We start from the raw sequence: 72,089 nt of genomic DNA on the forward strand, positions 1-72,089 counted from the left end.
GATCTTCACAAATAAAAAACACGGTTTCCAAAAGAGCCAATCAATTAATGAAATGCTCTCAAATACTCTTAGCAGACATGCCCCCTACAAAAAGAGAATCATTCGGGGAAAAAATAAACCCCATATTAGTAAAAAACTTCGGAAAGCCATAATGAAGCGTTCTCGACTTAAAAATATTTATAATAAAACAAGAAGCGTTAATGGCTTTAACAAATATAAAACTCAACGGAATTATGTAGTAAAGCTGAACAAACTTTCAAAGAGACAGTTCTTTGAAAAGGTTGATCGTAATAAAACGAGCAGCAGTTCTAAAGATTTCTGGTCAGCTTGTAAACCCTTTTTTAGTAACAAATGTATTTCAAATGAAGCTGTCTATTTGATTGAAAATAATATTGCTGTTCAGAATGAAAAAGAAGTTGCAGATATTTTTAACGATTATTTCACGAATGTTACGTCTTCTCTACGCATTGTCAAGTGGAAAAATGATTATGTTTGCACTGAGTTATATCAGATCCTAGATAAGATCACCCGAGCATTATCAACATTAAGGATTTATATAATGACTGATTTACTTTCAAATTCTCTCATATTCACCAGACTTTCAGTCATTATGAGTATGAACCCCCCAAAAAAAACTAGTGGTCAAATTTCAACTAAAGTTCTCCAATCTGTTGCTAAGATTCGTAGTGTTCCTCTAACTGATTGCATTAACACGTGTATCTTAGAAGGCACTTTTCATACGGAGCTAAAGTTAGCTAGTGTCATTCATATCCATAAACAGGATGACACTACTTTAAAGAAGAATTATAGGCCCATTAGCCTCCTTCCAACCTTATCGAAAGTTTTTGAAAAGCTCATCTCTCTTCAATTAAATGTTTTTTTTCCAAAATAAATTTTCAAGTAATCTTTGTGGATTCCGAGGAAACTATAATACATAGACAGCCCTGATAAATTTGCTCCACAAATGGCAATCTTGTCTTGATAATTCTGGTAAAGTTGGTACTATTCTAATGGACTTATCTAAAGCATTTGACTGTCTACCACATGAACTCCTAATTGCAAAATTAGCAGCATATGGTTTCAGTCAAAATAGCTTAAAATTTCTTAGGCATTATCTTAGTAACAGATTCCAGAGAGTGAAGGTAGGATCAGCTTACAGTATGTGGCTTGAGATCCTTCTAGGAGTGCCTCAAGGTTCAATATTAGGTCCTCTATTATTTAACATATTTATAAATGATTTTTTTTCGTTCATGCAAAGGACAGAAGTTTGCAATTTTCCTGACGACAATAATCTGTACAGTTGTGCATCATCAATCGATTCTGTTATTTCTGATCTAGAAGTAGATATGGAAAACTCATTGCGTTGGTTTAAAGCTAAGCAACTCGTTGCTAACCCAGCGAAATTTCAGCTTGTGTTCTTGGGCATGGATGAGAGAAAATTAGCTTTGTACATCAATCAGAAGCAAATTATTCCTTCCTAGTATCTTGGAATGGACTAAAATGTTTATGTCCGCTTGTAAAAAATAGCCCTATTTATATTAGGACATATTATTAACATTTATTTTTATTTTTATACTATAATTTTTGTTGCTTTTAATTAGTGTCTTGTAACTATCTCGTTACCAACGTTAAATAAATTACTTACTTACTTACTTATTTACTTACTTACATAGAAACGTTTGTGAGTTTTCTGGGGCCTCATTCCTATTCGAGTTTTTTGGGACCAGTAAAAAATTGCTTTTTTGCAGGCTCTTTATGTTAAAATTACTCCTTACGTCATCCTGATTAAAAGTAAGTACTTTTCAAAATTTATATAATACGATTTAACGTGGTCCCAGAAAACTGCATTTTTGAGGAGCATGTGAAATGTAACAAAGGCAGTTTTGTGGGACCGTTTAAAAGTATGAATATGTAACGTAGGAAGCTTTATGGGACCGTTTGAAAGTATGAAAATGTAACTTAGGCGGTTTTATGGGACCGTTTATGAAGTATGGGAATGTAACTTAGGCTGTTTTATGGGACCGTTTGAAAGTATGAAAATGTAACGTAGGAAGTTTTATGGGACCAGTTGCAAGTATTAAAATGTAACTTAGGCAGTTTTGTGGGTCTTTTTGCAAGTACGAAAATGTAACTTAGGCAGTTTTGTGGGCCTTTTTGCAAGTACGAAAATGTAACTTAGGCAGTTTTATGGGACCGTTTATGAAGTATGGAAATGTAACTGAGGCAGTTTTGTGGGCCTTTTTGCAAGTACGAAAATGTAACTTAGGCAGTTTTATGGGACCGTTTATGAAGTATGGAAATGTAACTGAGGCAGTTTTGTGGGACGCATTATGAAGTATGGAAATGTAACTTAGGCAGTTTTATGGGACCGTTTATGAAGTATGGAAATGTAACTTAGGCAGTTTCGTGGGACCGTTTATGAAGTATGGAAATGTAACTTAGGCGGTTTTGTGGGACTGTTCATGGAGTATGCAAATGTAATTTTCGCAGTCCTGTGGGACCTTTCATAATGGAATACGCGTTGTAACTTAAGTAGATTTGTGGGACATGCCATGCATGAAAACGTACCGTAACTAGTTCTGTAGAGCCTGTTTAATTTTAATTTGTCCTGGGTGGACAACACAACAGTACAATTTTAATGTACGTCAGTCCTTGTTTGGGCTCAACAAAATCTTGTGAAAATTTGTCATGTTTCAACTAAATTTGGGCAGTTTTCTAAGACCATTTAATAGTATTCGAAATGCAACTTAGGAGGTTAGGGACTCAAGCAGTTTTCTGTGGCTTGTCTGCCACACCTAAGAATATAAGAACGTCGGACGCATGCAAATTCGATAACCTTTTGGCGAGTTTGTAAAATTACTGTAAGCAAATTCTTGATGAGTGGACACAACTTTTTGACATAACTCCTGCAAGGTAATGCAATCAATCTTGTGTTGTGCGTGGAACCGGTAAAAGGAAGGAAGGATTGTTGTCTTAATTTTTTTTTTAATTAGCTGAGTTTATAAAAATGACGTTGAGAAGAAAGGCTTAGAAACTATAACAAAGGTGATAAAGAAGCAGAACAATAATTTTTGTAATTTTTGTCAACGAGAAAATAATTTTTATTCAAAAGGCTGATGAAATTTCGGAAAATTGCGAAGACATTATAATCATAGACTAAGAATATTATATAGTATTTTTTTTTGTGATAAAATAATTACAACATTCATATCCTTTTGCTTTATATTGTTTTTTAATACTTCATTATCGGTCCGCGAAAGTTTTTTCCCGTAAATTATTTTCAAATTGCTCGTCCGGGAAAGTTTTTTCCCGCGAAATGCAAAATTTTCGCGGTTCTTCCGCACCGCAAAAGTTTCTTCCATCGAAAGTTTCTTCCTTTAAAGTATTTTGCGTAAAACCATTTTCAGGTAAAGAAAATTGCTCTTAAAAAGAAAAGAGAAGAAAAAGAGAAGAAAATTTTTTATAAAAACCTAGTTTGTAAGAACGTTGAGGTGAGATTCTACCAAAAATTAAGAATGTACTAATCCTGAATTCTTTCATTGACTATAGGAACAAACTAATGTGAGTCTAGAATTATTAAAAAACTAATAATTACTTATAAATTACTAATAAACATTTGTTTTAGAACTGCTAAGTTGCAACGGATTTTGCTCATATTAGCATCACGTGATTAATCATAAAGTTTCGGCCAATCAGTAATCTTGTCATTGTTAACGTACTTATTTTAAAAATTTATCAAAAAATGATATGTCGCTATGACCGATTGTTTAAATACTTGTAATGGCACATAATTCTGCTATGATTCACTGTATATTGACCTGAGATAAATTTGAGACTTTTTTTGAGATATTGAATTTGAAATATTTGCACCTCAATATTTTCTATACTCCTGGACTAATATGAAACTTAACTTAGACATATTGAATATACGCAATCTTTGAGTTGTAAGGTGGAGATTTTCTATTAAAGTCATGCACCCTTGCCGTTCCATTGCCTTGCCAGAACTGACCGTGCCTTTCTTTTCCTACCCTTCCTATGCCTTTTCTGGTGCCTGCCTACTATGTCCTTGCCTGTGGCTCCCATGCCTTGCCTACCCCTGCTTTCCTGATTCCTCTTCCTATTTCCTTGCCTGCCTTTGCCCTTTCCTTGCCGTGCTTAATGCCTTTGCCTTGGCAACCTTTCTGCAACACTTTCTATATTGTTTACGATACGGCCCGGACTATTTTTTTTCTTGTGACTATGTTGTAACCAAAGCATATAAAGTATTAAAACATGTCCACTAATAACAACCTGATGTAATTTAAAACGTAATGATACATATATTTTATAAAAAAAACATTTTCGATATTTTGTGCAAAATTATTTTGTCTATAAAGGACATGGGCGGCACTAGATCTCCTGCAGCTAGTAATTTTATGTAACGTCATTCTTTGCATAAAGCTGAAAATTAAACCTGGCCACTTGGAAACATGTTGAGTTTCTTTCTTTTGTTCTTATCTTGATAGTTTGCTAGGTATAGTGTGGTAGCTAGCTACTTTTCTAGTTTTATTAAACTTTTCCAGCTATTGAAATATTTCCATATAAGCAGTATTATTTTATCATGTCTTATTGCGGAGCGTAGCAGAGCCCATTTTATTTCCCAATCTTCTGCGCAAGCAGAGTATGAGAGCGAAGCTCGATAACCCAAAATCCTCAGCAGTTCATTTCCCAAATCTTACTGAAGGTGACGGACGTGTGCGATTTGTTGTTGTGTGGGATTGGTAAACTTCAGCTATGCTAATCCGTTTTTAATTCTTTTTCTATAGCTAGCTATATTTTATTATTTTTCCATAAGTAGTAGAGAATTATATTTATTCCTTCTCTTATATAATTTTATTTATTTACTTATTGCTATAGATCTAAAATTTATGGTGAGCTGCAATCAAAATGGCAGACACCTCAGCTCCAAAAGAAGGTGGTGAACCCATAGTGTTAGAAACTCCAATGGATTTTTTAACTAAGCTCCTTCCAGCCATGCAACAACAGCAGCTGGAAGCAATCACAGCCCTAGGAGAAAAATTTTCTACTTCATTGAACAGCCTCCAAGCCAATGTTTTAAACAATGATAATAACTTCCATGTGGACCGCAGTGGAGACAATTATTCTGGTCTAAGTCATGGTGCTGATAAACAAAATGAAGCAAATGCTTCCATATCTGTAGATCACCTTAGAGGGTGGAAAAGATCCAGGTCTTCATCAGCAGAAACTTGCCTCAGTCATGTAGAATCTAGTTCTTCTACTAGGAGGCCTAGTAAAAAAGATGTTGATGCCATAAGTACATCAGCACCCAACCAATTGTATGATGGTTTAATGAATGAAATGCTGGGGCAAGAAGAAAACCAGTTAGAGGACCCAGATCAAGATGTCTGGTCTGACCTCATCAAAAAGTATAACGATGAAGACTCCTTTGGCACAGAAGTAGCTCCACCTTTAGCATCTATGGCTAAACTTATGTGGTCGAAGATACTTACCAATGAAAAATTGAAAGGCAGACTAGAAAACGTCCAAATTCCCGCGAATTGCCGTTTTTTGTCTATAAAGAGCTGCAATAAACCTATATGGGCCAAGGCAGACAGCAGAAGATCAAATGATCTGGTAATGCAGAAACTGCGAACCACTGTTTCGAAAAGCCAAGTGCATATCTTACAATTGGCAGACCAAATTATTAACGCACCCAAACAAGGAAACCTTATTGTAATAGAACCATCCATTTTATTAAATTTAGCTAAAGATGCTCTTTGTCTAATCGGTAACGCCAACCAGCAGCTAAATCAGTATCGAAGAGTAGGATTAATCGGTGCAATGCCTCACCTAAAAGGATTGGCAAAGGATGTGTCTGAAGAAGACTTGTTGCTGTTTGGAGATGATTTGGACAAAAGAATCCAATCATTGCAAGATGAGGAGAAAACTAGTAAAGTGCTCTCAGACCATCTACACCATATTCAAAAAATAATTTTAAAAAGTACAAACAGCCATCCTCCAGTTATTCCTCCTCTGCGAAGTATAACCAATCAAAAAACGAGAAGACCTTCTCAAAAGATCGAAACCACTCCCTGAGAAGGTACACTCAAACCCTGAAGTACAAAGGGTACAAAGGGTACAAAGGGAGAAAACAACGGTAGGTAAAGAACTTGTTGTTGCTGACCTTGAGTTAGCAGTTAGGCGTTATCAAGCTTGTAATACTCACAAATTTTTGGAAGTTTGGAGGACTATCACTTCAAACCAGTATATTCTAGACATAATTGGGCATGTGGTTAAAATTGAATTTATTAGTGTCCCAGTGTCATCTTACCACCCAGTGAAGTTTTCACAAGAAGATTGTATAACTATAAGTAAGGAAATTCAATAACTTTTACAAAAAGGCAATTCAGCAGGTACAAGCAACACATAACTGTTTTCTTTCAGGCATATTTATTGTCCCTAAAAAAGATGGTAGCTCAAGAATGATTATCAACCTTAAACAGTTAAATAGATCTGTCAGATATCGCCATTTTAAAATGGAAACACTGCAAGATGTTTTATGTCTTATCAAACCAGGTGTTTGGATGGGAAGTATTGACTTAAAGGACGCATACCACAGCATCCCTTTTCATATTGACTTCCAAAAGTTCTTAGCTTTTTCTTGGGATGGACAGTTTTACCAATTTCTAGCTTTACCCTTTGGGTATATAGAAGTATGGCAAGTTACATTACAGATCCTTGGGGACAGATAAGAATCTAGGACTCAAACTAGGCCATGGAAATTTTGATTCAAAGGTTTTTATTTCAGAGTTTTCTATTAAGGATTTACAGTGGTGGCTCACATTGGCTCAGTTTACCTATACAATTGCCTAAAATTGATCTAATTTTATCCTCTGATGCTAGTCTTCAAGGCTGGGGTGGCACTGACGGAAACTCTCAAATAGGGGGGCGTTGGTTTGAAGGAGAATTACCTGAGCATATCAATACTTTAGAGTTGTTGGCTGCATTTTTTACACTCAAAGCCTTCTTGAAAATAAGACAATATAGACATGTTCAGTTAAGATTGGATAACACCACAGCTGTGGCCTACATAACAAAGATGGGGGCCTTCACTCCATTGCTTGTAATAAATTGGCTGTTGAAATATGGGAATACTTTAGTATTGTTCTTATTTTGTGGTAAAGTTTAGATCGGCGTTGTTCTTTAGTTTTCGAAGGTGATTGTTTAGTTTTTATTCTATCATCGACCACTTTTTGCAATTATTTATAAACTATATACAGACTGCGTACTTATTACTTTACATTTTCAAATATAAGCCTTGTTCTTTATTTAAAATGTGAACATTTTGTTTGTTAATAATATATACTAGCTGTTTCCCGTGGAAGAATCCACTGTATTCCATTTAATTTATGTAGCAGATATATGTCCATCAAAAAACAAACAATACAGCAGTGCACATCTTACATCTGCATTATTATATAAATGACCAAAAAAATTAAAGGTGTCCAACAACTGCAGTATTTATGTGACATTTAAAATCTAAATCTACTAAAATTACTTGCTCTGACCATCTGACAAATGCGAAAATTATTCGGAAAGAAGTTTCCAAAAGCATTTCAACATACATCTCACCCATAAAATTTAAATCACTTAAAACGCCACATATATACAAAAAAGCTGATCAATGTCAAACACAAATCTCTCATTGTATATGTTAAAATCAGTTAGTTTATTGCAAACCCTGCCAAAGGTTGACACACAATGTGAAAAATAAACAATAAATTGTGCCTCTGACAGAATTTTTTATCTAAGGTGTAAAAAAAGGGATTTGCAAGGACAAATTATAATGCAATAAAACATTATTTGATATATTGCATACAGTCCCTCCTCACCAAACTTTAGACAAAATGCCAACAAAATAACGGTGTTTAAACCTAAAATTAATAAAGTCCTTTTAGCAATTTGCATGCTGTTTTACCATCAATAAAGTAAACAAAATTTCAAATCTCACATAGTATTCTGTCACAAATTTTCATAAAATATATATATAAGTCATAATGAGTCATGTTAAACAACAGCAATCAATCTGTATATAAGTTCATTTTATGTCAATTTTTGCACCAATTTTGCAACACAAAATACAAATTCTAAATAATACTAAAATCTCTTATTTTGGTCCTTCGCATACCGACGGTCTCCCACAAAAGTTTAATCAAAATGTAAAAAATGAGAGGTAACGACAAAATCAAAGTTTGCAAAATTTCACTATTTCAGTACATATATCTACTGCATATGCCCTCTAAAACAATATTTTAATCCAAAATGCCAAAGAAAAACAGTTTGCAACAAAAATCAGTTATTTCGATAATATTGCATACACTCTTTCCTCACAAAAGCTTCACAAACTGTAAAAAAAAGAATGGTTGTAGGGAGTGCTTCTGATTCAACAAAAAAAGTTTTTTTGACACATTGCATCTAGCCCTTACCCATTAAATCTTACACAAAATTTCCAAAACTATATACGATTTAGAACACATCAAATTTAAATCGAGAAGGATCAGTCATTTCGATATATTGCACAGAGTCCTCCCCAGTAAGAATTTATACGAAATATAGAAAAACAAAGCTTGCAAGGTGTAAAATTGAATTCTTCTTCTGTGTATATATATATGGTCCTTCCTCGCAAAATTAACATAAAATGTCAAAAAGGTTCAGATATAACATCTAACACAACAAAAATCAGTTCTATCAGTATATGTCATGCCATTGTCTTCAACCAAATGTTCCCCTTAAAGTTTCACAGACACAGCCTGTAAATTAAAAACAACTAAGATCAGGTATTTTGGTCTATTTCATACCATTCTGTTCCAAATAACTTATAAAATGTAAAAATTGAGTGGTAAAACAGAAATTTGCAAAATTCTATTTTTTTATATGCATGTATATTATATGCCTTCTACAACAATAAGTTAATTCAAAATGTCAAAAAGAAGAAAAAAATAGCTTACAAAGAGTATAAAATTGAAATCAACAAAGTAGCTCTTTTGGTGTATTAAATATAAGCCATACGCACAAAAGTTTACACTAAATGTAAGAAAATGGTTGTGTTTAGTAATTCTAAATTAAGAAAAGTCAGTTCTTTTAGCATGCTGATTAAGGGGTTTGCCCACAAATTCTTACATGAAAATGTCAAAACCACAATTTGAAAGAAATTAAATTTACATTTTAAAAATAAGTAATTTCTGAACTTTATTTTCAGAATATTTGGAGGAAAAGAACTTCGCAAACCAAAAAAAACCAGGAAAATGTTTAAAATCTTCAGGGTTAATAACGTTTGATGGGTTTTGTGGGAATATATATACTGGGAATCTTTAGTTTAAAGCTAGCATTAGCTAGCTACAGCAGCTAATAGCTAGTCACTTAAATATAAACTGGAGACTTAGCTAGGTATAAAGAACATGGCTACATATATATATATTCCTAGCTAGCTAGCTAGTTGTTGGTGGTGGTTGGCTTTTATGATGCTAGCTATAAAACATGTCTGGCAACAATAATATAATCAAAACTGAAAATAAAACATGAAAAAACCTTACAGAACCTTGCTATGATTAGTTTATAAAACCATGCTCTTCTTCAAATGTTTTTTTAAAGATTTATTTTGAATGAAAGAGTAGAGAATACTTAAAAAGAACAGCCATCTTTTTCGTAAACACAATTTCCGTTTTATGCTAGGAACTTCATTTAACAGTCCGTATGCTTTGTGAATATCTAATACCGTTTCATATGTAGCGATACCTATATATATATGCTAACATAGAGTTTTTTGGCATAAGGGTATATATATTTATATCGTTATTAGCAGCGGGTTATATATTTACACCTTATGTGCGATTTCTATGAAGTACATCCCTAATCTTTTTAGTTAAATTTTAGCGTACAGCCACGTCATAAAAAAGTGACCCGTGATTTCCGTGTCGTGGACTCACAGTTTTACTCACGCAAGGGAATTAATATATAAGATAACGTATTTACTTGAAAAAGCAACACCCCCCCCCCCGAATTATCTTCCTTTTTGGCGTAAATATTTAAAAAATGCCTTAAATAAGCGCCTCTATTTTCTCAGGAGGTGTTAATTTCACACCAACTATTTAAAGCAGCGCTTTTTTACAATAAAATTTGTTAACATAATACACGCTTTTTTTATAAGAATAGTGTTTTTTTTGTTGAGGGTGAAGTATTCTTATGATTTAGCAAAATATGGGGGTGAAGTATTCTTAATGTAGTCTTATTTTTCAGAGTAAAGTTTTTGTCACATGTATGAACAAGAATAACTATTTGGCGACAGCTGAATATGTTTCTTTTTCTAAGCAAACTCACCCTGGAAATATTCTTAACTTAAGATATTCTTACAATTTAGGCAATTTTCACCCTGATATTCTTATAGAAGTTATTCTTATAAAAAAAAGCGTGCAGTTTAGCCATCTTTCTTTGACACATACATTTTTTGTTAGATTTATTACTTTCATTGTTTAGTTTAGAGAGAAGATAGAGCTATATTGTGGTGTCCTTGATTTTATTTAATAAGTGCCTTATTTTAGAATATAAAATTAGCACCCCCCTTTGAGAACTTAAAATTAAATAGGAGCCGCAGGTACTCAAGTACGGTACAGTTGAATTTTAAAAATTTTGTTAACATTTATAAAAGAATATAAACCATAAAATGTTGATATTTCTTTTTGAGAAGTTCCTTCTTTGTTTCACGTTTATAGGTGTCATTCATTTATATCAAAATCATAGTCCAAGCGGCAAAAATAATTTTTATGGTGAAAAAAGGAAAATTTAAGAAACTCCAATTATTTGAGCCTGAATCTGTTCTCATTTTGTTTTTATTTTTTGGAAAAATTTGAGTGCTTGTCTCTTATGAAATTGTTCTTATAAAAATGCGTATATTTTTTTCGATATGCCGTTTTTACTTCCTAAAACAGTGAATAATTTTATGCCCCGTTGGTCTAATGGCTACGACACTCATGCAAATGAGAGATCCGGGTTCGAATCCTGGACGGGGCTAGGAAACACAATTATGCATCTAACAACGGCCAGGTAATCCGTCGGTATACCTTATGGAGGGGAAAAACGAGTAAATTCGAGGTTTGGTGGGTTTCCCCCGACCAACATTTCCCCCGTGTTTTTTCCCTGATAAGATACAAAGTCAGGGAGCCAGGGGTCAAAATTGGACAATCAAGGGCGGCAATTGACTTTGCTTTTATTCAAATACCCCAAATTTAACAAAATTAAATGTTGCCCATCGAACTTTTACTTGTAGATTAATTTGTATTTAATTTGAAATTCCCGGACTATATATACCTTAGAAATATTGAGTATACGTAATCTTTGATTTGTAGGGGGAGAGTTTCTATTAAGGTGCCTGCCCCTGCCTTGCCGTTGCCTTGCCAGCACTTACCGTGCCTTTGCCTACCCTTCCTATACCTTTTCTGCTGCCTGCCCACTATGCCCTTGCCTGTGCCTTCCATGCCTTGCCTACCCCTGCCTTGCTGATTCCTCTTCCTGTTCCCTTGCCTGCCTTGTCAGCACTGACCATGCCTTTCTTTACCTGCCCTTCCTATGCCTTTTCTGGTGCCTGCCTACTAAGTCCTTGCCTGTGCCTCTCATGCCTGTGCCTCCCATGCCTTGCCTACCCCTGCCTTCCTGATTCCTTTTCCTGTTTCCTTGCCTGCCTTTGCCCTTTCCTTTCCTTGCCGTGCTTAATGCCTTTGCCTTGGCAACCTCTTCGCAACACTTTCTATACTGGTAATTTCCTCATTAAATAAGCCAAATATAAGGGAAAAGGAAGGACGGTGGAGAGTATATAGCATTTCTATACACGATTTCGTCCCTATACATCAAATTTTCAAATTTCGACATGAAAATCTTAGTTACTCAAAATTTAATATGGTCATTCTTTAGATACAGTTTCTAGTAACCGAGACAACGTGTTTATTAAGGAGTTTTGATGTTTCACATGCGCTGTCCTGTAAGAAAGGAGGGTTTGTGACATTAAGACATAATGAGATTCGCGACATAACAGCAAAGCTAATTGATGAGGTATGTGTCAATGTTCGAAGCGAACCAAGCTTGATGGCTCTAGATGGCGAGCAGTTTCAATATCGTACTGCCAATCGCAGCAGAGAAGCACGTTTGGACATCAGTGCTACTGGGTTCTGGACTCATGGGCAAAGAGCATTTTTCGATATAAGGGTCTTTGACCTAAGTGCTCGAAGATACAGGGGTCTGGAGCTCAGCAAGTGCTTCAAAAGGAATGAAGATGAAAAGAAACGCCATTATAACGAGCGAGTAAACACCGTAGAATATGGGACCTTCAGTCCCCTTGTCTTCTTAACAAATGGAGGAATGGGTCGTGAGTGTGGAGCGTTTTGCAAACGACTATCAGTGATGATTGCTGAAAAGCGGGATGTCACAGTTCAACAATCGACCAACTTCATAAGGTCGAAGATCTCATTCAGTTTGTTAAGATCAACTTTACTATGCATCAGAGGCGCACGCTCATTGTGGGGTAGGGAACCTGCAACAATCAATGACATTGAACTCTCCAATTCTCTTTCAAGGATTGTAGGCAGCGATTAATCAATAATCTATTCTGTGAAGAGATTTTAAAATTCAAAAACAATCAAAACACTCGAACAATCAGATTAAATAGACAGTAGTACAGTATTAAAAAAAAAAAAAAATTGTTGCTAAGAAATATAAAGAGCTCTTTTTCAGGGAAAAAAAATTTATTAAGGAGCATAGCGAAAAAGTGTTTGTTGTTTTTTAAAGATGGTGCCCAGCGTAAATGGTGCCGTTTCCAGTCGAGAATAAATCTTCCTACACCTCTTAGCCACGTGATACATTATTTACCTTGACTAATATCACATGACCTTTTCTCGGACACATACCGCCTCACACTCAAACTTTCGTTAATCTAAGCTATATCAAGGACTTGTTGTTATGATAAAAAAAAACGAAGAAAGAAAGAGTATGTTAATCTAGCTAGTATATCACTATTTTTTTTACATGTAATGAACCCCTTTCTAGCCTGACTCACACCTAAACCTAGCTCGCATATATATCACTATCTTAAGCTAGCTAGCTTAAAATCAGCATAAAATCAGCTGCATAGAAAAATTCTTTTGGACAGCTATTTCTAACAAACTAGATAGCTAGCTATATACATATACTACACAGTGAGTGAGATAATTATATTCTGTATTCTGTAGGAATGCCCTCTCACAAAGATTGTTCTAGCTACAATCGTCCACAAAATTTGTTGTCTCTGGCAATTTTATACCAAAAACTAAGAACCAAAAAGTTTAGCAAAGTCAGCAAAAGAACATATAGGTAGCCACATATTTTGCAGATAGTACATTCCATCCACACTCATGATCAATGTTTATATAAAGGTTAAAGTGGTCAAATATAATTGTTTACTCTGCTCAGCCACAAAGGGCACTTTTTAACATTAAGGGGGGAATGGAGAGCCATATTTTTATGGACGATTGTAGCTATATTGTACGCACGTCAGGAAATAAACTTTTTTTACCATACCGGTTAGCATACAATAGTGCGGCTAAAGTTACGCAAAGTGAAATTATTTCAATTTATAGCTATATAGCTATAAATATCAGGAAACTTTTTCAACATCAAAATTAGTTATTACAGAGGCGTTTTAAATTCTCATGTAATTGTCAACATGTATTGAAAAAATTAAATATATTTGTTATATATTTGTTATTTAATTTCCCAATATGTATACAGATAATGTCACGAGAATTTCTGTTTCTGTAACTTGACATGAACTTTCGCCAATGCAGTATATCAAGCTTCAGTCCAGCTCTGGCTAGGTTTGCTACCTAATAATTGCTAGCCTAATTAATCTTTATTCTTTTAAAGTTTTTGTTCAATTTGGAATAAGAGCTTTTTATGCTACTGTCATGAAAATAAACATATATATACTGCTGTTTGATTTTTACCTGGACTGGGTAACAACGGGCTGTTTTCGATGTTTTAATTTAAGCCGAAGTTGCAATAAAGTTTTTATGGAAAATGTGTTACCCCTATGTGATGTCAAGATTAATTTTTGATCTTTCACGGGAACTTTATCCATAAAATGTTGCAGAATTCTTTTTGCGTTAAGAGGGTAAAACAAATAAAGTGTGTTTTTATTTTTAAATGTTACAAAATTTTCCAAGTAAAATTGTTTTAGGTGCATAGGATAACAACAGGTTGTTAACTGTCTGTTTGTTTGAACTAAAGTTAGGATAGTTTTTTAGAAGTGGGTATTATGCCAAAACGTATGTGCGAAACAGTATAATACCTATACAAATCTCTCAGCCCAGTGTTAACAACAAGCTGTTACCTGTGTTTCTATTTAACAGAAGCTGCGCTAATTTTTTGTTTGAAATGGTATTAAACCTATATGGATGTGCGGCATTGGTTACCTAAACTAAGCGCTCACCCTGGATTGAAATTCACGTTTTAAGTTTTGCAAGAAACATTTTGAGAAATTCGTCAAGATGGGCACAACAAACTGTATTTTTGAAGAAAATTATTATTTGAAAAATATACACCTGAAACATCTTACTGTTGTGTGTGCACATAATTTACATAATTTATGATATACTGCATACTTGTACTAAAGCGCACAGTTTACAAAACGTATAAATCGCTCTACACCAGAGGTTTAATACCAGGTGTTATAGTTACTTGTGACTAAACCAGACATTTCAACGCCAGGTCGCCCTGCCTAGTTAGTAAAAGACTATGTGAGCATATATAAGATGCACATGTAAAGTTTTTCATATATATATATTCATGCCCTGTTGGTCTAATTGCTATGACACTCATGCAAATGAGAGATCCAGGTTCAAATCCTGGACAGGGCTAGGAAAAACATAATTATCTTGCACTTACAACAACCACGTAAAAGTTTTGCATTTTTCGTGGACTTCTCTGATTATTTCTATATATTGACTTTTTAATGTTGTTGTCATTGGAACCAAGTTAACTTTTAATCTCAGATTTATTAAAAATTGATAGTTTTTTGGCGTTATGACCGATTGTTTAAATATTTGTATTGGCACATTAATTCTGCTAACATGATTCACTGTATATATATTGACCGGATATAAATTTGAGAGCTTTGTTTGAGCTACTGAATTTGAAATATTTGCATCTCAATATTTTCTATACTCCTGGATTAATATGATACATATCTTAGATATATTGAGTATACAAATCTTTGAGTTGTAGGGGGGGGGTTCTATTAAGGTGCCTGCCCCTGCCTTGCTGTTCCCTTGCCTTGCCTAACCCTGCTTTGCTGATTCCTCTTCCTGTTTCCTTGCCTGGCTTTGGCCGTGCCTTTCCTTGGCCGTGCTTAATGCCTTGGCAACCTCTCCGCAACACTTTCTATATTGATTTTATACTATCATTGCTTAGTAATGCTTTTTATCAAAATTTCCACTTTGAAAACAACATGATACTGATACAGCTCCTCCGCCATTTTAATACGAGCAGCTTCCTCCTGTTCGTCACAGACTGGCCGCCTCACCAAAATGTTTTGTATGACGCAGATTTCTAGGATAGTCTTTTTGACTAAGTGTACATTCTTATAAAAAAACGGCGTGTATTTCAGACCTTGAACGATATGTTGCAATGTTCAGCACAGGATCAACGTTATTTGAAAAACAAAATGGGTGCTTGCTTGCAGAATCTTTTAAATTTGTCTATGCTGCAATTGCATACCGAAGACTTACAACTGGTTTCTCAGCCTTCTTCGATTAACTAAACTTATTGCAAATCCTAATCGGAAAAGTAAATCAGGGATGGTATACATCTAAAAATACATATATTGAAACTAAAAATGTAGCATACAGCAATACTAATATAATGTTATTTTCCAATTTCAAAAAAACTTGGACGCAAATCTTTTTTACAACGCTTAGAGAATTGTCTTTTAATTGTAACATAACCGCCATTATTCTCCATAGCTTTCAGACCAAATGTTTTTGGAATACCGTTTTGATAGCTATCCGCAATGACTTCATTGGGTGATCGTATTCTTGCGCTCTGACGAAAAATACTTCCACGTGCATGTGTCTCTTTTTCCGAGCGTTTCTAAAGCAGAGTTCAAAAAATTATATCATCAGTTATTTCGAGAGTTATTTCTAGTCTCAACGAGATGGAGCACGTTTAATATGTAACCTCACGTGCCAGAAAGTTCTTACTAAGCTCAGCAGTATTGTCAACATGTGACTTAAATCACAAGTGGCAATTAATGTTGCGAATGGCAAAATTATGAGAATTCACAATTCTTACCTTATTCGACTCTGCAATTCTTACTAAGCATCTCACAGAGAAGTAGGGACAGGAAGTTCGAAGCTTATATACACCGGCTTGTGTTTGAACAATAAACATGGCTGATACAATAATAGAAAGAGTGACAATGGTTTCTTTCATGTTGAGCTGAACGAGAAAGAATAATGTAACGATTAGGAATAAAAGCGATGTTAATAACTGATAAAACAGAGAAAATTGAGTAATGCTTATGGATAGAATTAATTTAGCTCTTTGAATTTAAAGCTTGCTCCCAGTAAACACGAGACGTCTTAAACACGTCTTTAAAACGTCTTTTAAAGACCAGATGGGACGTCTCTAAGACGTCTCTGACCCGTCTTAAAGCGTAAGACGTCTTTGTGTTTACTGAGCTGTGTGTCCCTAGTTTCTACGAGACATTTAACGATTAATTTAACTAGTCGTTAACCTGTGGTAAAATATACAAGCTCTCCCATCATAAAATTGTTCACTCTTCGGGGAACCTGATATAAAGTTGCGCGTAGTCATTTTAAACACACACAATACGGGTGTTAATAAAGGAGAAAGTCGGTAACCGCGGATAAATCCACGGTTTCGCCCGTTCTTCTTATTCTGCTTAGCTTTGCTTTTCCGTGCATCCGTATTATGACTATAAAATCGCACAGAGACAGAATGTGTGTGATAATATATAGACACGCTGGGTCTAATTACCACCGTACTAAGGTCTAACTTTAGGAAAAAAAATTTTAAACTTTAAGGATACTTACATGGGATTCTTTAGCAGAAACACAAATCAATATGACGCCAAATGTTGGTGAATGTTTTCGAAATATGACAACAGAAACTAACAATAGCAATTAATATAAAATTAAAATTAGAACATCGTGGGCACATTAACAGGGGTATCATTTGAGTGTTAATTCTGGATAAAATATCCTACCCGAGTCAGACCTTATCTTAGCAAACTTTACCAATAAAAACGCGTGCTGTCAAATTTACTTAAAACACACATTACCTTTTCAGGAGAGAATTTCTTATAGTTCGGTGAGCATTGTAGTCTTTTATTTATACCTTAAACAAGAGAGGAAGTTAAATCGTCGTTTTCTTTGTCTCTTTTTCTGGTTTTTTTAGTTTATCAAAAATTAATATTCCTCGAGAGTTAAGAATGAGAATTAAACTCCGTTTCCTGGGTGGGTGCTAAATTTTAGTGCAAAATTTTCTTTTTAATAAAAAAATAAATAAAACTAACAAAACTTGAAGATAGTGATTAATATTGATGATTATTATGAACTTTAACATTTCATCCTTCATGTTTCCTTTGCAACGTTACTCATTTTACGACACTTACTAACAATAAACACAAGTGCAATACAGGATGAATGTTCTCCGTTCTTTAATTACGGAGTTTTATACCGCGCAGGTCTGGGCATTAGCGAAGCGCTTTGTAGCGACAAATTTTTGGCTTGTTTTCTTTTGTCTCGATAGCCCAAATAATTTTTATGGTCAGTTTTTAATACCTATTCTGGTTAGTGTTACGAAAAGAGGCAGAAATGCAAAATCCTGCCTGGTGTTTCTTCAACTAATTTTTTGCTTTTAACTGACGTTTTTCCTTTTAATAACACGTTTAAATGGTGTTGCTAGGCTTTTTTGTGGTATATTGACACGGGTAAGATGTTGGAATCAAAGGAAACTTAAATTACTGACTTTTACAGACAGACAAAAGAGGAGATTGTTGATGATGTTGGCTTTAGCCGCTAGCTACCTATAGCTGTAGCAAGCTATCATTATCAGTGCACTTTGGCAAGAAGAAATAAAAATTACAGCTAGCTAGAAAGACTTGAAGGACGTTTTCCTACCGTAAGCTATAGCTAGCTATTATATAGCTATGGATCTGCAAGTTTGACATGGATTAACGTGGTAGAGCAATACATATAGAATTTATTTTTAAAGTATAGCTAACTAGCTATAGAAAAAAGAGCACAGGTGCACAGACGAAAACAGTTAAAGTCACGAAATTTGTTTAAAAAGTTATTTTCCATTTATTTGTTTATTTTAACTACAGTATATTATTTTATTTTTCACAGCGGTTGCAACTTTGTATTTTACAGATTAGAATTATTCCAATGCAAAATTGAGGTGTAGCAATTTTTAAGGTTAAGTTTTGTTCGAACTGCACTGTTTGATGTTTCTTGAAGTTGAGTGATATTAGAAATGAGTTTTTATGATCCTATTTTTAGCACTGGGCACTTGCCCACCTATATTACTGTAACGGATAAGGCTACGATATATATGAGTGACCCAGCAGTGACCCCTACAGCTAAGAAAAACTACATCTAGACAGATACACAACCAGCTTTGACAATTTTTAATCTGGTGTATAAAAAATGTGGGTAGCCCAGCCCTGGTTAGTTAAATAAAGTTTCTAGCAAACACAAAATAAGAATTTTTGGAATGTTTTTTTAATATTATAGGTATTTGTTTAATGAGCTACATTATTCTTGCTGTGCTATATAAATCTTGCATGACATGCTAGCAATTCCACTTTCATCAGCACTGTGATATTTTTAAAACAATAGTAAAAACTTGTGATGTAACTAGCTACCAAAAATAAGGTTTCTTTCTCTTTTGACTGCCAACTTTTCATGATGAGTGCACCCCACAACTTGAAGCAATTAATAAGCAAGTTTAGGTCTTGAACTTTCATAATATACACCCTTATGTCAGTACTGAGCATCCTTTCTTTATATAATTGTAAAATCAATATATCGCACCAGTTTAAGAAGTGAAAATACAAATGAAAAAGTGACTAATTCTCTGCGTGCTGCACGTTTTCCCTAGCAAATGCCTTACACTCTGCGGGGGGATATAAAAATTTGTCCCTACAAGCGCTTCGCCAGTGCCCAGACCTGCGCGTTATGAAACTCCGTAATAGCACTCGAAAACAAAGAACGCTTCCATTTTTATGTTCGTCTTGCATATTCTATTTACTGTTCGTTTTTTAATAAAAATAATCAGTCCTATTAAGATACAATTTAGACCAGAAATGGTATTAGCTACGTGCCAAATTTGTGACATCGCCAACATTTTCATCGCGCTATTTACTGTGTTTTTATTTGTGTGTAAACGATGCAGTTTAAAATTTTTGGCCAATTTTGGTTGCAAACGATATTAGGATTAATTTATATGAAAAAGTGAAACATTTAATCAGATGAAGATTGCAAATAGGTGTTTGTTACGCTTTCACGAAATTGACATACGGTGACTTATAAGGAAACAATAAAAAGACTATGAAAAAAAGTGAAATCAAAAATTAATAATCTTATATTTGATCAGAATAAAGTGCCTACTCTGAATGGATTTCCGCTATAGATTTTCATGCATAATTAACATTTTGGATGTTTTTAAATAATATACATTTATAACTATTTAATAAAAGTCGTTTTTCAAAAGATGGATAAATTTTGTTACTTTACCTATGCTTTTTTTATTTTATACTTTTTATTCCTTGTCACGTGTTTGGTTCCAGAGATTTTTGCGACATTCATTTATTACGTAAATTGGTTCTTTTAAAGGTAGGTTAAGCCAGCACTGTTATTGTATAGTTTATATATGACAGTTTAAAAAACATTTGCAGATCGTAATTGCTATTACAAAGCAGTTATAATTTCCCCTTTTATCGCTAACAAAACAGCTGTTTTAAGCGTTACTATCATACGGATTTTTACCGAAAACTTGCTAATCCAGATATGATACTATCTTAAAATTGCTTTAGGATGACTCTTTAATTAAAATATGGTCGTTTTCTTCCAAGTACAGTTAACAGAGACCGTTGTGTGTCGGTAACAGATATCGTGTGTGTCTGTAACAGAGATTATTGCGTGTCGGTAACAGAGATCATTGCGTGTGGGTAACAGAGATCATTGCGTGTCGGTAACAGAGATCGTTGCGTGTGGGTAACAGAGATCATTGCGTGTCGGTAACAGAGATTGTTGTGTGTCGATAACAGAGATAGTTGCGTGTCCGTAACAAAGATCGTCATGTGTTGGTAGCAGAGATCGCCGTGTGTAGGTATCAGAGATCGTTGTGTGTCGGTAACAGAGATCGTTGTGTGTCGGTAACAGAGATCGTTGTGTGTCGGTAACAGAGATCGCCGTGTGTAGGTATCAGAGATCGTTGTGTGTCTGTAACAGAGATCGTTGTGTGTTGGTAACAGAGATCGTTGTGTGTCGGTAACAGAGATCGTTGTGTGTCGGTAACAGAGATCGTTGTGTGTCGGTAACAGAGATCGTTGTGTGTAGGTATCAGAGATCGTTGTGTGTCGGTAACAGAGATCGTTGTGTGTCGGTAACAGAGATCGTTGTGTGTCGGTAACAGAGATCGTTGCGTGTGGGTAACAGAGATCGTTGTGTGTCTGTAACAGAGATCGTTGTGTGTCGGTAACAGAGATCGTTGTGTGTCGGTAACAGAGATCGTTGTGTGTCGGTAACAGAGATCGTTGCGTGTGGGTAACAGAGATCGTTGTGTGTCTGTAACAGAGATCGTTGTGTGTCGGTAACAGAGATCGTTGTGTGTCTGTAACAGAGATCGTTGTGTGTCGGTGACAGAGATCGTTGTGTGTCGGTAACAGAGATCGTTGTGTGTAGGTATCAGAGATCGTTGTGTGTCGGTAACAGAGATCGTTGTGTGTCGGTAACAGTGATCGTTGTGTGTCGGTAACAGAGATCGTTGTGTGTCTGTAACATGGAGAGCGTTGTGTGTCGGTAGCAGAGATCGTTGTGTGTCGGTAACAGAGAGCATTGTGTGGTTAACAGAAACCAGTGTGTTTCGGTACATAATGGCGTAAACATAAGGAAACTACAGGTTTCAAATTCCCTTTTTTGAACTAGTTAGTTAATGTTGGTTAGTTTTATCGTTTGCAAATTGCGAAAATGTTCTAATAACTGAGGTAAAATAACACCTTAAGAAAACTAATTTTCGCGGATTGAACAGATTTTCGCTGGTATACTAGATTTTGAAAAAAATATTTTTGCGATCTGATGGAAACCGCCTGTTTTAAGACAAAACAAAGAAGACTAGTTAACAAAAGACTTTTTAAGACTAAAAAAAATGATTTTTTCAGTATATATGTCTTTAATATTTACTATGAAGCAGTGTAATTGACAAATTTCGCGAACTGTGTGTATCAAAAAAAAATTTGTGCGATTTTTTTTGCTTATTAATTGCCCCGAAATACTTTGTGGGTAATATATCTCGCGAGATGGACAAAGGAAAACAAACTTCGCTAGAAAATAGGCTAAAAGGCATATATATCTGACGGTATATATTTTTTCAACAATGTTATTCATCACGTGTTCATGTGAAATGCATGTAAAAAACATAGTCCTTATCTACAAATGTTATAAAAATTATAAAATACGTGAGGGACATCAAGCATTTTCATCTAATGAAGTTCCAGCGTTGGAAGATGTCCAGCAGCCCTTGCCATTTCAGTAACAGCATTTAAAAAATCTTTTTTTTGTTCTTCCAATGATTTGTCACTCATTGCTTGATTTTTCAAAATTTTTGCCACTTTTTTAGCATGTTTATTGTATTGCTCTTTCCTTAGCTGAGGACATATCGCCATTAACAAGGTTTTTCTTTTACTAGATGTTCCTGGTGATAAATGGTGACAATTGATTCTGATTTTGCTTCTATTGGAGATACCATTAGTAATCGCTGCAGCTTTGTAAGCTAAAATATCGATAATGCTGTCAATCCATCACGTAAATGCAACGTAAGCCAAATTATTAGAAGATCTCTGCTAAATAAAAAATCTAGAAATATTTCTTTGCAATTGCTTTAAATTTAGGCAGACAATGGTAATTTTAAGTCGCTCGCTAAAAGCAAAAAAAGTCAACTCTGCATAGCCCGTTAGTTCTACAGAAAATTAAAAAAATGTAAATTATCGTATTATTGTGTGCATACCATCACCAACTGGACTTCCCATCAGCTCCTTAAGTAGCTCTATATCATAAATAAAATAAAAATCTAATACTCCAATCCCTGTATGTTCATTAAGTTGTTTTTTTATATGTTTATTTTTTCAACTTTTTATTAACACAAACCTAAAATAATATTATAGTCTGCACAATTGGCAAACTTACTCTGTATGCAAACAAGCTATCTGTGTTTAAATAAGTGACGAACAGCAATGATATAATTCAAAAACAATAAACTACATGATTTTTAATGTCTTACTTGTTTCCTTGTTATTCCTATTGTTAATGACAATTGCCTCAGTACTTTCCATAAATTCCAAATCTTCCATACCTGAAACCAAAACACATGTAATAACAGGATGAATCGAGTAAAGAAATATCCTTGTAACAAAAAAAGGGAAAAAAGTTTCTCTTCTAGCATGGTGTTAAATATTATACTAAAGTCACTTTCACTTTTATGCAATATAATTACAGTCTTCCAGCGATCTAAGTGATTTTTCATAGCTTACATCGAGCCGGATAGGTGGAAAGTAAAAATGATAAAAAGCTAGCGAGGAAACGTAATGTTATTTTAAACAGTATAAAGTCTATCGTGTGCATAAATGAAGAAAAGTTACAAAACGTTGAAGAAAATGAAAAAGATTTAATTAAAGGCAAATATCCACACACGGAAAACGTTCCGCGGACCGGACCGGCTCAAACAAAAACAAAGCTTTGCGCATGCTTATCGTTAGCTCATTACGCAATCGAAAAGGAAAATTGTCCGGTCCGAGAAACCAGAAGAAAGTTGAAATGTTTTCAACTTTTTTTCTGGTCTGCGGAGCGACAAGCTACAAAAAATAGCCAAGTGACATCAACAAACCACCGGCAGCAGCAAGCACATGCTTTTCATCCATATTATGTTGTTATTATTGTCGTAGCAACGTAGAAATTAAATTTCGCTCTTCAAAGTACTGGAATAGAACGAAACGGGATGGAACAGATTCTTATCGTTATCCGGTCCGGTCCGCGGTACGTTTTCCGTGCGTGGATATTGGCCTTAACTCAGGAGAAATTATTACTAGGAAATTAAGGTTATATCATTCTACGAACAAATTAATAAAAAACTAAACGACGATACTCAAGCAGGTAAAGAAATAGACGATGCTTTTGATTATTTTTGATTAGTTAGTTATGCTTTCGATCTTCGAATTACTGCACACAGAAACGAAATTAATAAGAAGAGGTACACAAAAATCCAAGTTACTGCAAACATGTACGTTTATCAAAACTGGAAATGGTTAAATGTTTGGGAGATTGTACTAAATGGAAAGCTTTTATGGACACGCTTCATTCAGCAGTACATTTATCTACACAAATCAGCGACGTGAAAATGTTTAATTACTCACGTTCTTATCTCTGGTTTGCCTCTATCAAGTGATAATTATGAAAAGGCGATCAAGCTTCTCAAGGTATAGTAACACGCAGATAATAATAACCGCGAACACAAAGCTCTTTATTGCATGAAAATTTTGCGGAATAAAATTTTCGAGGTTATTTTAATTTTGCGTTTTTTTTGCCCAAAATTGTATTTCGCGGCATTTAAATTTCGTGGTTCGAAAAAAATTGAAAATGAGATCTTTTGAAAAAAAATTGTGTATTTTCGTTACCGCAGACAAGTAATAAGGCATTGAGTAAAGAATTTTTTTTATTACATTCCTTCAAAATGATCATTTTCCCGAAGGATTAGGGAATACGTGTGTGGAATTTCGCTCCAGTTCGAAAACGCGTCATTTTTGTTATCCCTATCCACGCCTGACTCACAGGGCCATAGCTAAGGATTTGCCGAATTTCTTTTGATATTTCTAGAATAGGAGTGATGTTGCTTTCGCTTTTCGGTTGAGCCGTCGACATTAAAGGATCGTTATCTCGAAATGCATATAATTATGGCCGCCAGCACAGATGCTTTCCATGCGTTAGGAATCACTTTCTTTGCTTTGCTTGTGATTATATGATTGAAAAAGTTCGTCATTGTGCCTGTACTAGTGTTAAACATCTTTTAACCATATTTTTTTTGGCATAGACACTTACAGTAAAGTCGAGAGGTTGGAAAATCGATGACAAGTTCGCTGGAACAAAATCAAACAGGATCTTGTTTTCTTTGAGTAGATCTGAAAGAAGCCTTCTGGTGTTTAAAATGAAATCGTTCCCGTTCGCTCTAGATGTACGGAATTAAAAAAACCCTTGATGATTTTCATGGATTTGTGTTCGTTGCTGTATTGTATTTTGTTGACACTAAGCGAAAAATGTTGCAAATATTAAAATCTCGGCAAACTTTGGGTTGTTTTTCCTCCGTAATTTAATTGCATTCCTAGAAATTGACCATCCAGCGTGATTTGAATGTTACCGTTATGGCTCGTTTCTCATCGCTTCCTTTAATGAGAACTTGCTTGCTATTTTATTTAGCTACGTGGTGCTGGCGACTAACACAAATTTGAAAGGAGTTTAGTCGAAATTTAAGATGAGCGTTTCCGGTATCGCTTTATCGTTTACATTCTTTACAAATGAATGGTTGAAAAGCAGCTGTTTTATCACCAGTGGTGGCTTGTTTTCGACAAACTATCTATCCTGCGCTATGTATTTGACGTACTTTCTATAAGAAGAGTTTTCTTCAGACACCGATGTTTCAACGGCAACATAATCGATGGTTCCCAGCAAATCCAAATTGACTGTCTCGAATGTCTTCACTGTCTTCACTGTCTTCACTGTCTTAGAAAATATTGCAGAAAATGCAAAAAACATTTATCACAATGCGTGTAAATATAGGAAAAACCCTGACAAGGTGTAAATTTATTAATTGCGTTAATACATTTACTTTGAGATGCTCCATGTCTTCTTTGAGAAAGACATAAAATAGTATGTCGAATGTTTTGAAACGCGATACGCTTAGTACAAGAATCATCACACCATTATCTTCGTTATCCACTGGTTTACGATGGTCTTGAAATCCCTTGTAAATTATCAAAAACAATATATGCTGATCGACAGACACTGCAAGACCTCCATGAAGAACACGCAGCAGGAGCGGCGCCACAAAAGTAGGGGAGGGGGGCTTAGGCTTAGGCGTAGTGGGAGATTTTGACATTTTAGTGACATTCAACGAGCGAATCGAGCTGCCCAAACAGCTGGGGTCCAGGGGGGCGCTGTAAGCCCCCTGGTAGAATCAACGCATTTTAAGAGTCCTGAAACACGTAAACGGCTATATTTAGTGAGATAGCCTGCAGGTTCTCTGGTTGATTAACATCAATTTTCATGCAGTGATAGAGACATTTATTGGCAGAAAATAAAAAATTATTACTTAGCAAAAAAGGCCCTGCGGAGAAGAAGTTATCATAGTTTCACTTCTTTTCGATGGTTTTGAGCATCTCGGTTGGAATCTCGTTGACATAGTGAAACAAACTTTTGGGAAACGGTTACGCTCCAAAACAGATATTAAAATCTGACAAAGTAAACTAAAAAAACAGCCGAAAGGTCGAATCAAGAAACTGATCAGCCCAGCTGCAGCAAAAGTAAAGAAATTGAAACTTTTTTTAAAGGCTTAGCCAAAGAAAAACATGTAGAGGAACGAGATAAAAATCGAAAAAATTGTGATTAACCGGATTTTGCAATTTAAAAAAAAATGGATTTTTTCAAAGCATTTTAATTTCACGGCTTTCCAAACTCAACCACTTAACCGCAAAATTTTTATGCCGCGAAATTTTTATGCAATAAAATATATGATGACGTAGAACCGAACGTTTTGGATATCGACAGAAGAAGTTTTGGTTCGTAATTATCACTTATTATTACGGGGAGACTTCTCATTAACTTTTAAGTTGAACGTTAGTAGGAAGAGGTTTGGGATTTATCTATGCTCCTCAACTTAATCGCGATGAAACTAGTGCTCGAAAAAATAATGATAGTACTGACTAATCCTGCAACTCGTAACCGCAAAGACCAATATGAAGGTGGTAAGGCTTATTTATTCGATTAAATAGGATTAGTTGTGTGTTTTGTAACAAAAATCATTGGTCTGGTGAATGTGACGTTATCATCGATAGTATCGCTGGTAAAATAAATTTTAAGGAAAGCCAACCTCTGCCTTTTGTGTTTGAAAAAAACCCACAAGATCAGAGAATGCTCAAAACAAAAACCTGTTTCTATTGCAAAGGTGTTTATACCTCCGCGATTTGTATGCAACGTAAGAAGGCTGATAATCATTCCCATTCTGAAATTAAAGTGATTCACGTGCAAAATATTATCAACAATGTTTTACTTCAAACCGTTGACGTTATGCATGAAATCATAAGTAGCTCTCACCACAGGTCATGATTACAATTTTGTTTGACTCCGGATCACAAAGGTCTTATTTATCTCACCACATTCGCAAAGTGCTAAAATTGAACACTGACTCTAACGAAAATATAAATATTTCTACGTTCAACCACAACACTGCTACACCTAAAAATCTTAATGTAATCGTCAACATAGAGTCGCTTTCTGTACCGAATATTTGTTTACTCATCAAAAAAAACTGTGTGAATTTAGCACGGGAAAATTGTGTTAGCTTCAAAGGATTGAAGTTAGCCGACTCAGGGTCTAAAGAGTAAGTTGACATGCTAAGAGGATTAGCTATTTACTGGGACTTTGCCCCATAAACGTAAAACGTACAGCGGAAGAAGTAGTTGTTATCGAGATGAAGTTTGGTTGGGTACTAAGTAGACTGATCTCGAGCTCAGAAGGGCTTGATTTAGACAACTCCAACAATCTAGTACACATGCTAATCAGGAAAATGCACTTGTGCGGATAATAGACTTCGTGTACAGGAACTTGTTAGAAGCAATCTTTTGATTCAAACGAGTTATTTGATAGGTTAAAAGACAAATAATACTAGGTGGCATTTTTTCCATTATTGGTGTAGCCTCTGCGTGACGTCATCACTTTTACAATTAGCAAATAATAAAAGTCGAAATTTTGAGTTTTCTTTCTTTTATTCGATAGAGCATTAAAAAAGGTTCAAAAAATATATAAGAGCATTGCCATATAATTAATGCGTTGGGGAAATACGGGGGTTAAAGGCAGTCCAAATCAGGGGGTCCGACGAATATAAAATACCTTTTCTACTTGTATAATGAAAGGTATATACCACCGTAACATGTATTTCAAATTAACAATCTTTACTTGAATAAAATTGCAACTGAAATTTTACAAAATAACAAATTTTTCAAATTCATTATAATATTTATTTTTATGGAATTCCTTATATTTCTTTTTACAAGTCTTTGCACACTAAAGACATAGTGGTCCCAGCTGACAAAACTACCAACGAAAGTTTGCGCCGTTTTTACCTCTCCGAAAATTAACAGGCCAAGTTTGAGGGACTGTTGGTACAAGGATGAGCATGTTATATGTTATATGTCATTCCACTTTTTCCATACTTCGTCGCATTTGTGCTCCCCCAATAACTATTTGCGCAGACATAAAAAAGACGTTCGTCTAAATATGCGTTAACGAAGCCGATCGGGATTATCTAAGATTTTTCTGGTTTAACGACTTTTTCGCGGACAAACCTAATATTGTTCGAATTCGTTTTGCTCCATTAGTTTTTGGCTTCACTTGCTCACCGTTTTGCTTAAAAAAGACTATACGTGACCATATGAAAACAATGGGGACTTAATCCTGAATTCGTTGATACTGTTTTAAAGTTGATGATTTTATCGAAGAAAGTGTGAACGTAGAAGACTCTTTGCAACTCTTTAAAACATTGCGTTTAGTTTTTAAAAAATAACCTTAGAACTAACAACAAGGAACTTTATAACATTTTTCAACTTACTATTGCTGAAATGAATATATCACAAGAAGTTTCATAAAGCGGAATGTTTTAATTATCGATTTCAATAGACTCATTCAATTAGCTACACCTTTGCCTCCTTCAAGATGGAATAATCTAAAAGTTGTTTTATCATTTTATGAGGCGCTTGTTCTTTTACAATCAATCCTCGTCAGCTTAAAACGCTATTGCAGAAAATGTGTAAACGTAAAATGAGTTGGGACGAAGAAATTGGGGACGACTTAAGACGTTGTTAGGAAAATAATTTGTCAGAGCCGGAAGGGATGGGTGAATAGAAGTTGAACGTAGATTTGAGGAAAATACGGTTGATGACCCGGTTGTGGCACGAGGATATCAACAATATATCAACTAGGATACGGAACGAGTATGTAAGTCAGGTCGGAATTGAAGAGTGGAAAGGTTGTTATAAGTTAGTTAACCTCGAAATTACGGGTTGCACCAATAAAAAGTCTGTCGATGCCAAGATTCGAACTTTTGGGTAACGTGTTGTCGTCACGTTTAATCAATGCTGTTGCATTTGCTTTTTTTGTAGTACATTTTGATAGGGTTATGTTGTGGAGTGATTAGATGATTTCACTTTCATGGGTAAAGGCTACGGATGAGGCATTTAATTGTTTTATCGAAAACCGAGTGAGAGAGATTAGAAAAGATGCGAATCCAAATAGTTTCTATTGCATAGGAAAAAGTCTAAATCCAGCTGATATAAGTACCAGAAAGGAAATCAGCTAACTCAATTTTTTTTACTCTTATTCAAATTTTGCAATTGGCGAACAAAAGGTCGTTCCACTACTCCTGAGATCAAAAGGCAGCCTGTAACACTGTTACGTAATTGCCTAATTCCAATGATGTTTTAAATATAACCCCTACAACAAACTCGTTTGTATCACCGCACGCATCAACCGTTTTGTAAACAAAATAAAACACAAGATTAAAAACAAATAAAAAGCCCTTGCAGGCTAAAAGATTTCGGATTCTTGCTCGTGTGTAATTGTTTTCCCTTATACCTTTCGAGTTCGCAAGTAACCCGTTTTGTACAGAACTTCTACAATGTTGTTCCGTCATTTCAATTAAATAGGTATTATCCCATGGTATTATCTTGAACTTGCAAATTGTTTCATGCAGTGCGTGAGTTACAGGCTAGAACAAACCAACGCGTTACTGTTAGCGGACAAAGCAAGGGTCATAAGTTGAAGTAGCCACGGTAAAAAGAACGCAAGCTAATCAGACTTCGGAATCAGATTTCATCTGGTCGCAGCGATCAGGCGAAAAAGTAGGAACCAATCCTATTCTAGCGCCGTTTGCCAGGCGCAAACCGAAAAATTATTTTTATGCAATTAGTGTATCTTTACATTTTTTTCAAGAAAGACGTATCACAGAGTCAATTTAAACAAAAAACAGGAACCAATCTGTCGCTAACAACGAGCTGAGTGCTTAGTACAGGTAAACGATCTTGCACATATGTAAAGGTGTAATACTCTTTTCTATAAAAACTTTATCGCAACTTCGGCTTAAATAAAAACAAGGGAAACAGCTTGTCGTTACCCCGTCAAGCTTAAAAAATAACTTTTAATGAATAATAAATTTTATTTTGCGGAGTAAGTATTTATAGCAATAATAAAAGGTGTCTACCTACTAACTGCATTTAGCAAAAGAAATATTAATCAAGAATTTTGTTGTAGCTAGCCAAAGCTATTTTTACTTTTTAGGAAGAAGTAGCTTAAGAGCTGGCTAGAGAGCCACAACCCCAGCATAAGAATAAATAATAATATACCAAACTTTAAAAAAATTAGAATAAAAAATGCTAGCTACAGGTAGCTTGCTTTAGCAGGATGCTGCCTTGAAACCTACGTTTGTAGCGAAAATTTTAAAATCAATTTGCTTCAGATTTACATCGCTAGAAAACGTGATAATCTTTAAAAACATCACAGAACCCTTTAACGTGTGAAAACATAAATACAATGAAGAGAATATCTTAAACGTTGATAGAATTGAAATTTAGGCAGTCGAATAATTGCACTAACCCAATCAAATATTTCTCTTCGCTTCAAAAAGCTTCGCTTCGCAGCTTGGTAAACAAGCTGGAGTATAATCTATAATGCGTGCTTGAACTCGATCCTTGAAAGGAACGACTCGTACCTTAACCCCTAGAGCTCGGTTTAGTTGAACAAAACCGCCTCGTTAAAAACATAACTGAAAGTGAAAATTTGAAGGAGTATCTAGCATAGCTTATCAAATAATATTAAATAACAGTCGTAACGCAGTATTCATTCTACTTTCCCAATTCACGAATATCAAGATACGCACACAGCCGGCGTAGCGCTAGGTCGCGGTGCCAGCTTGGACTTTAAAAGTCGTGACGTTACGGCTAATCGGTTGAAAAATCGGTCGAAGAAGAAGAAGGAGGGGAAGAAGAAAAAGAAAAAGACCGCCTGTTTTAATAAGATCTCGGATGTTCTCGGAAATCTTAATGAATAAACTTGAAACAACATTTGCAGCTGCTACAATTGAGCACACGGATTGAAGCTAATCAAATTTGTATCCAAGCCCTTACTGACAAAAACAAGTTAGTTTTTTTCTGTTTACTCTGCCGAACGAGGTATAGTAAGATGCCAAAGTAGACTAACTTACGCACTCTTACCGACTAAAACTTAGTAACCGATTCTTATTGACCGATCGCACCCGCTTACATCTCTGATTGTCATCGATATACACGAATGCATAAATCATATCTCTCAGAAAGTGACTCTAACGGAATTTCAGACAAAGATACTGGGTAAGAAGTGAAATAAGTTTCATCAGATCTTTCGATCGTTTCTCGATGCTATAAAAGAAAAAGCTGTAATGACAGTCGCCTGTTTTACGCGATAGCCCCAGGCAATCCCGGGCCAGTTCTTTATTTGTAACGTTTTCGTTAAAGAAATTATGCATAAATCCTAAGTTACGTTATATACATGCCAACAGAGCAGTACTACTTTACCTAAGTCTAAGTTCCGAACCATTTATATGAAGTTTTTCGTACAATTATAGCACGGAAGGGCTGTCCTGATCGCATCATCCCGACAATAGTACCAAGTTTGTTTCAAAAGAACAAGAATTTTGTCTCATAGTTGCGAGTAAGTGGCATTTCAATATACCGTTAGCCCCTTGGACATGTTTTTTTTTGAATGCTTTGTCCGTAGCACTAAGAATTGTTACAAAAGGATATTGGAAATGTTAAATTGTCTTAAGAAAGGCTGTTTATTATACAGTTAGAAGTGGAAATGGTTTTAAATAATTGACCTTTAACTTACGTGTACCCAAACGAGTTCGGAGACTGCAAAACACCAAATCATTTATTGTTTAGAAGACCGCTTCATTACATACCACCAACGCCACTTAGTTGCCGTACGAATCTTTTGATATCACATCATACAGTACTAAAGTTTTGGTACGAACCTAAAGTTCGACTTCTAGAAAACCAGTTAACAAACTTTTCCGAACTCGCGAATTGAAAGGGAAGCTGTTGAATTCAGAAAAACTGAGAAGAAAGTTTGCTACTTAAACATTGTGTATATATTTTATTTTTTATATTTTTAAGTGCTTAAATATTTAGTTCTGTAAATATTTGGTGGAGGTGTGTTAAATATATGTTCAACATTTTTTCGCGGACTCTTAAAGCCACGTGACTTTTATTGTGATTTTTAATACAGTCGTCTAGCGATCTAAGTGATTCCATCATAGGCAGATTTTACTAGACAAAATTGCTGGCCGTATCAAAACAGCATTTTCTTCCCAAAATAATAGAAACAATTTTCACTTTTCTGTAATAAAATATTTCGCTATAAATTTTAAACCAATCAGAAAGCAATAGGGTGTCTTTTATTTCACTAAAAAGAAGTTAAAAATATTGGCCGCGAATTTGCAATTCTTTTTATTTGTTGAGATCTGTCGAAAATAATTAAAAAAGTTCAAAAGTGTTTCCTGGTATTCCCTTCTTTCGCAATTCTTGCATAAACAAAGTTGAGGGAAAGACATTCAATGAATAATATAACAATAGTATACTACCTGCCGTCATGTAGCAGAACAATGTCATGAGAAAACAAATGGATAGAATATCAAGACGGCGCATAATTTCACTTGCATCTAAAGAATTATAAAGAAAACTCCTATACAAGTGATGAAGAAGGCAGGCCCACCTAGTGCAAATTGGCCTAGTTGATTATAGATAACAGTAATAAATTTTGAGGAATACCAGATCAACAAAGGCATTAGAATGGTTTTTATTCAGCTATTCTATCTCCTTTTTGAAATCAAGTTTCACCAAATTTCTTTGTTTGACGGAACTTATTAGAGCACGGTAGTCTGTTGTAGTTTGTCATTTTCAGGCCCAATATGTACAAGCGCATATCCATAGCTAGTCTCTATTTATCATTTTTGTAACCAAATTTAAAAACATCACAGAACGCTTTGTATTGTGCATATACTTTAAGAATCTAATATATTTTATAATTAAAATAAATCAAAATTGTCATTGTCCTACCTCCTTTGGAAACGATTAGGTCCACATTATTCTCAACAGTTTTAGCTCAATCGCTGTAACATTATATTTCGACTGTATAATTAGATTCAGTATATTTCGTTGCACGCTCTATTGAATTCGTTACTAAGCAACACAAATAGGATGCTTTCGGTATAGTTTTTAAAAACTGATCTGACGCATGCTCAATAAAAATCACCAGAAAATGAGTAAGCAAGGTCTTAAATGAACTGCTCGATTGCAAGGTTTCCAAGTAGAAATATTATTATAGCCTAATAGACCTATTTTTTATAAATTTTTGTTCCGCGGAATATACGTATCATAATACAAAATAACATAAAAACGAGATTAGTTTTGAGCAAATTTTTAGTTTCTAGCGAAGTAATGCAGATATGTATGGTGGCCGAGGAGTGTCAACGCATAAAATGAATTCGAGAAGGAAAAATGTAAAGTGAAATAAATTCTATAACGCAACTGATGACATTTGCCGGCCAACATCGTGGCCGATTAGTGTCACAATTTTTTTCGGTACCGTCAAATTTCATTTCAAAGTAAAAACAAAATTTGAAATCATTTTAATTTTAAAACGCAACTTATGACACTTCTCGGCTAACATCGTGGCCGATGAGGAAGGCTGTTCAAATGACACGTCTCTCAGATCATTTTGCATCAAAATTAGGTGATCCGAATGCTTCAACACCAAAATTCAGATATGTTAAAACGTAACCGTTGAGGAAAAGATAGAGCTGTTTCCCTTGTTTTTATTTAAACCGAAGTTGCGATAAAGTTTTTGTGGAAAAGAGTATCACACCTTTACATATGTGCCCTCTAAAAATTGCCGAGTTTGTCAAATATTTAAATAACGACTGTGACTGTTCAAATGTGCATCAATCAATTATGGCTTGGCAAGCAGAGTGCTTAGCACATTTCTCATTTGTAAAATCAAAAGAAACTCTCCTTCTAACTGATATTCCAGGGCATGGAACCTTGTTAACTGATCCAGAGATAGCATCATCAGAATTTTCAAAGGACAAAGAGGCTTGTTTTTGCATTGGAAGTTTTTGCAGAAAAGCTATTAAAAAATTTGGGATGACGCATATTTGTAATGAGTATTGCAAGTTCGCAGAACTAGAAGATATTGATAAAAGAAAGTATGAACAATATGATGACACCATAACTTTCTTAGATGGAACTACCTCGAACTAAAACACTTTTATTTTTTTTGAAATATTTTTTCTTTCCTGTTTATTACGACATCTTATTTGAATCCGTTTCTTTGTTCAAGTTGTCTTGTTTTTTCTGGGAAAAAATATTTTAGTGCATCTTAAGTACAATATTTTGTTCCATAGATTTTACAAAACGTTAAACTAGTTCGTTTTCACTTGAAAAAATAACCCATTCTTCTTCGTTTTTTTTTTATATATTTGTTATGTTTTATTTTTTTAAATCTTTTGTTTTGTTTGATAAATATTTTGATACATGATGTATTTTTAGCTACTGTAATATATTTTAATTCAAATAATTCTTACTTCAACTATTCTTTTCTTCTGTTCAAAGTGCTTACTCGGGTTCTTTGAACTTTATTAAAAAGACGGAAAAAAGATGGTCCTTCAAAGTGTACAACTCTATGAAATGAAGTGAAAAATGAAAAATTTGAAGGATTATCTAGCATAGTTCATCAAATAATAAAAAAATAACAATATTTGTGATCAAATTTGTAACACAGAGATTAGAAAATGTATGTTCTGGCGCAGTCGCGTGCGCGTACAACAGTGACGTCACGGCAACGCCCAGCAAAGTCAACGACATTCCCCTATTAGTCACCGCACCATCCAAGACCATCCCATATTAATCTACATAAGACCTAGTATTCACCGCACCATCCAAGACCATCCCATATTAATCTACATAAGACCTATTATTCACCTCAATGACGTCATCAAGATTCTAGCGCAATTCCCTAAAAATCAACGCACATCAAAGTATACAGCAAATGAGTAAAAAATATATTTAATATTCATCAAAAATCAACGCATGCGCAATAAGATGCGTTAGTTTTTGAGCAGAATGAAATCTTCCAACAATGCAAAAAATTTATATAATAAAGAGAATGGAATCAAAAACTGTCAAAGAATTACGTGATATTGCAAAATGTCGTGGTTTAACAGGGTATTATAGATTACGTAAAGCTGAATTAATTAGCTAACCGCAGTACCGCAGAGGCCACCCAGAAGGGCTGGACAACGAAAGCCCGTAAGACCTGTAACCATACTACAAACGCCGGAGGCCATGGATATATTTGAGACCCAAGAGATGTCGAAAAATCGATCGATTATAAAATCCAAGATGCAGGAATGGTATAACTGGCTGGTTGATGCCTTCTCAAAGCCTATAAAAGAAGGAGTCATGAGTAATTATGCAAAATTCAAACGCGGGGTGATGGAGCTCTATCACAGGGTAGCAAATACAGGACCTACACTACATGATGAAGTCGAGCAGGAGGCTAACGAGGACTATCTACATGAACAGCCAGGGCAAGATTTCACGCCTCAGGAGCATAAACATGTTCTTCACAGGACCTTCCGGAATTTCCGAATTCCCGGTGCGGTGAGGTGCCGGCGTTGACGGGTATATCGGGATGGTGCGACCCATCGTAAAAATCTTAGTTGAGAGTCAGGCGCAAGATATGGGGTCGGCGAAGGTACAGATGTCGCTATGGATACATTGGAGGAAGCCAATAGAGGGAACCAAAGACTATGAGGAGGCGAATAAAGCCTTCCATAGTAATATGGCCTCGATGATGTTCGCCCAGGTGAAAACACATGTGGAAAATCCAGCATTCCCCAAAAGTGGCTTTTCGATCGGTGGAATCCTACACTTTGATGTAGACTTCCATAAATTGAGGCTAACAAGGGGCTCATCATATATACAGGCATATACAGGCACCTAAGGCACCCCCATTATTAACCCTAAAAACAAGGATGAGGAGTGCTTCAAATGGAGCATCATCGCTAGCCTACATATTACGGAGATTGAAAGAGATCCATAGAGAATCAGTAAGCTGAAACCCTATGTAATTGGTATGGCATAGAATTTCCGACAAGTATTAAGGATATATCAAAGTTCGAGGCTAATAATCCCAACATTGCGGTGAATGTCCTGTATATAGATGGAAAGAGGATCAATATCCTACGTCGATCAACGCATAACGGGCTTGGCAAGCATGTAAATCTACTGTACATCACTGATGGCAAGAAGAATCACTATACAGCCATCAAAAGCCTCTCATGGCTCCTAGGTATCGAGATCTCAAAAAATACTGCAAAAATGCACTTTTGCCTGAACTGCCTCCAGGCATCCCCCACAATCGAGTCGAGGGATAAGCATTATAGGTACTGACCGTTCACGAGGTAGTTAAAATTACGATGCCAACAGGGGCCAAAACATGGCTATGCCACAGAGATGGCCAGCAACAATTCAAGGTGCCCTTTGCCATCTATGCAGACTTTAAAATCAATACCAAGAAGTTAAGCAAGCATGTACCATTTGGATGGTGCACGTATAGTATCTTTGCCTATGGGGATGTACCGGATCCCCTAACAGTTTATAGGGGTGAGCAGTGTAAAAATCTCCGTTGGTTTTTCACCGAAGATGACACGTTTAAGCTCATGCGCAGAAAGGGCGTGTGCCCCTACGAGTACATGGATGGATGGTAGCGATTCGAGGAGCTGGAACTCCCTCCCAAGGAGGCATACTATAGCAAGCTCAATATGAAGGGTATCAGCGATGAATATTATCAATACTCAAAAAGGGTATGGAATTGTATTACCCCGGAGGGTGATAACGTCACCGTGGGTGACTACCAGGAAGCGTTTGCTTGGACAACTACAGCCTTGATCCCGCCCATTTTTACAGTGCACCTGGCTTGGCATGGAATGCAGCACTGAAATTTACGGGTATAAGGCTAGAACTCCTTACAGACCCCGACATGCTTCTCATGTTCGAGAAGGGTATAAGAGGAGGTATAACACAAGCCGTACACCGATATGCCAAGGCTAATAATAAGTACATGGGAGGGTAGTACGATCCGGAGGTTGAATCCTCCTACCTACAATATCTAGATGCCAACAACCTATACGGCTGGGCCATGCGTCAAGATCTGCCCACAGATGGCTTCAAATGGGTATCAAACATCGAGGCATTCACCGAAAAGCGGATCAGAAATCTTGTTGAGGACAAAAAGCATGGGTATATATTGGAGGTAGATATTGATTATCCCGAGGAGTTGCATGAGAAGCATAACGATCTGCCGTTTCTGCCCGAACGAAGGAAGGTCCACAAGGTTGAGAAATTGATACCGAATCTAGAGCATAAGCGTAAATATTTTGTACACATCAGGGCCCTGTACGAACACAAGGTTGAGTACGGCTGCCAGATTTCTACAAACTGATGAACCTCTCGGTGTTTGGGAAGACCATGGAGAATATCAGAAATCATCGAAACATCCAAATGGTCACCAATGAGGACAAGTATATGAAGCTCGTAATGAAGCCTAATTTCAAGGTTGGAAGCAGATTCAGTAAAAACCTACTGGGTGTGGAGATGGGCAAGACCGAGGTTAAAATGATTAAGCCCATATACATCGGCCAGACCATCCTGGGTATGTCAAAGCTCATCATGTACGAGTTTTACTATGATTATATGCAGCCCAGATACGGTAGCAAGCTACAGCTCTGCTACATGGACACAGACAGTTTTGTGTACCACATCCGCACGGAAGACTTCTATAGGGATATTGCACGGGATGTTGAAGCACACTTTGACACAAGTGCCTATAATCCCGATGATAATAGGCTCCTCCCCATAGGCAAGAACAAGAAGGTAGTAGGACTCATGAAGGATGAGCTAAATAGTAAAATTACGACCGAATTCATCACGCTAAGGGCAAAACTCTATGCGTACAAGAGCCTCACCAAAGAAGGCGGTGCCAAAAAATCCATCACCTTTGACGATTACCGAAGATGCCTGGAAGAGGGCGTTGACGTCCACAAGAGCCAGGTCCTGATACAAAACAGGGGTCATAAGATATATACCCAAGAAGTGAACGAGTTGGCACTAAACAGGACAGACGATAAGCGGGTTGTACAACCCAATCAAATTAAGACGCTTGCCAGAGGCTATGGGGAAATAAAATGAAGACATGTCTGTATATAGCCTTACTCCTGCCCTATGCCCTGATTGCCTACATACTTTTTAGATATCGACGTATAATAAAGATGTCATCCGATATTGCACAAGTCTTTGCCTCTGCAGAATATGAAAATATTGAGAAGCCCATCGATAAACGTCAGGCTTTAAGGGAGGCCCTACGCAAGTGCAAGGGGCATCTCCTTCCCCAAAAATGCACAGAAAGGTTTGTCGACAAGGCCCCGGAGGAGGTACATACCGAGTATGTACAGTGGGAACTTCAGGAGAAGGGTGAAAAGACTGCAAAAGCACTGTCAACCCATGTTATAAGTCTATATGCGAGCATGATAGGGAATTTTGTGGATATAGACAGTGTTGAAGAGCTAAGGAGAGATATTGAGGAAGATCCCATTATAAGGGATAGCATAGCAGACATTGGGATCCTCATATACTGTAGCATTGGGAGGTGTTTAGCCTCGTTGCTTGTGGCAGGCCATACGGCTCGACATATGAGCAAAAAGAAAGAGACCGCGGAGGAGGTCTAAGATAGCAAAGATGAGCAGTGCGTGTAGCATTATCATCAATCAACAGCAACCCGGGGCCGTGGAAAAAATTGTTGAGGTACACAAAAAGCACCCGGGAAAGGTTGCTGCTGGCAAGAGACTTGCCGAATGGAACCGGCTTCGAAAGCCTCAAAAGAAAGAACCCATGACGTTTAGGGAGTTCTTGACATACTTCGAGAGGAAGTTAAACACCCCCGAAGCCATACTCAAGGGGATAAAAGAGGCCATGGAGATCTTTGAGGACCGGGGCATTACTATCTCTCTTGTAGTAAAAAAGAAGTAATTTGTTAGAAGTTTTAGGACTTATAACAAATGAGTGAGGAAGAGAAACAAGAAGAGAGAGAGTCATTACAAAGCCCCCAAAGCATTCGGGAAGAGTTGCACAGGGACACAAGTTGGTGGCACTCATGAAGAAGAGGAAGGAAGAGTTGAAACAACAAGAGGGCACTGTAGAGCCTGCAGTCAAAGCCTCTTCTGAGGCCAGTTCTATACAGTCAATGGGCAGTGCCCACATCTATGGAGGTGGGGCTTTAGCCGTGATTGCTGTGGGGGTAGGCGTATACCAATGTACATATACCAATGTTTGGCAAGGGTAAACAAAAACCCCAAAACACCACACCAGAGCCCAAACAGGGGAAACAGTGCAAAACCCGGACTCAGATTGACATCTTCAAGATGCAATAATTTTGCTAAAAAATGACACTAATAAGATGGCAAGTAACGTAACACCGAAGAAAAAGGAGATTTTAGATATGCTTTACGAGACAGTGGTAGACCTTAGTTTCACCTTTGCCTACGCCATGGCAGGTAAAAAATTTTTTGACATAACGAGGCCATCTACAAAAATGGACACCAGCGATGTCATTAAGATGGTTGCCTATTTTTCAGCAGGGAGAGCAAGTCGTGAAATGGGCGTCTCCAAAGGATGGTTACCTGCAAGCATCGTGCCTAAACCGAAATAGACCGCCCGGTGAAGTTTCTATTTGTCCCTATAAAAATAATGGAAGAGGAGGCCAAGCAGTGTTATAAATGTTTAAAATCCCTCCCCTTAAATCACTTCAGGTCAAAGGTGAAGGTCAACTAACAAAAGCATGCATTCCCTGCCTTGATCTTGGGAGGGTATCAAAAGGCAATGCGAAACGCCGCATTTATATGCAACCCCTGTACGGACTAACAATTATGCTATAGGATCATATTCAAGCCCAGTTTAATGAGGGGTATACCTGGGAGAACTTTGAAAGGCATGTAAGTAATAAGGTACGATTCAGATATGATGAAACGTTTAATCGCCCAACGCTTGCTGACATCACCAATGCATTACCGCGAGCACAGTATGCAGTACTATCGATCGGGAAATTCGGGGCATTCAAGAGGATGAAAACTGCCTCATCCTATATGACTTAATGACATACAGGATTATAAGTCAATATACTGAACTTATCGTGGATAGCCCGGAGAAGACAAGGCTCGTTGAGAGGTACCGCAATGTATTAAGATGTCTAGAGGGAAAATTAACATATACTCCACCACAACTCGAATACAATACTTGAGGGCAACCTCGTTCCCAGGGCTATTTTTCGCTTTTTTGATATACGAGACGGCGCGAAGAAATGACGTCATTTCTTCTCGCCGTCCGAGATTGTCAGAAAGAGAAAAATGGGCCTGGGGACGAGGTTGGGCTCGAGGGACCAAGCTCTGCCATGCCTGTCGAGGATTATTGGAAAACAGTCATGGAGGCGTATTGATTAGCTCTACATGTGCCGGGGTATACCCAAAGGTTTATGATCGAAAGTGGTCGAATTACTGAAATAAAATGGATGTCGTAAGAGACCCACATACGGCAATTTTCACTGGTCCGACGTCTTGTGGCAAGACACAACGTGCTTTGAACCTCCTCAAAAATGAATACAAGGGACACTATCACAATATTCTCATCCTGTGCCAGACATTGCGGTGGAATAAGACATACCTAGAGAGAGCCTCATTATGGAGGGATAGCTATGTGTTCCTGATAGACCCCAAGGACCAACTTTTCGAATGGATTCAGAAATTGTCGTTGTTGCTAGCGGGTGAGAACACGTTGTTTTTTATTGATGACGCCATCGCTAACGAGGATCTCGATAAGAAAAGGCAGCCCTTGCTTGAATTAGCTATGAGTGGTAGGCATAGAAGGCATAGTTTGTGGTTATTAACCCAAAGTTACAGTGCTCTTCCAAAGAACCTGAGAAGGCAGAAGAAAGCCCTGTTTTTATGGTACCCCCACGAACACAGCGACATGAGGCTAATTAATGAAGAGACGAATCTCATCCCGGACTGGGACGAGATCAAAGCCGAGCTAAAGAGGTCCAAACATGCCTGCCTTTTTATAAAGCTCGAGCACCCTAGAAGTTGGAAAATTTTGGATTGAGCACAGCAAAAACCTCTGGCTTACGTTGATATAGATGTCATCGCAGGAGCCATTGAGACACTATCCAAAAATCAGGTTTAACCTATGTTTAAACGCGCCGACTTGGGACGGTTTCTGGGTATTGAAAAAGTTAAAAATATGACAATACCTTTGGCATTATATCACCCAGGTCAGAAATAGTGGGGTCTAATGGGGCATCTCCCATGGCCCCCAATCAGGTATGCGGGGAGGAGGGAAAATGGACATGATGCCTTTGTCACACTGGAGGGCGCCCTGGAAATTGTGCGCAGATCAAAGAAGCCAAAAGCTGTTGGGTTCATTAAATGGTTGGCCAGGGCGGGTGTCCAAAAATTACAAGATTTAATTAAAGAGCAGCGTCAAGCTCTGGAAGATAGGGATGGGGCCCTTGCCTTACTCAATGATAAAATTGATGATAGAGATAGTCAAATCGTGATGTTGGGAAATGAAATTGAGGAGCTACAGCAACATGCTGTGCCACACCTTGAAGATCCCGGAAAGGATAATAGCATGGTCATTATACGGAAGAATAATGGCGATCCCTTCCAATACCTTGCCATCTGTGGTCAACAGGGGTATGTAGCACAGAAGATTCGGAATAAACTCGTTGATTACCACAAGGGTGAGATCGTGGTACCGGCAGAGACCCCGAATGCCATAGTCCATTACAACTGGCTCCGGGAACGTGGATGTATTGAAGTAGACTCGGAGAGGGTTAGACATTTTAGGCTTGGTGAGAATTACACGCATGAAAGACTCGACGGAATAGGTGTGGACAGATCTGTCCACACCCAACCAAGCATATGCAAAAGTGGGTTGGTTACCAACCACCCCCCCCCCCCCCCATTGAAGATACTCCTTACCACACTTTAACATGCTCCGGTGGCACCCGAACATCCCCTGGTATCAGCATGAGCTCCTCCAAAAAAAAAGCTGCGATCAGGGCCGTCTTTTAGGTAGTATAGCATGACTACCCGTCACAATACGATCCAACATATACATTTTCCTACTCCACCAGGCATCGGTGGCACGTCGTTTCGCATAACCGTGCTCTTCCCCGGGTTGTAGCAAGTATAACCATCCCTGGGTAGAGGCTTTTCCTCCGGATATTTTTCGCTTTTTGCGAGTGGTACATCATCCAGCTTGATTGCCTAGTTGGGTTTCATGCCGATGCTGGTAGTTTTGGTATTGTTTAGACCCTTCACTATAGTGCACAAATGCTTGACTCAAGTGCTACTAGTCTCGTTACAACTCCTGTTCATCTTTTGGCTTAAATAGTCTCTCTGCTAGGACCTTGTTGTACGACTCGACGAAAGCCGTGAATGTATGGTGATATTTCGTGGTAGCCCTCTTGATCTCAACCCCTTTGTCTTCTAGGAGCTTGCTCACATCTGATTTGAACTCAGAGCCATTGTCACATTTGAATGTTTTAGGGTAATGAAGGGGTCCCGCTTTATATATATCTTTGATCATGTCTGCGACTTCGCCTGCTCTCTTTGCTCTTTGTAACGTGAGGCCACGTCAACGCCTGTCAGGATGTATTTATATGTACTACTGTACAAACGATCGTGAGGCATGTACAATAGATCAAACTGATGCATCCCATTCGGTGTTGTGATGGTAAAATGGGGGTAGTCTAGACGCTTTGGGCCTTGAATGTGTCTAAGCCAGAGCAGCTGCCTACTCAGCCAATGTATTACCTTCTTTTTGGAGAGGCCACTCTCCTTCGCTAGTAATTTGACGGCTTTGCGGCCGACCCACAATTTTCTGGGGTATAGTAGATATTGCTTAGCCTTTCTGCTTCCTCCTCTGTAACGATATGTGATGCTTTTGACATGTTTATTATATATGTCAAAAACGTTCCTATAAGTATTTGTAGACTATAAAGCCTAGCAGGGACAGGGAGCCAACAAGGAATGTTAACTCCCCATCTTGTTGGGTTGTTGAAGGGGTGTAGAAGTCCTTCAATTGCGGGGCCTTTTTTTCTGAGTTGATGTAATACTGATACATATCGTCGTCCAATTCTTTTAAGCTTCTGCCAGCTTCTATTTGCATCTCTCTTTGTCGTTGAACCAGTCCAATTTAGCCTGCCGTTTACGTATCCACTCCGCCTGGGCTGTATTGAGTTTTTCAACGGCCTCATCGTGACGCCTGCGCTTCGCCTCACCGTGCTCTGCAAGTTTGCTGAATAGAAAGGGCGTTGATTAGCGCGCCCCCGCCATGATTATAAGAGTAGCCATTTTATTAGTACTCCACCCTATCCAATCTGCCATCCAAAATATTCAGCCGGTCATTTTGTAAGAGCTATACATAATATTTTAACTCACCAGTTCCGTCAGCTTCTTTGGTGATATGCAGGGTGATTCCATCACTCAGTCTCTATAATGGTCTACCACTACCATGTAGCACATCATCGGGGGAGCTCCGGAAGTCCACAAACAGGGCATACCTTTCATTGAAAAATTGTCCAATAGTCACAATGGAGTTTCCGCGTCTGCCAAAGATATTGACGATCTGTTCCAGATGATCCTTGGGAAGCATGGCATGGGAATACAATTCATCAGGTTCCCGCTCGACAGTGACGCTGATCTTCTTAATTTTAGGATTGTAGAAGACTTCATTAACGCCGGCATAGGGCTTCACCTTTCCCAGGTCTATAAACAATAGTAATACACCTTTGAAGGACTTGGAAGGACTATCAATCTGAATGTTGTAGCTGGTGTCTGATTTTTTCATAGTAAGCACCTTCATCCTGAGTACTCTTTCATAGGGCAGGGCAAGCCTTCCATACCGGGACATCATGGTGCTCGCAAGACCTTCATTTGTAATTTTGTCGAATTCGAGTCTGGTATTACTAATTTCATACGCAGAGTGCCGTCCCCGCATCTTTGATGACGTCACCGTAAGGCGCGAATTGATGATGAATTGTAATCTGTCGTACAGGCCTGCTGGATATAGGGGCATATCCCGGGTCAGCTCAAACATCTTTCCAATGGGTATACAGAAGGTGTTGCCATAGGCTTTAACGATGGCCTTTTCCTCATCTGTTCGCACATGACCAGTTGCCTTGAGATGTAGGACCCTATACAATGCCAGGATATTGTAATCGCTGATGTTCTGTACCTCCTTATTGTTTAGAGTAATACGTAGGTCCTCACCAGACTTTTCTCTATATTGCTGACGTTCGTACGTGTTGTATTTGTCAGCGTCAGATCAAATAGGAGCCTTAGACTACCCGGGATAATGACATCATTTTGTGGCATGTTGGGAATATCGACATATAGATCTTCTTTCTGGTCAATGGTTGATGGGATATGTGAAATCTGGACTCTTTGCCGGCGTCCCTTCATACCAAGAAGCTGTTTGCTCTCGGCATAGGGATCCACGTATGCGTTTATACTTATTTATTATAGAGCTGTAAAAGAAGGATGGTTGATAATCCAGTATTCACACCTGAGGAGGATATTGGTAAGCATGATGATAAAGGCGACAAGGAGGATACCCAACAATCAACTCAACTCCCTGATGTTCCGAGGACTTCAACGCCAGGTCAACAGCAGGGAGGTGCGCATAGACGATTAGTGTTGGGCATTGAGGCGCAAAAGACTGAGATATTTAAATCAAAGGTTGATAGCCTATATACACATCTTAGAGACGGACTCGGTTGACGCCCAAACAATGCATTACGATAGGTTCCGAATGGATGAGGGTGGTGAACTTATATTAAAGAGGGTTGTAACGGGAAAAAGATCACTAGCGGAAGTACCTCTGACGTTGCAAGATGGTAATTTTCCAACCATTGGACAGCTCGAAAAGAGGCTGGGTAGTGCGCGTATGAAGGCAATAGGTTTTGATAAATATCAAACACCCAACAAAGGTAGTAGGACAGAGGCCCAGAATCTTATACATAATGTTAATGTCCTTATGAATAGGGATGAGGATGATGAGAGGACCCCTTTGATAAGCCTGATGTGATGGAGATGGAGACGATTGATAGTATTCAAAATTTTGCCCAGGACGTTGAAGGCTATATAGACACCTCATTTGCAGGCATTGACGATGATGCCCCCGAGGTTGATATGAAATCATTAAAAGTCGAAATTGAGACCCTTCAGAAGAATATCAAGGAGGTGAGGCGCGAAATTATAAAATATGATAGCGACATCAGGACAAAGGAGGGTAAATTGAAAGAGGAACTCAAGAAGCAGAAGGCCGGGGCAAAAAGGCCTCAGGAGATTACCAGGCTGGAGAAAGATATTGATCAATTAAAGAAGGATAAGATTGTTGCACTCGGTAGGCATGGTCTAATTTCCTCCGAGGTTTTAAGCATCTACGGAATATGAAGTCTGAGTTGATGAAGATTGCCGGGAATGACATGCCTTTGCTTGAAAAACTTAAAACACTCTTCCGTGAGCAGGGGATAACCATAGGCAGCATCGTCTCTGCTATAGGTATACTAATTTCCACCGTTGTTCTTGCTGTTACAGGAGGAGAAGGTGCGGCAGCTGGTGCTGGAGGAGGAACCGCAGGGGGTGGTGAAAAAGGGTTTGTGCAAAAGCAACTTGAAAGGCTTAAATATCTAGCAGGTAAAGTAGGTGCTGCACTGCCGGGTATTATAGGTACAGTGGTCTTCTTCCTTCTAAGAGTAGCGTCAAACACCGTTACATATGCAGCTAAATATCTGTATATGGCCATTGCGGGAGCTGCCGGGCTTGTCGTGTTATACATAAAATAAGCCTTATTTTTTTCTCAACCATATATAGGCCAGTATGATGCCTCCCCCTATGGTGATTAATGAGGCCTTGGTATCCTCTTGTTGATTTTGTGACGGTTGTTCGGGTATGGGGGACGATGTTGTGGGGCCGGGAGGTATGGATGGTATAGTCCGTATGGTATGATTGGGAGCATGTATAGGAGGTCCGGCATACCTTGGGGCATGTATGGGTGTTTTGATAGTATGCCTGGGGGATGTGGCAGACGCATGCCGCACAACAGGCTTATTATTTAGCTCAAACCGGATACCAATCATCGCACTTGCAGGTGCAATCAAAATATTATTGTTATACCCGACAATCCTCCCAAAACGCAGATTCATGTCGGAGGGCAGCATACACACATGGTGCATGACAGCGAAGTCCACCGGGGTCCTCGCATACAGCGGTACTTTTTGTAATTCAGTGATGTGATGGCTTACATTTTCTTGCCTTTGTACCATAGCCTCAAAATTCTGTACTAGAATCTGCCTGGCCATGTAGATATCCGCACCGGTCCCCAGAAGGGATGCCTTGGCCCCCGCCTGAGACCCCAGTAACAGGACCACATAAACCCTGATACTCTCGCTTAGCTTGGTCAGACCTTTAGAGGTCAAACCCTGACTTTCAGGCATGATAAAATTTGCCAAGTTGCCATCGACCTGGGGCCAATATCTATCATTTGTCAATGAGGACATAACAGCCTTGAATTTATACAAGGCATTAGGACTTGCACCATACTCACGGCATACCTGTGCATACCCGGAGCTCAAGTATGGGTTTTTGTACTGTGAGAAGCCGTCGTCATACGGCATGGGACCTTCATTCTTGCCAGGACACGACGCATATGGTAGTACACGTGGAATTTGAAGATGGAGTTTATGAGGGGTACGGAACCCGTCATGTGCTTGGTACATATGCCTAGGGCCGTCGTCGCACAATGGGTTGCGAAGTTAACCTGGATATTCCAATAGTCCAACGCCTGCCCTTTCCAACCCAGTTGAACGGGGTCATCGAGGTAGGTTGTTGGAACTTTGATGGCATACTTGGTAAGCTCCAGAAATACTACGGAATATGGGAGTCTGTACTCACGTACAGGTCCTGATGCTCCAAGTTGGTTACACCAAGCGGCCATTCACCCCTGTTACTTTTACACTTTGCAGAGTAGTTGTATTGGTAGATGTTCATTTCTTACAACAAAAGGATATGAAACAACTCTATATCCCCGACATAGATAAACCTACCATATTTAAAGACTACCTGGGACAGGACACCCGTATTGCTCTAAAATCGATAAACATTCGACCTGGATGGCTGAACCTATATAGCAACAACGATATCACTTTACGGAAGGTGGGACCTGACCAGAGGGTTACAAGGATTGAGATCATGAATGGCCTGTAAAAAATCGAGGACATCGCGGCTATTGTCAACAGCCAGGCAGAAGATAAGATCAAACTGTTTGTATTGAAAAATGCATATTGTAGACCCCGTGTCAGTGATGGGTATACGGTGGTGTTCGGTAGGCAATTGCAAGGCTTCTGGGATTAAAATATGATCCTGCAAAAAATATTACACAAAGGGTGACTATGATACCATATATAGAACCGATATATATCAAAAATTAAGACTTTTTTGTCCACAATTGGATGAAGACGACTGCCTATTGGATGGTAAAAAATCGAAGGTTCTGGACCTGCTTCCCACCAAAGAATTGAATGCATGGGGAAATATGTTAACCTGGACCTTTGACAGTCCTATATACCTTCCCTTAAAGGGGTCCACCAACCGTCTTGAGTTCATGCTAACGGACGTCTACCACCATGAAAAAAAGGGACGTTTTTTGACATCGCAATGTGCATTCTCATAGAATAAAGATGAGCAATATAGCTAAGCTGTACCCAAATTTACCGAGTGTACCCGCGCAAGGCTCTGATCAGGACGAGGGACAGGTCTTCAGAATGAAAAAAATTGAGAAGATAGAACAATATCTCCGGGATGAAATAAAGGAGCGAAATAGATTGAAAAATTCAAGATGCACAACACGTGGGTCAGGATGTGCGACCATGGTCTGCTTGGCGTAAGTGCTATCACGTCAGGGCTTGGGATAGGAGCCATGGCCTCAGGCATAGGGGTACCCTTGACTTGATTGCCGCCGGAATAGGGCAAGCCGGTCTTTGAAACGCTTCAATCTGTGCAATATGCAAGCACTATGTAGAGTCCCCACCCGAGTATAGGCCTTAATTTTGTATTATATTTTATAGACCTTTTGGGTCTATAAAATGTATGGTTTTTTCTAATCCTCGCTTAGTAACCACTCCTTTTTAAAGTCTTTATACCGACATTCTGTGATGTGTGTCTGGGGTTAGTGGTTTTTACCTTGTACGTATACAGACGAAAAAGCTAGAATGGCGCTGGCTTGGCAGGGCTCATCGTAGGATACCGGCATACCATAGAACTTGGTGGTAATTGTGTCCTTGTAATATTGGAGCTTAGCATTCACATAACGGTCCTTTTTCACGGGCTCTGTCGTTAATTGCTCGGATATCAACTCCTCAACTTTTGACCATATTTGACGATACTTCGCATTCCAATCCGGATACTCTTCAAAATCGAAGCTCATTGCTGGTGACGCATTGGCGTTATATTTAGTCACCCCATTCGGGGACCAGATTTTCGGTGTCTTTACCCTCAAGGCAACCACAAGGTCCTATGTATGGTACCCTACCACATATCGTTTGTCCTTGCCTCCATTGGCAGGCATGGCATCCGATGCTGTTATGTATTCTATATTGATATCTTCGATGTTTGTGAAGGTAGCAGCAAAATTATAGAATATATTTGATTTAACAAGTTCATTTTCAAATTTCGGCATTCTATTTATTGTATATTTTGAATGACTGCAGAGAATTACATGTCATGGTACATGCACAGCCGCCCCCGTTATATGTGATATATTCGTGATAGCAGTACCAGCATAGCATTTTACCACCTACCACGAACCTCCGACCACAGGTACATTTGTCATATGCATCTAGTACTGTCAAACAGTCACTGCATTCCTCATTCATTTATTAAGACATCAAGATGAGCCTCCAAATCCTTAATCCTCGATTCATTAGACCCCTCCTTCTCCTCTTGTACATATGCCAGGGTTACAAGTGGTAGGGATAGACCGATAGCGGTAAGGAAGGTCATGAATAACATACTTTTCAAGCTATATTGACAGATGATACACATTTATTATATATTACACATATTCGAGCACCTCGGGATCCTTTTCAACAGCCTTATTGCACATGTCCTGGGTCTTGAACCTATCGGGTACATACTTCAGCATGTAGGGATATTTTTCGACGGCCTTGTTGCACATTTCCTGCGTTTTGAATCTATCCGGTAAATGTATGATTTGCCAATGATCTTTTTCAACAGTTTTGTTACACATGGATTGTGTCTTGAAGCTCATCTTTATCAGTAGTATTTATCTTGCAACAATTGCTGTAAGATAACGTTTTCAGGCCAATCCCCAATATTATTTGAGACCTACCTTTTTATCCTCTGAAAAGCACCAATCGATGACCCTATCAGGATGCCAGGCTAATGGAAGAATATCCCCCTTAATTCCGGCCTTTCCCATCTTTCTGTAATAGTAGGCCTCGAGTAGTTCGGGCTCCTCCTCAACAACCATATCCCATATGTCCAGCGTGATAAACCAGTCCGGACCATATCTGAGCACCCAAGGCTTCTTTTCAACAACCTTATTACACATGCCTTGTGTCACGAGTCGATCCGGCACCCAGTAGAGCATTTCGGGATCCCCCTCAACGGCCCTGTTACACATGTCCTGCGTCTTGAACCGGTCCAGCACATTCATGATCAGCCGGAAATCCCCTTCAACGGCTTTGCTGCACATGTCTTGTGTCTTGAATTGATCCGGCACCTACCCGAACATATGGGGGTACATTTCAAAATACTTATTGCACATGTCTTGTGTCTTGAACCGATCCGGCACATATTCGAGCATCCAGAGTTTCTTTGCAACAACCTTATTACACATGCCTTGTGTCTTGAACCGATCCGGCACATATTCGAGTGCATAGAGGGATCCTCGTCAACAATCCTGATCCATCTGGGTGGCCTCTTTGGTACGCCCTCCAATAAGCTAATTAATTCAGCTTTACGTAATCTATAATACCCTGTTAAACCACGACATTTTGCAATATCACGTATTTGTTTGACAGTTTTTAATTCCATTCTCTTTATTATATAGAATTTTGCATTGTCGGAAGATTTCATTCTGCTCAAAAACTAACGCATCTTATTGCGCATGCGTTGATTTTTTGATGAATATTACTATCATTAGGGAATTCCCTTTTTACTCATTTGCTGTATACTTTGATGTGCGTTAATTTTTAGGGAATTGCGCTAGAATCTTGATGAAGTCATTGAGGTGAGTAATAGGTCTTATTTAGATTAATATGGGATGGTCTTGGATGTTGCGGTGAATACTAGGTCTTATGTAGATTAATATGAGGGTTGCCGTGACGTCACTGTTGTACGCGCACGCGACTGCGCCATTTTCTAATCTCTAACGCAGTCTTCTTTTTTCCCAATTTTACAAACATTATTGAGATACGCACACAAGCGGCGTAAAACTACGACGCGGGCTGAGGTTGGAATTTAAAAGTCGTGACGTTACGGCAATAAGCTAAAAAATCGGTCGAAGAAGAAGAAGGATCTCGGATGTAATAAAAAATCTTAATAATTTAAACTCGTCGGAGAAGACAAAACTTAACACTTAAGACTTGGGTGTTGGGCCAACAAAGAAGTCATCGTATCGCCCTCATGCTGCTTCTATAATAGTTTAAAAAAATCTTCAAATCTTCTCAAAATAGCATCATTCAGTCTAAGGTTTTCTAGTGGGTATACTCCACAGTTACAACAGTTGAAATTGGATAGTTAAACTTTAACATTTTTACTTTTTTTTAAACCTTCAGCATCTTCACGTATATTCTCCAAGACTCGACTTCAATACCAGGGCTTTTGTAATATTTTTGAATTTACGGTAACGACAAATTTTATCATTGCGAACTTATTAGACGATAAATTTGTATTTTCATTTTTTTGCACCATGACACTGTTAGGCCACGTCGCTTATAATGACTTTTACTTTGAACTTAAGTTTAAATTTTGTTTTCATTTTTAACTTAACTTTGACTTTGACATTTATATTAGATTTTAATTCGTCTTTGCAAAATTGATTTTACGCGTTGACGCTCCTCGGCCACCATAGATATGCTTTGTTTACTTGCAATGTATTAATTTGTCATACAAGTTGTTGTTAACATTTGATGATAACATGGGGTAATAGTATGTAGCTATCAGCCAAGCAACGGGCCGTTCTAATGGTATTTTTATTATTCTTGGTGTTAAATGAGGTAGAATATGATGATATGAGTAGCTAGCTGGCTGGGTGACTTGTTCCAAACAAAAATGAAAATCAAGCTGTTTACCGAAATTGGTGATTTTGCTGTTATATATCCCGTGTCTCCAGTTATTGAGTGTGGCTACCTTATTTTCTGTAAAAGTAATATTAGCTAGCCTTACTGCTTTTCTTTAACAATAGCCGTCGTGTGTATGTTTGTCTATCGGTTACAGAAACACGAAAACAATTTATAAAGAACGGATTTTTTTTGGATTTTTTCACGAGTTGACGACTAGTTTTAAAGAATAGTTGATCTTGTGGATGTCTTACCCCAAGAAGGTATAAAGAGAGAAGGAAATACATCTCAGTAGTTTCTATTGAAACCATACGTTGCCGATCTGCAGGTTGCTGTATTGTTTTCAAATTCAATTTTAAACGGGCTAACGACTAGTCTTACATATTACTTAAATAAAGTGATTTTATTAGTTGGAAATTTATTGCATGCTAATTTAAATTTACCGTGTCGAGTGCTTTGTTGTTAATTATCGTACGAGCAATTAACGTTGTTATTACACTATCAATACCCTCTTTACAACTGTGTTAACTACGATTTTGTGAAACTAGAAGTTAACAGTCAACATTGTGATGATATATTCTTCAAATTAGCCTGTAAACAACTAACATCCCGAAAATTGCTCATAACTAATCTCGTTTTCATGTTATTCTGCTTTTTCGCATGTATATTTCGCGGAACAAAATGGATATGGAAATAAGTCTATTTCAGATATCTGGTCACCTTTTAAAGCTTTGTAATAAATTATAAAGCCTGAATAAAAAGCCGATTCGTTTTCTTTTATCTTAAAAATGTCGCAATTTTTTGCTGAGGCTAGAAAATATTGAGCGGTACTAGTCTAGTGCACTTGTTAAAAAGTACAGAAACCGCAAGGTAATATAATAGTTCAAAATTTTATTTAGCCGGAGTGGAATATTTTAAAATACCAGTCGTTAGCCCGTGGAAAATCCACGGGTTCGCCCGTCCTTTTTATACCGCATTGCGTGCTTCTCGCTATTGCGCAGCTAAGCTACCATTTTGCGTGACAGACGGACGGACGGACGGACGGACGGACGGACGGACGGACGGACGGACGGACGGACGGACGGACGGACGGACGGACGGACGGACGGACGGACGGACGGACGGACGGACGGACGGACGGACGGACGGACGGACGGACGGACGGACGGACGGACGGACGTATACGGGCATTATAATATAGATTAGAATTTTTTAAAAATATTACCACTTATCTGTTCAGTCATTAAATAATATAGATATTACCATGTCATGAACAAGCGAGTTTATTCTAGGCTACGTTTCGACAGCTACACCTGTCATCGACGGGAAATGATCGTAATCATCTTTGGCTACATATTATTTGAAGAGATAATTAGAGGATCGAAATTAACCAATCAGATCACAGCAATTAAAGCAATTAACTTTTCACGGACCCAGATAAAAGCAATAGGTTGATTAAAATCTGCGCTTTTTCTAAAAGTTCGCTTTATGTTACGTTTTTTTTTCTAAAAGTTCGCTTTTTGTTACGTCTGTCCCGAATCATTTTTGCTCTTTCTCCTAAATATTCGCTTTCCGAAGTGCGGGTAACCATATTTCTGGAAGTTGATAGGAAATACTATTGATATGAGTACTTCTGTCTATACTATTTATGGTTTCTTTCACTTCTCTTGCTGTCCAACCAGACGCTCGGTCTATGATATCTTTATTGTCCCAGTCAATAACATGATCATTCTTCTAGCTATGGTCCGCAATCTCGTTTTTGTCTGTATCTGCGTTGCGTACGGCTCTTTTGTGTTCTTGCACACGTTGTTTGAACATTCGTTTTGTTTCACAGACATAAACAGCATTACAATCCTTACACGGGATTTCGTAGACAATATTACATTGACTCTCTACACATATTTGTCTTTCGGATGCAACCGTATACTACGTCGCGTTTTTTTAGATTGAAACACTGGCTTTATTTTATGATCTTTCAATACCCGACTAAGTATGTTACTTGTCTCTGGTATACACAGCACACACACTGTAGCTACTGGTTCATTTTTTGCATCCTCATCCCTGTCACTTTTTTTATCAGTTCTGGTCCTGATTTTCCTCTCAACCTTTTTAATGCTTTGTCTCGAATACCCATTAAGGCGTTGTTTATATGAGATAACTCTTTCTTTCAGTCACACACATAAATAGCTGAAGAATATCACAATAAGAAAACTGAGTAGATATATCGAACGGATAAGGCCATAAGAGACGCTATTGAAGTCGAAAAAGTCGAAATCACACAGAAATTTGCAAGAAATTTACTTCAATCGACACCACTAACAACGTTTTCGAGACCTTGGTCTCCAATATTCTCGAACCTCTCAGACAGAGTAGTGAGGCACGAGTTATTTCCATTGAGAGTCGATTTCTAAGCCACGTTATTACAGTTCCATAATTTTTATTGTTTTTTTCCAACAATTTTTTCACTAGCATAGATAGAAACTTGCTGCACTCGTTTCCAACACCTCCATTGGTACCAACTATCAATGATGTAAAACTTCCATGTTCGATTTCCAAAATACAATGTAAATACTCTCTCCTTTTCGCTTGCTCGTGCCGCTGGAAAATTTTATGGGTCGCCTTATTTCTGGATACTTTGGAGTTGACGTGCGTTATTCTAACATCAGAAAATATCTCGGGCTTTATTATCAAGCCGGGATTCGTCTCCTGTGTTGGTAGTGCGGTAAGCAAACTGTTCTGTTGTAACTGGGATGAGGTGCAGTTCTGACTGAACAACTCGGCAAACTCTGTCAAGACAAATGGTGAGGAAATCTTTGATATTATCGTGATGACTCACGATAAATCCACCTTTTTTGCAAGACATTGCATGGTACTCATCGAACTTTTCGCCGCAAGCACCCTTCGAGGGTAGGTTCTTCAGCTTTTCATTGTAACGTAGGCGTATCGCATCTCTAAATTCCTCCTTCTTTAAATCCAAATTCTGTTCTTTTATGGGCAGTGCGTTTAGCCACGAACTTGCTCCTTTATCGCAGGCTTGAATAACCACTTGTTTCAGGTGTTTCGGTAAGGTGTCATGAACCGATTTAATAAAGTCTGATTTCTGCTTAGTCTTATTCTTAGAATTTTACTTTTTAGTTGTTGCTGCGAATTTCCTTTTTATCTGCCTAACTCAGTATGTTTTCTTGTCTTGTAATTGATTTTACATGGTTTTTTGTAATTTCGTTTGAGGCGCAGTATTGGTCTTTGGCTTCTTTAGTTAATGACTTGATAGATGGATAGATGGATAGGTGGATAGATAGATAGATAGATGTGCATATTTTATATGGCTAGCCTCACTAATATCGATGGATATACCCTGTCTATTATTTCCAGGAGGGGCCATGGCTTAGATGGAGAGTCCTAGAGTATTTAATGCTCATTTTGAGATACGCAGACCCAATTAGGGCCTGCGCTCTACTAGACAACTCCCGGCAACATCCAACGGCCCACAAATGGAGCCATCTCCCCAATTTCCCTCACATGGCTTGGGGTAACCCGGGGCTATGGTAACATTCACTCGCCCATGCACAGAGTACGAGAGCTATAACCACTAAGGCGCCACAATACCTAAACCTCCAGCTGATGGTGCCAGTGATAGTAAATTGCGGTTCTCGACGGTTGTTCTACAATCTCCTCCAAAAAGTGTTGGAAGAAATTTATCGTTTAACAAATTATCGATAGGCGAGACATAATCGTCAAAACCTTTAATTGTTCGGAGAAAGTAAGTAAATTTTGACTGATAGGCTTTTGTGTATGCAGCATAAGCTGATTGTGGTTGAGAATCAGCTATCGTGCAAAGAGTGTCAAGCTCTCTTTGCCATTTCTGTACTAGTCAGGGTCGGATGGACGTATAAGCAAGATAAGCGCGCGCTTACTTTCAAAAACGTAGAAAAAAAGCCCCGTTTCGTGTGTAGTTTTCCTTGCATTATTTAGGAAGTCTGGTAAGGAAGTTGTGTTTTTGCTTATTGCGCTTATTGAGTTTCCTAAACAAAGTAGATAGATACTCCTCTGAGTAAGCGAAACGAAAAGTAACTTTGCTTTATCGTTTATTAAAAAATAAGCAAGTAAGCGTATCAAAGTTGATATATTTGTTTTTTTGGATGGAGAGAATGCGGAGACCAAAAACTACTTTGCTATTCCGTATGAGCAAAAAAGCAAAAAAAAAGGCAAGGTGGACAGACTTTCTCAACCGTAACAAAATGAATGCAAACAGTCCACTTTGTTCGTGTTTATAAGAAATCAACCAAAGATGGACGGTAGAGGTAGGTACTGTGAGGTTTCTGGATGTCTTTTTCACCATTTCTTATAAATTTCAAGTACTCAGTGTGTAGTAGTATGTAGTTTATTCCTCAACCTAAAATATCAGATTTTTTTTTGGCTTGAGAAGATTATTTTAAAGTACTTAGCTAGGTTTCTCTCTGCAAAAATATCTATAGTGAATGAGATACTTTACTTATTATTCATTATAGTAGTTGAGAATGTGTTTACACTAACTTTTTTCACTGGTCCTGTTCAGTATGAAACTTCTGCTGTTATATTTTTTCAACAAAATGAGTTTGTAACTACTGCTTTTTCTTTGCTATTTTTTATACTCTAACCTCCCCACCACATAAATAAATATATCAAAAGAAAAATACACTCAAAATAATTCTGAAGTGTTCATGTGGTGCTTCATTTGTGTTATTTTATGCCTAGCAATATACACTAGTGGTTGGATTTTGAGGGAATATTGTGCCAGTATGATGAGTGGAAACGAAAGCTGTGTATTAAGGATATGGAAAACGTATCCATCAATTTTCAAGCCAAGTCATCGTAGTGGTGCCCTCTGCCTAGACTACTTGATATATGTTATATAGCTATAACAAAATGGATTGAAAAAATCTTACTAATCTTACTAATATTTTTTATTTCATAACTACCTTCCTATCTGATGTATTGTTTTTGTTATGCAGTGTCAGTGGAGATGGTAACTCTCTTTACAGATCTATTTCTGTGTTGCTGATTCGTAATGAAATCTTGGCTTTTGAGAATTTTGATCAACCACCTAACAATATTTTTGTGCAATGTTTATTGGATGGTTGTGATGTGTATACAAAGACCAACTCAAGAGAACTGGGCATAATTAAGTAAGCAAAATTTGTTTCAAAATCCTTCATTTGGTCATCATTTATGTGTGTTTTATTAATTTTAATGTTATTGAGGTATAATGAGTTTTGTATGGAATATGCACACTTAATATTTTTACTAAATGTCTAAACGCCTGTGATCAAATGCACAATGGCCCAGAAAACTCACATTGTTCTATTCCAAAAATACTTCACGCAATTCCAAAAGTACCTCACGCAATTCCAAAATTATTTCACGCAATTCGAAAAACAATTCACGTAATTCCAGTAATTTTGTCTTTTACGGCCTAATAAGGAGTCTACACGTAACTCGAGCGGTTTCACGGGCCCAGACTCAATGAAATACGATGTATTAATCCTGAGCACTAGGCTCTAAGAAGGCTGCCAACTAAGTGCACAGCCTTTCAAATCCTCTAATATTGCCTTTTACGGCCTAATAAGGAGTGTACACGTAAATTGCGTGATTCCACGAGCCCCGCACGTAAATAACGTGGTTTCACCTGTCTGCGCAGGTTACCATTGGACTAGTCCTTCCAGTCTCAATGTGCTACAACGTCCCAAATCGTTTTCATTAGCGCCGTTGCCTTACAACACTCTTAACTACGTGCACAGTCCTATAAAGGCTGTAGTATGGCATTCTGCAGTCTAATAAAGGCCTAACACGTAAATCACGTGGTTCCATCTGCATGCACAGGTTACCATTGGACAATTCCTTACAGTCTCAATGTGCTACAACGTCCCAAGTCGTTTTCATTAGCGCTGTTGCCTTACAACACTATTAACTGCGTGTACAGTCCTATAAAGGCTGTAATATTGCCTTTTGCAGTATAATAAAGGCCTCGCACGTAAATCACGTGGTTTCACCTGTCTGCTCAGGTTACCATTGGACTAGTCCTTCCAGTCTCAATGTGCTACAACGTCCCAAGTCGTTTTTATTAGCGCCGTTGCCTTACAACACTCTTAACTACGTGCACAGTCCTATAAAGGCTGTACTATAGCCTTTTGCAGTCTAATAAAGGCCTGACACGTAAATCACGTGCTTCCATCTGTCTGCGCAGTTTACCATTTGCCTAGTCCTTCCAGTCTCCATGCGCTACAACGTCCCAAGTCCTTCTCATTGGCGCCGTTGCCTTAGAACACTCTTAACTACGTGCACAGTCCTATAAAGACCGTAATATGGCCTTTTGCAGTCTAATAAAAGCCTCACACGTAAATCACGTGGTTCCATCTGCCTGCGCAGGTTACCATTGCAGTATTCCTTACAGTCTCAATGTGCTACAACGTCCTAAGTCGTTTTCATTAGCGGCGTTGCCTTACAACACTCTTAACTACGTGCACAGTCATATAAAGGCTGTAGTATGGCCTTCTGCAGTCTAATAAAGGCCTCATACGTAATTAACGTGGTTCCATCTGTCTGTGCAGGTTACCATTGGACTAGTTCTTCCAGTCTCAATGCGCTACAACGTCCCAAGTCGTTTTTATAAGCACCGCTGCCTTACAACACTCCTAACTACGTGCACAGTCTTATAAGGGCTGTAATATGGCCTTTTGCAGTCTAATAAAGGCCTCATACGTAATTACCGTGGTTCCATCTGCCTGCGCAGGTTACCATTGGACTATTCCTTACAGTCTCAATGTGCTACAACGTCCCAAGTCTTCTTCATTATCACTGTTGCATTACAACACTATCAACTGTGTGCACAGTCCTATAAAGGCTGTAATATTGCCCTTTGCAGACTAATAAAGGCCTCGCACGTAAATCACGTGGTTTCACCTGTCTGCGCAGGTTACCATTGGACTAGTCCTTCCAGTCTCAATGTGCTACAACGTCCCAAGTCGTTTTCATTAGCGCCGTTGCCTTACAACACTCTTAACTACGTGCACAGTCCTATAAAGGCTGTAATATGGCCTTTTGCCGTCTAATGAAGCCTCACACGTAAATCACTTGGTTCCATCTGCCTGCGCAGGTTACAATTGCACTAGTCCTTCCAGTCTCAATGCGCTACAACGTCCCAAGTCGTTTTCATTAGCGCCATTGCATTAGAACACTCTTAACTACGTGCACCGTTCTATAAAGGCTGTGATATGGCTTTTGCAGTCTAACAAAATCCTCGCAGGTATCTCACGTGGTTTTACCTGTCTGCGCAGGTTACCATTGGACTAGTCCTTCCAGTCTCAATGTGCTACAACGTCCCAAGTCGTTTTCATTAGCGCCGTTGCCTTACCACACTCTTAACTACGTGCACAGTCCTATAAAGGCTGTAATATAGCCTTTTGCAGTCTAATAAAGGCCTGACACGTAAATCACGTGCTTCCATCTGCCTGCGCAGGTTACCATTGCACTGGTCCTTCCAGTCTCAATGCGCTACAACGTCCCAAGTCGTTTTCATTAGCGCCATTGCATTAGAACACTCTTAACTACGTTCACAGTCCTATAAAGGCTGCAGCCTAACAAAAGCCTCACACGTGAATCACGTGGTTCCATCTGCCTGCGCAGGTTACCATTGGACTATTCCTTACAGTCTCAATGTGCTACAACGTCTCAAGTCTTCTTCATTATCGCTGTTGCATTACAACACTATTAACTGTGTGCACAGTCCTATAAAGGCTGTAATATTGCCTTTTGCAGACTAATAAAGGCCTCGCACGTAAATCACGTGGTTTCACCTGTCTGCGCAGGTTACCAATGGACTAGTCCTTCCAGTCTTAATGTGCTACAACGTTCCAAGTTGTTTTCATTAGCGCCGTTGCCTTACAACACTCTTAACTACGTGCACAGTCCTATAAAGGCTGTAGTATGGCCTTCTGCAGTCTAATAAGGGCCTTGCACGTAAATCACGTCGTTTCACCTGTCTGCGCAGGTTACGATTGGACTAGTCCTTTCAGTCTCAATATGCTACAACGTCCCAAGTCGTTTTCATTGGCGCTGTGGCCTTAGAAATGTCTTAACTATGTGCACAGTCCTATAAAGGCTGTAATATGGCTTTTTGCAGTCTAATAAAAGCCTCACACGTAATTAACGTGGTTCCATCTGCCTGTGCAGGTTACAATTGGACTAGTCCTTCCAATCTCAATGCGCTAAAACGTCCCAAGTCGTTTTCATTAGCGCCATTGCATTAGAACACTCTTAACTACGTGCACAGTCCTATAAAGGCTGTAATATGGCCTTTTACCGTCTAATAAAAGCCTCACACGTAAATCAATTGGTTCCATCTGCCTGCGCAGGTTACCATTGCACTAGTCCTTTCAGTCTCAATGCGCTACAACGTCCCAAGTCGTTTTCATTAGCGCCATTGCATTAGAACACTCTTAACTACGTGCACAGTCCTATAAAGGCTGTAATATGGCTTTTGCAGTCTAACAAAAGCCTCACACGTGAATCACGTGGTTCCATCTGCCTGCGCAGGTTACCATTGCACTATTCCTTCCAGTCTCAATGCGCTACAACGTCCCAAGTCGTTTTCATTAGCGCCATTGCATTAGAACACTCATAACTACGTGCACAGTTCTATAGAGGCTGTAATATGGCTTTTGCAGTCTAACAAAAGCCTCGCACGTAAATCACGTGGTTTTACCTGTCTGCGCAGGTTACCATTGGAATAGTCCTTCCAGTCTCAATGTGCTACAACGTCCCAAGTCCTTATCATTGGCGCCGTTGCCTTAGAACACTCTTAACTACGTGCACAGTCCAATAAAGGGTGTATTATAGCCTTTTGCAGTCTAATATAAGCCTCACACGTAAATCACGTGGTTCCATCTGCCTGCGCAGGTTACCAATGCACTAGTCCTTCCAGTCTCAATGCGCTACAACGTCCCAAGTCGTTTTCGTTAGCGCCATTGCATTAGAACACTCTTAACTACGTGCACAGTCCTATAAAGGCTGCAGTCTAACAAAAGCCTAACACGTGAATCACGTGGTTCCATCTGCCTGCGCAGGTTACCATTGGACTATTCCTTACAGTCTCAATGCACTACAACGTCCCAAGTCGTTTTTATTAGCGCCGCTGCCTTACAACACTCTTAACTACGTGCATCGTCCTATAAAGACTGTAACATGGCCTTTTGCAGCCTAATAAAGGCCTCATACGTAATTAACGTGGTTCCATCTGCCTGTGCAGGTTACCATTGCACTGTTCTTTCCAATATCATGCGCTACCACGTCCCAAGTCGTTTTCATTAGCGCTGTTGCCTTACAACACTCTTAACTACGTGCACGGTCCAATAAAGGCTGTAATATGGCTTTTGCAGTCTAACAAACGCGTCACACGTGAATCACGTGGTTCCATCTGCCTGCGCAGGTTACCATTAGACTATTCCTTACAGTCTCAATGTGCTACAACGTCCCAAGTCTTCTTCATTAGCGCTGTTGCATTACAACACTATTAACTGTGTGCACAGTCCTATAAAGGCTGTAATATTGCCTTTTGCAGTCTAATAAAGGCTTCGCACGTAAATCACGTGGTTTCACCTGTCTGCGCAGGTTAACATTGGACTAGTCCTTCCAGTCTCAATGTGCTACAACGTCCCAAGTCGTTTTCATTAGCGCCGTTGCCTTACAACACTCTTAACTACGTGCACAGTCCTATAAAGGCTGTAGTATGGCCTTCTGCAGTCTAATAAAGGCCTTGCACGTAAATCACGTCGTTTCACCTGTCTGCGCAGGTTACGATTGGACTAGTCCTTTCAGTCTCAATATGCTACAACGTCCCAAGTCGTTTTCATTGACGCTGTGGCCTTAGAACTGTCTTAACTATGTGCACAGTCCTATAAAGGCTGTAATATGGCTTTTGCAGTCTAACAAAAGCCTCACACGTAAATCACGTGGTTCCATCTGCCTGCGCAGGTTACCATTGGACTATTCCTTACAGTCTCAATGTGCTACAACGTCCCAAGTCGTTTTCATTAGCGCTGTTGCCTTACAACACTCTTAACTACGTGCACAGTCCTATAAAGACCGTAATATGGCCTTTTGCAGTCTAATAAAAGCCTTGCACGTAAATCACGCGGTTTCACCTGTCTGCGCAGGTTACCATTGGACTAGTCCTTCCAGTCTCAATGCGCTACAACGTCCCAAGTCGTTTTCATTAGTGCCATTGCATTAGAACACTCTTAACTACTTGCACAGTCCTATAAAGGCTGTAATATGGCTTTTGCAGTCTAACAAAAGCCTCACACGTGAATCACGTGGTTCCATCTGCCTGCACAGGTTACCATTGCACTATTCCTTCCAGTCTCAATGCGCTACAACGTCCCAAGTCGTTTTCATTAGCGCCATTGCATTAGAACACTCATAACTACGTGCACAGTTCTATAGAGGCTGTAATATGGCTTTTGCAGTCTAACAAAAGCCTCGCACGTAAATCACGTGGTTTTACCTGTCTGCGCAGGTTACCATTGGACTAGTCCTTCCAGTCTCAATGCGCTACAACGTCCCAAGTCCTTCTCATTGGCGCCGTTGCCTTAGAACACTCTTAACTACGTGCACAGTCCTATAAAGACCGTAATATGGCCTTTTGCAGTCTAACAAAAGCCTCACACGTGAATCACGTGGTTCCATCTGCCTGCGCAGGTTACCATTGCACTATTCCTTCCAGTCTCAATGCGCTACAACGTCCCAAGTCCTTCACATTGGCGCCGTTGCCTTAGAACACTCTTAACTACGTGCACGGTCCAATAAAGGGTGTAATACAGCCTTTTGCAGTCTAATAAAGGCCTCACACGTAAATCACGTGGTTCCATCTGCCTGTGCAGGTTACCATTGGCCTAGTCCTTCCAGTCTCAATGCACTACAACGTCCCAAGTCGATTTCCTTAACGCCGTCGCTTTAGAACACTCTTAACTACGTACATCGTCCTATAAAGGCTGTAATATGGCCTTTTGCAGTCTAATAAAAGCCTCACACGTAAATCACGTGGTTCCATCTGCCTGCGCAGGTTACCATTGCACTAGTCCTTCCAGTCTAAATGCGCTACAACGTCCCAAGTCGTTTTCATTAGCGCGATTGCATTAGAACACTCTTAACTACGTGCACAGTCCTATAAAGGCTGAAATATGGCTTTTGCAGTCTAACAAATGCCTCACACGTGAATCACGTGGTTCCATCTGCCTGGGCAGGTTACCATTGGACTATTCCTTACAGTCTCAATGTGCTACAACGTCCCAAGTCTTCTTCATTAGCGCTGTTGCCTTATAACACTATTAACTGCGTGCACAGTCCAATAAAGGCTGTAATATTGCCTTTTGCAGTCTAATAAAGGTCTCGCACGTAAATCACGTGGTTTCACCTGCCTGCGCAGGTTACCAATGGACTAGTCCTTACAGTCTTAATGTGCCACAACGTCCCAAGTCGTCTTCATTAGCGCTGTTGCCTTAAAACACTCTTAACTACGTGCACAGTCCTATAAAGGCTGTACTATAGCCTTTTGCAGTCTAATAAAGGCCTCATACGTAATTAACGTGGTTCCATCTGCCTGTGCAGGTTACCATTGGACTAGTCCTTCCAGTCTCAATGCGCTACAACGTCCCAAGTCGTTTTTATTTTCACCGCTGCCTTACAACACTCCTAACTACGTGCACAGTCTTATAAAGGCTGTAATATGGCCTTTTGCAGTCTAATAAAGGCCTCATACGTAATTAACGTGGTTCCATCTGCCTGTGCAGGTTACGATTGGACTAGTCCTTCCAGTCTCAATGTGCTACAACGTCCCAAGCCGTTTTCATTAGCGCCGTTGCCTTACAACACTCTTAACTACGTGCACAGTCCTATAAAGGCTGTAGTATGGCCTTCTGCAGTCTAATAAAGGCCTTGCACGTAAATCACGTCGTTTCACCTGTCTGCGCAGGTTACGATTGGACTAGTCCTTTCAGTCTCAATATGCTACAACGTCCCAAGTCGTTTTCATTGGCGCTGTGGCCTTAGAACTGTCTTAACTATGTGCACAGTCCTATAAAGGCTGTAATATGGCCTTTTGCAGTCTAATAAAAGCCTCACACGTAAATAACGTTGTTCCATCTGCCTGCGCAGGTTACCATTGCACTATTCCTTCCAGTCTCAATGCGCTACAACGTCCCAAGACGTTTTCATTATCGCCATTGCATTAGAATACTCTTAACTACGTGCACAGTCCTATAAAGGCTGTAATATGGCTTTTGCAGTCTAACAAAAGCCTCACACGTAAATCACGTGGTTCCATCTGCCTGCGCAGGTTACCATTGGACTATTCCTTACAGTCTCAATGTGCTAAAACGTCCCAAGTCGTTTTCATTAGTGCCATTGCATTAGAACACTCTTAACTACGTTCACAGTCCTATAAAGGCTGTAATATTGCCTTTTGCAGTCTAATAAAGGCCTGACACGTAAATCACGTGCTTCCATCTGCCTGTGCAGGTTACCATTGGCCTAGTCCTTCCAGTCTCAATGCGCTACAACGTCCCAAGTCCTTCTCATTGGCGCCGTTGCCTTAGAACACTCTTAACTACGTGCACAGTCCTATAAAGACCGTAATATGGCCTTTTACAGTCTAATAAAAGCCTCACACGTAAATCACGTGGTTCGATCTGCCTGCGCAGGTTACCATTGCACTATTCCATCCAGTCTCAATGCGCTACCACGTTGCAAGTCGTTTTCATTAGCGCTGTTGCCTTACAACACTCTTAACTACGTGAACAGTCCTATAAAGGCTGCAATATGGCCTTTTGCAGTCTAGTAAAAGCCTCGCACGTAAATCACGTGGTTTCACCTGCCTGCACAGGTTACCATTGGACTAGTCCTTTCAGTCTCAATGCGCTACAACGTCCCAAGTCGCTTTTATTAGCGCCGCTGCCTTACAACACTCTTAACTACGTGCATCGTCCTATAAAGACTGTAAAATGGCCTTTTGCAGTCTAATTAAGGCCTCATACGTAATTAACGTGGTTCCATCTGCCTGTGCAGACACAACACTCTTAACTACGTGCACAGTCCTATAAAGGCTGTAGTATGGCCTTCTGCAGTCTAATAAAGGCCTTCCACGTAAATCACGTCGTTTCACCTGTCTGCGCAGGTTACGATTGGACTAGTCCTTTCAGTCTCAATATGCTACAACGTCCCAAGTCGTTTTCATTGGCGCCGTTGCCTTAGAACACTCTTAACTACGTGCACAGTCCTATAAAGACCGTATTATGGCCTTTTGCAGTCTAATAAAAGCCTCACACGTAAATCACGTGGTTCGATCTGGCTGCGCAGGTTACCATAGCACTATTCCATCCAGTCTCAATGCGCTACCACGTCCCAAGTCGTTTTCATTAGCGCTGTTGCCTTACAACACTCTTAACTACGTGCATCGTCCTATAAAGACTGTAAAATGGCCTTTTGCAGTCTAATTAAGGCCTCATACGTAATAACCGTGGTTCCATCTGCCTGTGCAGACACAACACTATTAACTGCGTGCACAGTCCAATAAAGGCTGTAATATTGCCTTTTGCAGTCTAATAAAGGTCTCGCACGTAAATCACGTGGTTTCACCTGTCTGCGCAGGTTACCATTGGACTAGTCCTTCCAGTCTCAATGTGCTACAACGTCCCAAGTCGTTTTAATTAGCGCCGTTGCCTTACAACACTCTTAACTACGTGCACAGTCCTATAAAGGCTGTAGTATGGCCTTCTGCAGTCTAATAAAGGCCTTGCACGTAAATCACGTCGTTTCACCTGTCTGCGCAGGTTACGATTGGACTAGTCCTTTCAGTCTCAATATGCTACAACGTCCCAAGTCGTTTTCATTGGCGCTGTGGCCTTAGAACTGTCTTAACTATGTGCACAGTCCTATAAAGGCTGTAATATGGCCTTTCGCAGTCTAATAAAAGCCTCACACGTAAATCACGTTGTTCGATCTGCCTGCGCAGGTTACCATTGCACTATTCCTTCCAGTCTCAATGCGCTACAACGTCCCAAGACGTTTTCATTATCGCCATTGCATTAGAATACTCTTAACTACGTGCACAGTCCTATAAAGGCTGTAATATGGCTTTTGCAGTCTAACAAAAGCCTCACACGTAAATCACGTGGTTCCATCTGCCTGCGCATGTTACCATTGGACTATTCCTTACAGTTTCAATGTGCTAAAACGGCCCAAGTCGTTTTCATTAGCGCTGTTGCCTTACAACACTATTAACTGCGTGCACAGTCCTATAAAGGCTGTAATATTCCCTTTTGCAGTCTAATAAAGGCCTCGCACGTAAATCACGTGGTTTCACCTGTCTGCGCAGGTTACCATTGGACTAGTCCTTACAGTCTCAATGTGCTACAACGTCCCAAGTCGTTTTCATTAGCGCCGTTGCCTTACAACACTTTTAACTACGTGCACAGTCCTATAAAGACCGTAATATGGCCTTTTGCAGTCTAATAAAAGCCTGGCACGTAAATCACGCGGTTTCACCTGTCTGCGCAGGTTACCATTGGACTAGTCCTTTCAGTCTCAATATGCTACAACGTCCCAAGTCGTTTTCATTAGTGCCATTGCATTAGAACACTCTTAACTACGTGCACAGTCCTATAAAGGCTGTAATATTGCCTTTTGCAATCTAATAAAGGCCTGACACGTATATCACGTGCTTCCATCTGCCTGCGCAGGTTACCATTGGCCTAGTCCTTCCAGTCTCAATGCGCTACAACGTCCCAAGTCCTTCTCATTGGCGCCGTTGCCTTAGAACACTCTTAACTACGTGCACAGTCCTATAAAGACCGTAATATGGCCTTTTGCAGTCTAATAAAAGCCTCACACGTAAACCACGTGGTTCCATCTGCCTGCGCAGGTTACCATTGCACTATTCCATCCAGTGTTAATGCGCTACCACGTCCCAAGTCGTTTTCATTAGCGCCGTTGCCTTACAACACTCTTAACTAGGTGCACAGTCCTATAAAGGCTGTAATATAGCCTTTTGCAGTCTAATAAAGGCCTGACACGTAAATCACGTGGTTCGATCTGGCTGCGCAGGTTACCATTGGCCTAGTCCTTCCAGTCTCAATGCGCTACAACGTCCCAAGTCCTTCTCATTGGCGCCGTTGCCTTAGAACACTCTTAACTACGTGCACAGTCCTATAAAGACCGTAATATGGCCTTTTGCAGTCTAATAAAAGCCTCACACGTAAATCACGTGGTTCCATCTGCCTGCGCAGGTTACCATTGCACTATTCCATCCAGTCTCAATGCGCTACCACGTCCCAAGCCGTTTTCATTAGCGCTGTTGCCTTACAACACTCTTAACTACGGTAACAGTCCTATAAAGGCTGCAATATGGCCTTTTGCAGTCTAATAAAAGCCTCGCACGTAAATCACGTGGTTTCACCTGCCTGCACAGGTTACCATTGGACTAGTCCTTTCAGTCTCAATGCGCTACAACGTCCCAAGTCGCTTTTATTAGCGCCGCTTCCTTACAACACTCTTAACTACGTGCATCGTCCTATAAAGACTGTAACATGGCCTTTTGCAGTCTAATAAAGGCCTGACACGTAAATCACGTGGTTCGATCTGGCTGCGCAGGTTACCATTGGCCTAGTCCTTCCAGTCTCAATGCGCTACAACGTCCCAAGTCCTTCTCATTGGCGCCGTTGCCTTAGAACACTCTTAACTACGTGCACAGTCCTATAAAGACCGTAATATGGCCTTTTGCAGTCTAATAAAAGCCTCACACGTAAATCACGTGGTTCCATCTGCCTGCGCAGGTTACCATTGCACTATTCCATCCAGTCTCAATGCGCTACCACGTCCCAAGCCGTTTTCATTAGCGCTGTTGCCTTACAACACTCTTAACTACGGTAACAGTCCTATAAAGGCTGCAATATGGCCTTTTGCAGTCTAATAAAAGCCTCGCACGTAAATCACGTGGTTTCACCTGCCTGCACAGGTTACCATTGGACTAGTCCTTTCAGTCTCAATGCGCTACAACGTCCCAAGTCGCTTTTATTAGCGCCGCTTCCTTACAACACTCTTAACTACGTGCATCGTCCTATAAAGACTGTAACATGGCCTTTTGCAGTCTAATAAAGGCCTCATACGTAATTAACGTGGTTCCATCTCCCTGCGCAGGTTACCATTGCACTATTCCTTCAAGTCTCAATGCGCTACAACGTCCCAAGTCCTTCTCATTGTCGCCGTTGCCTTAGAACACTCTTAACTACGTGCACAGTCCTATAAAGACCGTAATATGGCCTTTTGCAGTCTAATAAAAGCCTCACACGTAAATCACGTGGTTCCATCTGCCTGCGCAGGTTACCATTGCACTATTCCTTACAGTCTCAATGTGCTAAAACGGCCCAAGTCGTTTTCATTAGCGCTGTTGCCTTACAACACTATTAACTGCGTGCACAGTCCTATAAAGGCTGTAATATTGCCTTTTGCAGTCTAATAAAAGCCTGGCACGTAAATCACGCGGTTTCACCTGTCTGCGCAGGTTACCATTGGACTAGTCCTTTCAGTCTCAATATGCTACAACGTCCCAAGTCGTTTTCATTAGTGCCATTGCATTAGAACACTCTTAACTACGTGCACAGTCCTATAAAGGCTGTAATATTGCCTTTTGCAATCTAATAAAGGCCTGACACGTATATCACGTGCTTCCATCTGCCTGCGCAGGTTACCATTGGCCTAGTCCTTCCAGTCTCAATGCGCTACAACGTCCCAAGTCCTTCTCATTGGCGCCGTTGCCTTAGAACACTCTTAACTACGTGCACAGTCCTATAAAGACCGTAATATGGCCTTTTGCAGTCTAATAAAAGCCTCACACGTAAACCACGTGGTTCCATCTGCCTGCGCAGGTTACCATTGCACTATTCCATCCAGTGTTAATGCGCTACCACGTCCCAAGTCGTTTTCATTAGCGCCGTTGCCTTACAACACTCTTAACTAGGTGCACAGTCCTATAAAGGCTGTAATATAGCCTTTTGCAGTCTAATAAAGGCCTGACACGTAAATCACGTGGTTCGATCTGGCTGCGCAGGTTACCATTGGCCTAGTCCTTCCAGTCTCAATGCGCTACAACGTCCCAAGTCCTTCTCATTGGCGCCGTTGCCTTAGAACACTCTTAACTACGTGCACAGTCCTATAAAGACCGTAATATGGCCTTTTGCAGTCTAATAAAAGCCTCACACGTAAATCACGTGGTTCCATCTGCCTGCGCAGGTTACCATTGCACTATTCCATCCAGTCTCAATGCGCTACCACGTCCCAAGCCGTTTTCATTAGCGCTGTTGCCTTACAACACTCTTAACTACGGTAACAGTCCTATAAAGGCTGCAATATGGCCTTTTGCAGTCTAATAAAAGCCTCGCACGTAAATCACGTGGTTTCACCTGCCTGCACAGGTTACCATTGGACTAGTCCTTTCAGTCTCAATGCGCTACAACGTCCCAAGTCGCTTTTATTAGCGCCGCTTCCTTACAACACTCTTAACTACGTGCATCGTCCTATAAAGACTGTAACATGGCCTTTTGCAGTCTAATAAAGGCCTGACACGTAAATCACGTGGTTCGATCTGGCTGCGCAGGTTACCATTGGCCTAGTCCTTCCAGTCTCAATGCGCTACAACGTCCCAAGTCCTTCTCATTGGCGCCGTTGCCTTAGAACACTCTTAACTACGTGCACAGTCCTATAAAGACCGTAATATGGCCTTTTGCAGTCTAATAAAAGCCTCACACGTAAATCACGTGGTTCCATCTGCCTGCGCAGGTTACCATTGCACTATTCCATTCAGTCTCAATGCGCTACCACGTCCCAAGCCGTTTTCATTAGCGCTGTTGCCTTACAACACTCTTAACTACGGTAACAGTCCTATAAAGGCTGCAATATGGCCTTTTGCAGTCTAATAAAAGCCTCGCACGTAAATCACGTGGTTTCACCTGCCTGCACAGGTTACCATTGGACTAGTCCTTTCAGTCTCAATGCGCTACAACGTCCCAAGTCGCTTTTATTAGCGCCGCTTCCTTACAACACTCTTAACTACGTGCATCGTCCTATAAAGACTGTAACATGGCCTTTTGCAGTCTAATAAAGGCCTCATACGTAATTAACGTGGTTCCATCTCCCTGCGCAGGTTACCATTGCACTATTCCTTCAAGTCTCAATGCGCTACAACGTCCCAAGTCCTTCTCATTGTCGCCGTTGCCTTAGAACACTCTTAACTACGTGCACAGTCCTATAAAGACCGTAATATGGCCTTTTGCAGTCTAATAAAAGCCTCACACGTAAATCACGTGGTTCCATCTGCCTGCGCAGGTTACCATTGCACTATTCCTTACAGTCTCAATGTGCTAAAACGGCCCAAGTCGTTTTCATTAGCGCTGTTGCCTTACAACACTATTAACTGCGTGCACAGTCCTATAAAGGCTGTAATATTGCCTTTTGCAGTCTAATAAAGGCCTCGCACGTAAATCACGTGGTTTCACCTGTCTGCGCAGGTTACCATTGGACTAGTCCTTACAGTCTCAATGTGCTACAACGTCCCAAGTCGTTTTCATTAGCGCCGTTGCCTTGCAACACTTTTCACTACGTGCACAGTCCTATAAAGACCGTAATATGGCCTTTTGAAGTCTAATAAAAGCCTGGCACGTAAATCACGCGGTTTCACCTGTCTGCGCAGGTTACCATTGGACTAGTCCTTTCAGCCTCAATGCGCTGCAACGTCCCAAGTCGTTTTCATTAGTGCCATTGCATTAGAACACTCTTAACTACGTGCACAGTCCTATAAAGGCTGTAATATTGCCTTTTGCAGTCTAATAAAGGCCTGACACGTAAATCACGTGCTTCCATCTGCCTGCGCAGGTTACCATTGGCCTAGTCCTTCCAGTCTCAATGCGCTACAACGTCCCAAGTCCTTCTCATTGGCGCCGTTGCCTTAGAACACTCTTAACTACGTGCACAGTCCTATAAAGACCGTAATATGGCCTTTTGCAGTCTAATAAAAGCCTCACACGTAAATCACGTGGTTCCATCTGCCTGCGCAGGTTACCATTGCACTATTCCATCCAGTGTTAATGCGCTACCACGTCCCAAGTCGTTTTCATTAGCGCCGTTGCCTTACAACACTCTTAACTAGGTGCACAGTCCTATAAAGGCTGTAATATAGCCTTTTGCAGTCTAATAAAGGCCTGACACGTAAATCACGTGCTTCCATCTGCCTGCGCAGGTTACCATTGGCCTAGTCCTTCCAGTCTCAATGCGCTACAACGTCCCAAGTCCTTCTCATTGGCGCCGTTGCCTTAGAACACTCTTAACTACGTGCACAGTCCTATAAAGACCGTAATATGGCCTTTTGCAGTCTAATAAAAGCCTCACACGTAAATCACGTGGTTCCATCTGCCTGCGCAGGTTACCATTGCACTATTCCATCCAGTCTCAATGCGCTACCACGTCCCAAGTCGTTTTCATTAGCGCTGTTGCCTTACAACACTCTTAACTACGGTAACAGTCCTATAAAGGCTGCAATATGGCCTTTTGCAGTCTAATAAAAGCCTCGCACGTAAATCACGTGGTTTCACCTGCCTGCACAGGTTACCATTGGACTAGTCCTTTCAGTCTCAATGCGCTACAACGTCCCAAGTCGCTTTTATTAGCGCCGCTTCCTTACAACACTCTTAACTACGTGCATCTTCCTATAAAGACTGTAACATGGCTTTTTGCAGTCTAATAAAGGCCTCATACGTAATTAACGTGGTTCCATCTGCCTGTGCAGGTTACCATTGCAGTGTTCTTTCCAATATCATGCGCTACCACGTCCCAAGTCCTTCTCATTGGCGCCGTTGCCTTAGAACACTCTTAACTACGTGCACAGTCCTATAAAGACCGTAATATGGCCTTTTGCAGTCTAATAAAAGCCTCACACGTAAATCACGTGGTTCCATCTGCCTGCGCAGGTTACCATTGCACTATTCCATCCAGTCTCAATGCACTACCACGTCCCAAGTCGTTTTCATTAGCGCTGTTGCCTTACAACACTCTTAACTACGTGAACAGTCCTATAAAGGCTGCAATATGGCCTTTTGCAGTCTAATAAAAGCCTCGCACGTAAATCACGTGGTTTCACCTGCCTGCACAGGTTACCATTGGACTAGTCCTTTCAGTCTCAATGCGCTACAACGTCCCAAGTCGTTTTTATTAGCGCCGCTGCCTTACAACACTCTTAACTACATGCATCGTCCTATAAAGACTGTAACATGGCCTTTTGCAGTCTAATAAAGGCCTCATACGTAATTAACGTGGTTCCATCTGCCTGTGCAGGTTACCATTGCACTGTTCTTTCCAATATCATGCGCTACCACGTCCCAAGTCCTTCTCATTGGCGCCGTTGCCTTAGAACACTCTTAACTACGTGCACAGTCCTATAAAGACCGTAATATGGCCTTTTGCAGTCTAATAAAAGCCTCACACGTAAATCACGTGGTTCCATCTGCCTGCGCAGGTTACCATTACAGTATTCCATCCAGTCTCAATGCGCTACCACGTCCCAAGTCGTTTTCATTAGCGCTGTTGCCTTACAACACTCTTAACTACGCGAATAGTCCTATAAAGGCTGCAATATGGCCTTTTGCAGTCTAATAAAAGCCTCGCACGTAAATCACGTGGTTTCACCTGCATTCACAGGTTACCATTGGACTAGTCCTTTCAGTCTCAATGCGCTACAACGTCCCAAGTCCTTCTCATTGGCGCCGTTGCCTTAGAACACTCTTAACTACGTGCACAGTCCTATAAAGACCGTAATATGGCCTTTTGCAGTCTAATAAAAGCCTCACACGTAAA

The 72,089-nt window shown here is 39.4% G+C and overlaps 1 protein-coding gene across 1 annotated transcript; it reads right to left on the reverse strand.

The window, feature by feature from the left end:
• Nucleotides 1-21,675: 21,675 nt before the first annotated feature.
• On the reverse strand, nt 21,676-32,807 carry LOC130622100 (uncharacterized). Its single transcript, XM_057437504.1, has 5 exons — nt 32,735-32,807; nt 32,260-32,337; nt 22,606-22,677; nt 22,333-22,371; nt 21,676-22,098 (listed from the first exon to the last, which is right to left on the reverse strand). Exons 2-5 carry the CDS (start codon nt 32,321-32,323, stop codon nt 21,809-21,811), a joined length of 465 nt encoding a protein of 154 aa, XP_057293487.1. The 5' UTR covers nt 32,324-32,337; nt 32,735-32,807; the 3' UTR covers nt 21,676-21,808.
• Nucleotides 32,808-72,089: the final 39,282 nt, after the last annotated feature.

This window comes from Hydractinia symbiolongicarpus, chromosome 12, assembly GCF_029227915.1.
Source record: "Hydractinia symbiolongicarpus strain clone_291-10 chromosome 12, HSymV2.1, whole genome shotgun sequence".
In the NCBI taxonomy this organism is placed as follows: domain Eukaryota; kingdom Metazoa; phylum Cnidaria; class Hydrozoa; order Anthoathecata; family Hydractiniidae; genus Hydractinia; species Hydractinia symbiolongicarpus.

Bases quoted from the DNA above. Each gene is read 5' to 3' on its own strand.
- LOC130622100 (XM_057437504.1), bottom strand. From the start codon at position 32,323: ATGCGCCGTCTTGATATTCTATCCATTTGTTTTCTCATGACATTGTTC. The intron at 22,372-22,605 runs GTAAGACATTAA...TTTATGATATAG, and splicing joins TAGGAATAACAAGGAAACAA to AGCTACTTAAGGAGCTGATG. The intron at 22,099-22,332 runs GTATGCACACAA...TCGATATTTTAG, and splicing joins GGGAAGTCCAGTTGGTGATG to CTTACAAAGCTGCAGCGATT.